Source organism: Gymnoscopelus microlampas (genome assembly GCF_963454915.1).
Source record: "Gymnoscopelus microlampas genome assembly, chromosome: 8".
Taxonomy (NCBI): Eukaryota; Metazoa; Chordata; class Actinopteri; order Myctophiformes; family Myctophidae; genus Gymnoscopelus; species Gymnoscopelus microlampas.
The window spans coordinates 32,668,472-32,740,560 of NC_139945.1; the positions used below are offsets into that span (position 1 = coordinate 32,668,472).

The 72,089-nt window shown below is 42.1% G+C and overlaps 2 protein-coding genes across 4 annotated transcripts; one reads left to right on the forward strand and one right to left on the reverse strand.

Moving 5' to 3' along the window:
• Positions 1–22,081: 22,081 nt before the first annotated feature.
• Positions 22,082–28,954, forward strand: slc19a3a (solute carrier family 19 member 3a; the record flags this gene model as incomplete). The annotated part of the gene is made up of 8 exons (XM_084064637.1): positions 22,082–22,228; positions 22,739–22,974; positions 23,504–23,732; positions 24,214–24,411; positions 27,462–27,540; positions 28,211–28,403; positions 28,545–28,686; positions 28,802–28,954. 8 exons carry the CDS (start codon positions 22,082–22,084, stop codon positions 28,952–28,954), a joined length of 1,377 nt encoding a protein of 458 aa, XP_083920763.1.
• Positions 28,955–29,105: 151 nt separating this feature from the next.
• LOC311050901 (arf-GAP domain and FG repeat-containing protein 1-like) lies at positions 29,106–56,321 on the reverse strand. 3 transcript variants are annotated; one of them, XM_084065122.1, is made up of 13 exons: positions 55,962–56,321; positions 47,783–47,876; positions 44,492–44,607; positions 42,572–42,737; positions 41,655–41,817; positions 40,360–40,476; positions 37,105–37,326; positions 35,216–35,396; positions 35,042–35,121; positions 34,223–34,318; positions 31,671–31,823; positions 30,800–30,894; positions 29,106–29,993 (listed from the first exon to the last, which is right to left on the reverse strand). In XM_084065122.1, the coding sequence occupies exons 1-13, from the start codon at positions 56,126–56,128 to the stop codon at positions 29,934–29,936; spliced, it is 1,710 nt and encodes a 569-aa protein (XP_083921248.1). In that variant the 5' UTR covers positions 56,129–56,321; the 3' UTR covers positions 29,106–29,933. The 3 variants fall into 3 exon arrangements, with proteins under 3 accessions (XP_083921248.1, XP_083921249.1, XP_083921250.1); XM_084065123.1 differs by lacking the exon at positions 37,105–37,326; XM_084065124.1 differs by lacking the exons at positions 37,105–37,326; positions 40,360–40,476.
• Between the last annotated feature and the right edge of the window lie 15,768 nt (positions 56,322–72,089).

Genomic DNA, 72,089 nt, shown 5'->3' on the forward strand with positions numbered 1-72,089 from the left:
AGATCAACTGAAAACTACCAGGAAGGCTGTACTTGTCAGCCATCTGTTAGCTCAATGGGTTGAGACGCAGTATTCATGATCCAGAGGCCATGAGTTCAAATCCCATTCATGTCTTTCCTATGATTCTTTCCTTTGCAGACTGGCTTCCAGAAGATCAACTGAAAACTACCAGGAAGGCTGTACTTGTCAGCCATCTGTTAGCTCAATGGGTTGAGACGCAGTATTCATGATCCAGAGGCCATGAGTTCAAATCCCATTCATGTCTTTCCTATGATTCTTTCCTTTGCAGACTGGCTTCCAGAAGATCAACTGAAAACTACCAGGAAGGCTGTACTTGTCAGCCATCTGTTAGCTCAATGGGTTGAGACGCAGTATTCAAGATCCAGAGGCCATGAGTTCAAATCCCGTTGATGTCTTTCCTATGATTCTTTCCTTTGCAGACTGGCTTCCAGAAGATCAACTGAAAACTACCAGGAAGGCTGTACTTGTCAGCCATCTGTTAGCTCAATGGGTTGAGACGCAGTATACATGATCCAGAGGCCATGAGTTCAAATCTCACTGGTGTCTTTACTGTGATGCTTTCCTTTGCAGACTAACTTCTAGAAAAACAAGTTAAAACCACCAGGAAACCTGTAACTCTCAGCCAACAGCTTAGCTCAACTGGTAGAGCGTCTGTCCAATAACATGACTTGACTTGACTTGAGTGGGTTCGATTCCCACTCGAGTCAAGTGTCCCCGGTAACTTGAGGCAACGGATAAATTGACTGATATCCTTAGTGATGCTTCCCTTTGCAGACTAACTTCTAGAAAAACAAGTTAAAACCACCAGGAAACCTGTAACTCTCAGCCAACAGCTTAGCTCAACTGGTAGAGCGTCTGTCCAATAACATGACTTGACTTGACTTGAGTGGGTTCGATTCCCACTCGAGTCAAGTGTCCCCGGTAACTTGGGGCAACGGATAAATTGACTGATATCCTTAGTGATGCTTCCCTTTGCAGAACAACTTCTAGAAAAACAAGTTAAAACCACCAGGAAACCTGTAACTCTCAGCCAACAGCTTAGCTCAACTGGTAGAGCGTCTGTCCAATAACATGACTTGACTTGACTTGAGTGGGTTCGATTCCCACTCGAGGCAAGTGTCCCCGGTAACTTGGGGCAACGGATAAATTGACTGATATTCTTCGTGATGCTTCCCTTTGCAGAATAACTTCTAGAAAAACAAGTTAAAACCACCAGGAAACCTGTAACTCTCAGCCAACAGCTTAGCTCAACTGGTAGAGCGTCTGTCCAATAACATGACTTGACTTGACTTGAGTGGGTTCGATTCCCACTCGAGTCAAGTGTCCCCGGTAACTTGAGGCAACGGATAAATTGACTGATATCCTTAGTGAAGCTTCCCTTTGCAGACGAACTTCTAGAAAAACAAGTTAAAACCACCAGGAAACATGTAACTCTCAGCCAACAGCTTAGCTCAACTGGTAGAGCGTCTGTCCAATAACATGACTTGACCTGACTTGAGTGGGTTCGATTTCGCTCGGTCCTGCGTTGAACTGGATTTGAACCAGCACACTCCTAGAAGTTATTCTACGGATATCAGTCAATTTATCCGTTGCCCCAAGTTACCGGGACACTTGCCTCGAGTGGGAATCGAACCCACTCAAGTCAAGTCAAGTCAAGTCATGTTATTGGACAGACGCTCTACCAGTTGAGCTAAGCTGTTGGCTGAGAGTTACAGGTTTCCTGGTGGTTTTAACTTGTTTTTCTAGAAGTTGTTCTGCAAAGGGAAGCATCACTAAGGATATCAGTCAATTTATCCGTTGCCCCAAGTTACCGGGGACACTTGACTCGAGTGGGAATCGAACCCACTCAAGTCAAGTCAAGTCATGTTATTGGACAGACGCTCTACCAGTTGAGCTAAGCTGTTGGCTGAGAGTTACAGGTTTCCTGGTGGTTTTAACTTGTTTTTCTAGAAGTTAGTCTGCAAAGGGAAGCATCACTAAGGATATCAGTCAATTTATCCGTTGCCTCAAGTTACCGGGGACACTTGACTCGAGTGGGAATCGAACCCACTCAAGTCAAGTCATGTTATTGGACAGACGCTCTACCAGTTGAGCTAAGCTGTTGGCTGAGAGTTACAGGTTTCCTGGTGGTTTTAACTTGTTTTTCGAGAAGTTAGTCTGCAAAGGAAAGCATCACAGTAAAGACACCAGTGAGATTTGAACTCATGGCCTCTGGATCATGTATACTGCGTCTCAACCCATTGAGCTAACAGATGGCTGACAAGTACAGCCTTCCTGGTAGTTTTCAGTTGATCTTCTGGAAGCCAGTCTGCAAAGGAAAGAATCATAGGAAAGACATCAACGGGATTTGAACTCATGGCCTCTGGATCTTGAATACTGCGTCTCAACCCATTGAGCTAACAGATGGCTGACAAGTACAGCCTTCCTGGTAGTTTTCAGTTGATCTTCTGGAAGCCAGTCTGCAAAGGAAAGAATCATAGGAAAGACATGAATGGGATTTGAACTCATGGCCTCTGGATCATGAATACTGCGTCTCAACCCATTGAGCTAACAGATGGCTGACAAGTACAGCCTTCCTGGTAGTTTTCAGTTGATCTTCTGGAAGCCAGTCTGCAAAGGAAAGAATCATAGGAAAGACATCAATGGGATTTGAACGCATGGCCTCTGGATCATGTATACTGCGTCTCAACCCATTGAGCTAACAGTTGGATGACAAATATAGCCTTCCTGGTAGTTTTCAGTTGATCTTCTGGAAGCCAGTCTGCAAAGGAAAGAATCATAGGAAAGACATCAATGGGATTTGAACTCATGGCCTCTGGATCATGAATACTGCGTCTCAACCCATTGAGCTAACAGATGGCTGACAAGTACAGCCTTCCTGGTGCTTTGACTTGAACAACAAACAAGACAAATAACTTTTAAAAAATGTGTTACAGCATAAATATAAATCTTTTTCATGGGGGGCCCTGACACTACATCTTTTCACATTGGGGTCCACTGCCCAAATACATGTCAATTTGGGGGGTTGACAACAAAACGTTTCAGAACCACAGATTCCAAGGAAACAGCTGTAGGTGAATGGATAGAGTCACTGACTAGTGAGCCGCAGGTAACAGGTTCAAGCCTCAGCTACAGCAGCAAGTCAGGATGTCAAATCAAATAGGTATTATTAGGAGTGAAATGGTTGTGTTTCTTCACCCCAACTGCACATGACATCAGTTTACATGTACGTTATCTTCAGTGATGAAGACAAACCGCACAGACGTTCACTGTACTTCAGTACATTTTGTAAACATGTGCCATTTGTAATTGCTCTACATAATTGACAATACCTACCGCTTCAAACACAAATCACTGTCTTCACTGTCACATGATCCATGGTGGACGTCTCACATTGTGTGCTTCCTTCCCGCCTTCTCCATTTCTCCCATTCTGCAGCCTCTGTCATGCATGACTATCTGTGTAACCTCAGCCCGTTGCAACTTCCCTTCATGGTCAAGTGCTCCTTCACAAAGAGGTACGTCTGCTGCATTGTCACATGTGCCATTTCTCATTCATCTACATAAGTGCTGCTGACAATGACGCAAATTACCACTTCACAGACATTTCACTGCCTTGCCCGCACATCAGGGCCCGTTCCAGAGACCATCTCACAGCAGTCCACCACCTGCAGTGGCCCCCCGTCAAACAAACAATCCACTTGAAAACACTACTATTACTACAGTTTTCCCCCCTAATCAACGTGACGATGAGCTGACCAATTGGTGGTTGCCAAAGTCGTTGTGATACAGGGATACACTTTTATCCCGCACTGTTCCAACAACTTCTGGCACCACATAGGTCACAACCCCCTTCTGCTCATCACACAGCACCACAACCGCTCTCATCAAAGTCACCGCTGCCATTCAGCCATTCTGCAGAGCCTCTCATGACAACCTGCGCCACCTGCCGACCTTGCAGCTTCTTTCCTGGACTACTGCTTCGTCCCCCTTGAGGCAAGGTTCATGCATTGTTACATTCCTTTCTCATAAATCCACATAACTAATAGTGGTGCTGCTTAACACTTCACACACATGCCTTTCCTTTCACATCATCCCTCTTCAACATGTCACATTGTGTGGTTGATTCCTGGCTGCTCTTTCACTCCCATTCTGCAGGACCCGTGTTGCCAATCTCTGGAACCTGATGACGTGCCAACTTCCTTACATCATGGACATCTGCTTCTTCTCCATTGAGGTACATCTGTTGCATTCTTCCATGTGTCATTTATGCTTGCACTACATAATTGTCAAGGCCTACCACTTCACACAAAAGACGCTTCCTTTACTGTTACATACTCTATGCTGGCCATCCACATTATGTCCTTCTTCCTGCCTTTCTCCCATTCTGCAGGCTCTGCCATGAATGCCTTGATGGAAACTGCATCCCTCACAACATTCCTTCATGGGGAAGTACTCCTTCACAAATTAGGTACATCTGTTGCATTGTCACCTGTGCCATATCTCATTGACCTACATCACCGATGCAGACAATGCTTCTCACCACTTCACTAATACACCACTAGCTTACGTTTCACCTGTTCCCTGATGGACATGCCAGACTGCGTGCTTGACTCCTGCCTTCTCCTTCTCTCCCATTCCGCAGGCCCAGCCATGACAAGCTGTCGTCCTCAGCACGTTGCCACTGTCGGCAACACCTGCTCACTCCTACATCATTTTCTACAAATACAAAATCTCTTGCAAATAAACTCCTCACTTCGTCACATGCAATTCCGTCTATGTCATTTATCTCACATTATTGCACTTCCTTTTCACATGTCATCACAACACATCTTTTCAAAATATCCATTCCTATGCAAGGCCCAGTAGCAAACAAAAAAGCACACAACCTCGCAAGCTATTCCGCCCTACGTACACACAACACTCACTCACACGATCAGGTGGCAATAAGGTGAGTCTGCAATGAGCCAATATTCACAACGCCTCTTTGCAAACAACAGAATCCCACGATCCACCTCCCTTAAAGGAGCATACATCCCATCTTAATGCCCACTCTGTGCTACAGCGACACTAACACAAAGACAGACACACGTAGGCACCAGCGAACGCAAAGCCCCGCGCAACGGCTGGGGTCTCGGGGGGCGTAGTCCCCCGAGACTCTAGTAAATGGATAAAGTGGTTAAAATGTTTATGATGCTACCTTAACTACTCTAGCTGGGAACCCCCTGAAATCCCCCCAAGGACCCCACTTTGAGACAGGCTAAGAACTTGTAGCTGCGTTAGCATTTGGAACCGTATCCATCACACTGTAAGAGCTGGTGTGTGGACTTCACGTCTGATAAAACATTACAATACCAGTGGTCCTCAAACTTTTACGTTTCAAGGACCACCATAACGGGTCCATTTGGTTCCATTTGTACACTAAAGAGTTACAGACCTGTAATGGTCCATTTGGTCATCAACAATTATAATGATAATGAAGGATCCCAACCCTACACAATGAACATAAAGAATAAAACAAACCATGTAAGGGTAAATACAACATTATGAACATAAAGATAAAATAAACCACATAAGGGGAAATACAACACTATGAACAAAGAATTAAACAAACCATGTAAGGGTAAATACAACACAATGAACATAAAGAATAAAACATAAAACCATAAAGGGTAAATACAACACTATGAACATAAATAAAACAGACAATATAAAATGGTAAATACAACACTATGAGTAGGGCACTGCAGGGAATTGAACCCCATCCCGGTAAACCAGGAGAACCACACCAGAGCCTTTGTTTTTATGTTGTTATTTACAAATCATGGTAACATTCACTCATTTACATTTCAACAGTAAAGTCACTTCACAATTTTCAATGTAGATATTCATCCATACTCTTTGTCCAGAGTGACTCACAATAAACAAGGTAAACACATACATAGAATACAATCACATTCAAATACAGTAAATGGAAGTTAAAACAAAACATACATTACAACTGAAATATTTTTTTGTGCAAATATTACATAATTTCCAATGATATTATCCATATCCAAGACTAATGCTATTATGTAATTTTGACAAGCCAATGAAGTCATGACGACCAAGAAGAAAACAGGAAAACACTAACCCAAAATACATGTCAATAATTAACATTACAATAAAAAAGGAGAAAAGCTAAAACAAAATACAGATAAGATACAATAAACTAACAGATATTCAAATTAATATTTGCACAAAAAAGAACTCTTGCTGACCTCCCTCATCTATCCCGTCACAGTTCATCCATTTACCAATTTAGTTTATCCACTTAACAAGGTTGCCATGTTAAAGGACAAGTCCGGACTAGAATAACAGACTTTTGTCCTACTTTTATTGATCCCAAATGACTGGCCATGGAAAATTCATGAACAGGCCATAAATAGGTAGCCATGTTTTCACTCCACACAAACTTTAAGGAAAACTCCTTAGACAGAGATTAAGAAAATATATTTGCATTTTATTTGTTCATGCTCATAAAGCGCTCCAAGAGCTAAGCGAAAAGTGCAGCAGCAAACTTTTGGGTCAAAGGACCATCGTCAGTGCCTCGCCTACTGACCGCCGTGAATAATGAAGCTTTACCCGCAAATGACAACACATAAATCCACATCACATACAGCGCCTATGGTCATATGTGATGTGGACTGACGTGATGAAGACTTACCTGCACATGACTGAAGTGACGTGAAATGATAAGACGAGACGCAAATCAAATTACGCAAAATGAAACGAGACATAAATCCACATCACATACTACACTACACTACACCAGACATACACTATGGTCATTATGTGATGTGGACTGACGTAATGAAGCTTTAACCGCAAATGATTAGATCTGATGATATAGCACTGACGATGGTCCTATGACCTAAATGTTTGCTGCTGCACTTTTCACTTTGATCCCTTGGAGCACTTTATGATCATGAAACGAATAAAATAAAAATAGATTTTCTTTGTCTCCGTCTAAGGAGTTTGTGGAAGGAGTCTTTTTTTCTGCCAGTTTTTCTTTGTTTTTGAGACCAGCTACAGTCAGTAAATATTCCTCTTTTTCCTTTTAGTTTCCTACAATAAAAAAAAAGAAAGAAATGTACAGAAATAAAACGTTATTTTTCAAAGGAACCTCATATATTTAAGGAAACATGGAACAAAATGGACCCTTGTCCACTGTTTCCCAAGTTATGGGTCGGGACTCAATAATGGGTCGTGGACACATTTTCTTGGGTCATGAGTAAATAACCCCCACCCCCCCCCCCCCAACCAGTTAATTAAGTATTCAATCAAAGCTTCCAGCAGGTTATTGGCCTGTGGATTACGGTTCATTGAACATTGTAATGTATCAAATACATTTGAAATGACATTGGTTTGTTCTGAATGGATTAGATATGACATATTGGAATATTGTTGATGTCCAAAAAACATTATAAAAAGTGGAAATAGCCGATCTACAAGATCAATGTCACAAAATAAAGAAAAACATTCAAAATAATGTAATTTAAGAAAATGCTAAATAAGAAATTCCATGAAGAAAAGAAAATAATGAAAATCTACAAGAGTGAAGATCTACAAGCTCAAACTAATTTCATAAAGTAAATTAAAAAAAGAAAAGCAATTCCATAAAGTAGGGGAATCATTTGTTTAACATACAACTTACATTTAGTTGAAATTTAAACCAGTGGTTCTCCTCCTAAATATTTGGCAAAAACATTAAGATTTAATATAAAAAAGTTATAATAAATAAATCATTTATACTAAGTTAGTACCAATGGATTGATTGGTCTTTAAAGCATGCTCTGGAATGGCCCACCCATCTGTCCACTTAACACGGCTGCCATGTTAAGTGGTCAGATCCAGAATAAGGTTGAGAACCACTGATTTACACATTTCAAAGATCTACAACTACAGCAGAAATGAACATTTAATTAAAGATCTACAACTACGGCAGATGAAAACCTAACCCTATGGATTAAGTACATGAGCAACATGTAATTAAGTTTCACAATTAAGATTGACATTTTTAGAGGAACTTCATTTTATTTAACACTTTTTTAAAGCTCTGTGGACATTGTTTTAATAAAAACCTGATAATGCTTTTAATCGGGTAAACGACATATAGATCATATTTGTTATCAAAAAACAAAAATGTCCACAAAACTTACAAGTGTGAAATAAAATCTTGACTCCTCCAACCAATTTTATATTTTTGAAAATTGTAATAATGTAATCATTTACAGACCATAAATGGGTAGCCATGTTAACATCTTTATAAAAAATAAAAAACGGTTGAAGAAAAGACTCACTCCACAAAAACCTTATGGAAAACTCCTTAGACAAAGACTAAGTAAATACAGTATATTAGTGTTTTAATTTTTCATGCTCATAAAGAGCTCCAAGTGCTAAAAGTGAAAAGTGCAGCAGCAAACGTTTGGGTCAAAGGACCATCGTCAGTGCATCGCCTACTGACCGCTGTGAATAATGAAGCTTTACCCGCAAATGACAACACATAAATCCACATCACATACAGCGCCTATGGTCATATGTGATGTGGACTGACATGAAGACTTACCTGCAAATTAATTATAAGTGACGTGAAATGATATGACGAGACGCAAATCAAATTACGCAAAATGATACAAGACATAAATCCACATCACATACTACACTACACTACACTACACCAGACATACACTATGGTCATTATGTGATGTGGACTGACGTAATGAAGCTTTAACCGCAAAACATTATACAATGTGAAAATAGCCGATCTACAAGATCAATGTCACAAAAATAAAGAAAAACATTCAAAAGAATGTAATTTAGGAAAATGCTAAATAAGAAATTCCATAAAGAAAAGAAAATAATGAAAATCTACAAGAGTGAAGATCTACAAGCTCAAACTAATTTAATAAAGTAAATTAAAAAAGAAGCAATTCCATAAAGTAGGGGAATCATTTGTTTAACATACAACTTACATTTAGTTGGAATTTAAACCAGTGGTTCTCCTCCTAAATATTTGGCAAAAACATTAAGATTTAATATAAAAAAGTTATACTAAATAAATTTATACTAAGTTAGTACCAATGGACTGATTGGTCTTTAAAGCATGATCTGAAAAGGCCCAGATAAGATTGACATTTTTAGAGGAACTTTATTTTATTTAACACTTTTTAAAGCTCTGTGGACATTGTTTTACTTTGTTTTAATAAAAACCTGATAATGCTTTTAATCGGGTAAATGACATATAGATCATATTTGTTATCAAAAAACAAAAATGTCCACAAAACTTACAAGTGTGAAATAAAATCTCGACTCCTCCAACCAATTTTATATTTTTTAAATTTGTAATAATGTAATCATTTACAGACCATAAATGGGTAGCTATGTTAACATCTTTAAAAAAAATAAAAACCGATTGAAGAAAAGACTCACTCCACAAAATCCTTATGGAAAACTCCTTAGACAGAGACTAAGTAAATATATTAGTGTTTTAATTGTTTATGCTCATAAAGAGCTCCAAGTGCTAAAAGTGAAAAGTGCAACAGCAAACGTTTGGGTCAAAGGACCATTATCAGTGCATCGCCTACTGACCGCTGTGAATAATGAAGCTTTACCCGCAAATGACAACACATTGACGTAATGAAGCTTTAACCGCAAATGATTAGATCTGATGATATAGCACTGACGATGGTCTTATGACCTAAATGTGTGTTGCTGCACTTTTCACTTTGAGCACTTGGATCACTTTATGATCATGAAACAAATAAAACAAAAATAGATTTTCTTAATCTGTCTATCAATCTTTCTCTTTTTCCTTTAAGTTTCCTACATTTTTTTAAAATTAAAATAAAACACTTACAGAAATAAAAAGTTCTCATATTTCAAAAGAACCTCATACATTTAAGGCAACAAATGGACCCTGGTCCGCTGTTTCCCAAGTTATGGGTCGGGACTCAATGGTGGGTCGTGGACACATTTTCTTGGGTCATGAGTAAATACCCCCCCCCCCCCCCCCCCCCAAACCTGTTAATAAAGTATTCAATCAAATCAAAGATCTACAACATCAAAACATAACCCTATCGATTAACGCTCTGTACATGAGCAAAATGTAGTTCACAATTAAGATTGTTTTTAAAGGAAAAACTATTTTATTCAACACTTTTTAAAGCTCTGTGGATTTTTTGTTTTCCTTTTTTTTTTTAATGACAACCTGATAATGCATTTAATCATCGGGTAAACAATACATCATATTTTTATCAAAAAAACAAAGCAAAAATATCCACAGAACTTACAAGTGTGAAATACAATCTTGACTCTTCCAAACAAAAACATTTAGAAATTTGTAATAATTTAATCATTACAGACCATAAATGTGAAGCCATGTTAACATCTTTATACAAAAGGAAAACCGGTTGAAGAAAAGACTCACTCCACAAAAACCTTAAGAAAAACACCTTAGACAGAGACTAAAAAAATATATTAGTGTTTTATTTGTTCATGCTCATAAAGAGCTCCAAGTGCTAAAAGTGAAAAGTGCAGCAGCAAACGTTTGGGTCAAAGGACCATCGTCAGTGCCTCGCCTATTGACCGGCATGAATAATGAAGCTTTACCCACAAATGACAACACAGAAATCCACATCACATACTACACTACACTACACTACATTACGGTCATTATGTGATGTGGACTGACGTGATGAAGCTTTAATTGCACTGACGATGGTCCTACGACCTAAATGTGTGTCGCTGCACTTTTCACTTTGAGCACTTGGAGCACTTTATGAACATAGAAAAAATTAAATAAAATATATGTTCTTAGTCTCTGTCTGAGGAGTTTTCCTTAAGGTTTTTATGGAGTGAGTCTTTATTTCTGCCAGTTTTAATTTGTTTTTGAGATCAGTCAGTGAATATTCCTCTTTCCTTTTAGCATCCTACATTTGTTTTACATGAATAAAATACAATATTTAGAGTAGTAAAACGTTCTTATGTTTCAAAAGAACCGATACATTTAAAAACAAAAATCAAAGAAATTCAATTTAAAATATTAAAATAAGAGTAATGAAAATAGCAGATCTACAAGCCGAGCTTGTAGATCTGCTATTCTCACTAGGTCCCAGGGAGACATCACATTTCTCTTTTGGGTCTCGAGCTAAAACGTTATGAAAATCTTTACACTGAAATGTTTACATTCCAGTGTGTTTTTGCCATTGCTTGTTTATTGATAATTTCAGATCCAGATTCAAACAGTGACTATTTTTTCTGGGGTCAAATAGTAAAATGAAAATGAATTAAAAGCACATATAAGAAGCAAGCAAAATAGAACATGTGCTATTTCGTGAAAACAACAAATCTAAGCAATAAATTAGAAACAAAACAAAAAAAAGAGGTTGTGAAAATAGATTTACATGCTCGTTGTGAGCTTGCAAATCTATTATCTTCACTAGTTTGGGTCCTGAGCTAAAAGGTTTGGGAACCTCTGCAGTGGCACAATGCCTGGTAGCTGTTAAATATAGAGCTTACACATTTTGAATGACATCAGTTATGACTGTAATGTTTAGAATGCAATCACACAGTTATGACTAATGTTTATTTTATTTTCCAGAAGTAATACAGTCTACAGTGACTGAACTGCCTCTTACACAGTGTCACAGTGGCTGCTAGCTGATGCCTATGAGTTCAATTCAAAGTTTCAATTTAAATGGTGAATTTATCTATAGTACCTTTAACCAAAGCACTTTGTAATGTGCATTACATTCACCAACATACTTAGCAGGGGGAGAGATAGAGAGATGAGGGATGAAGAGACAGAGAGAGGGATAGATAGAAAGACTCGTATAATTTACATCATTTGTGAACGATTGACATAAATCATACGAGGCGCATATGACGCAATGGCAGCAGCATTCTTTGTTTCATGTTCTCTGCATCAGTCTCAGTCCAGCATCAGTCCATTTTCTTCATTATTCTCCGGCCAAATGACGAGCATTGTACGCAAACAACGTGAAACGAAGTCCACATCACATACTGGTCATATGGTTGTATGTATCGTTTATATTATATTATTATTATTATTATTATTATTATGTGATGTGGATTGACGTGATGAAGCTTTACTCGCAAAGGACGGCACAAATAACGAGTAACTATACGTGATGCACATGCCGACATCCGTCAAACACCTTCACATCACATACTGGTCATATGCGATGTGGATTGGCGTGATTAAGCTTTACCGCAAATGACGCAACGCAAAATCAATTGTTGTGCCAATATTTGTCAGCAATACAGCAACAGCATGAATGACATTAGTACACAACACTATGAATGACATTAGTACACAATATACAACACTATGAATGACATTAATACACAACATACAACACAAGCAACAGGAATAACCAAAGTCATTAACCCTTTAAGACCTGAAGCCGATTCTACATGTCTCCTAAATCCCAACAGTTTTCTGAAAAACATAAGTTTCTATATCAGTGGTTCTCAAACTTATTCATGTCAAGGACCCCCAAAATGATATGTATTTGGCCGCGGACACCCATCAAAATATTTTGTTCCAGGGACCCCCCTCCCCCCCGCAGAAGCAAAGAACCAAAGTCATTAACCCTTTAAGACCTGAAGCCGATTCTACATGTCTCCTAAATCCCAACAGTTTTCTGAAAAACATAAGTTTCTATATCAGTGGTTCTCAAACTTATTCATGTCAAGGACCCCCAAAATGATATGTATTTGGCCGCGGACACCCATCAAAATATTTTGTTCCAGGGACCCCCCTCCCCCCCGCAGAAGCAAAGATTTGAGTTAAAAAATATTTGCTTTAAATATATATATTCAAAGATTTGCACACATTTTCACGAATTTTCAAAAACAACAGATCTACAAGCTCATAGCGCGGCACTCGGTGCTGCGCTATGAGCTTGCATATCTGCTATTTTTGAATAGCCAAAGTGTAAAATAAAGCTTTTTAGCTCAAATCTAAAAATGACACAGTTCCAGGTCTTAATGGGTTAAATGCATATGATATGAATGATGGCCCTACATCTCTCCCTGTTCTGACCTACTGTAAACAACGGCGTGTACCTCGCCTAAAATAAAAAATTGCCGACCGATGTGAATGACGAGCTATCCGCAAATGTCGTGAAATAATCACAAAATCACATAAATCCACATCACATATAACCCTAACCCTACGACCAGTAATGTGATGTTATTATTATTATTATTATTATTATGTGATGTGGATTGACGTGATGTGGATTGACGTGATGAAGCTTTACTCGCAAATAGCCTGAAACGGTACAACGGCAATACAATTACGCGAAACGACACACGACGTAAAGGACGACATGCATCACATACCTCCACATATGTTCATATGTGACGTGGACTAACGTGATGATGTTTTACCCGCATATGTTGTGAAATGACACAACACAAGACATACATCACATCAATGCACATCACATACGGCCCCCGTGTACGGTCATATGTGATGTGGGCTGACGTGATGAAGACTTACCTGCATATGACGGAAGCGACGTGAAATCAAATGTAATTTTTACCCGCATGTGTTGTGAAATGACAACACATACATCACATCAATCCACATCACATACTACACTACACTACACCATGGACTTATGTGATGTGGGCTGGCGTGATGAAGACTTACCTGCACGGATATGACGTGAAATCCTGAGACGCGACGCAAATCAAATTACTTAACGCAAATGACGCGAAATGCTACGAGACATAAATCACACAAACGCTGGCCGTGACCCAATAATAAAAAAAAATGGTCCAGTCCCTTACATATTCTTCAGGAATGACGGGCATTGAACGCAAACGACGCAAACCGCTGGCCCGCCACCCTTTAAATGACGCAACGCAAGCGGCGCTGATAGTGCAAATTTTACAGTTAAAGCTAAACAAATGTTTAGTTGATACTATGACAGGGCAAAAAAAAAGCTATATTTTTAAGTTTATCAAAAATAGATAAAGCACAAATAGGTTTAACTATGTGAGTTTGCTATGTGACCAAGAGCCACATATACTATACCCTGTCACTATATTATACAACCTAGTATACATATACTGTACCCTGTCACTATATTATACAACCTAGTATACATATACTATACCCTGTCACTATATTATACAACCTAGTATACATCTACTGTACCCTGTCACTATATTATACAGCTTAGCGTAGGCCTACATATACTGTACCCTGTCATTACATAAACAGCCTGGATACGTATACTGTCAGTACTACGAATAGAACCAAATGGACCAGTGACGGGTCCATTTGGTTCCATTTGTAAAAAACTCAAAGACACAATAGAAGGAAAAAAAGTTATAACTTTATTCAAGCAAATAATGAAGAGAAAAGAGGGGAAGTTAAAGTATGGAGGTCAGGCAGAAACCTTGTATGTCCAAAATTGTTACTTTTTAAAATGGACACAAAATAACCTGTGTTCCAATGGATCCAATATAATTATCATGATCTTTGCGTTGTGAGCTTGTAGATCGGCTGTTTGTACTGCTTTAGTATGTGACACTGTCACACGGTATGACCAAGTAAAGAAATGTCTTTACGACAAAACATTTTTTTAATATATATATATGGTTTCTGCCCGACAACCAATGATAGACCGTGTCACTACTATCACTTACCTTGAACAGCAGCCACGACTCAAACAGCAGATGAAATTAAAAAAACACTAAGAAAGAAGCAAATGACACCACGGACATCATTTGCTTTCTCTTTTAGTTTGCACAGACCTACAGCATAGATGACTGTTAACACAGTGTTTATGGGGCTACATGATACCATAATGATACCAGACATAAATCACATAGCTCCACATCACATATATTTGTACACACAAACCACTAGTGAAGAACTAGTGCAATAGACAGGCAAGAAGAAAGAAATGTGTTTGTGAAAAGAAAGATAGACAAAAATAAAAAATCGATCAAATAACTCAGACACAAAAGTAAATAAAAACAAATAATCTTGTTATTGCTTTATTAAAGCAAAGAATAGAGAAAAAGAGGAGAAGTTACGACCACATATGGTCATATGTGATGTGGACCGATGTGATCAAAGTTTTGGGCGCAAATGACGTGAAACAATAAATAAAATCACATTAATCCACATCACAGAAAGGCACATGGTCCTATGTGATGTGGACCGACGTGATGAAGCTTTACCCACAAATGACGCGATGCAAATGACGTGAAACGATAGACGACGCAAATGACCACATACATGGTATGGTAGCATGTAGCCCCCTTAACAAGCAGCAGCTGCAATCAAAAGGTTCCTACCTTCCTGCCATCTTCACTTACGGACGTCTACTTCTTGTCATCTTCGTGTTCTGTAAAGACACAAAAAAGAAAACAAAAACGTTGAGTTGAGCAGGCCTTACAGGGTGACATTTTGGAAGCCAAGATGGTCTGTAGAGCCATAAGCTGGTCACTGACAGGGCTGTGTCACCATTATGGCATTTTACTTGAGTAATTGTCACAAATAATTGTGATTAAGGATTTAATTGTATTGTACATGAACATTGAACATGTTTGAAAATAAATCAACATTTTTGTAACTAGAAGAGTGGGCACCCGGGAAAAGTGGGCACTTCAATGTGTAATTGGCCATTTCTATTCCTCAAAGTAAGTAATTAAGTAACTTAAAGGAGTAGTTCACCCACAAAATGACTTATTTTCTATCAATTGCACACGCCATGAAGCCTTAATTCATGGATTTGTTTTTGTCACATTCCTATGCCAATAATTAGATTCCCGTCTCCTACCGGCTAATGTATCCGGTAGGAGACACAAAGTAAATTATTTGTGTCTCCTACCGGAAATACACCCGGTCATCAAATGATTGGCTTAGTAATGAGACAAAAACTAAATCATGAATTCAAGGCTTCATGGGGTGTGCAATTTATAGAAAATAAGTGATTTTTTGGGTGAACTACTCCTTTAAGTACATGCTTTGAAGATGCTTGACTGGCCTACAGCCACTGTGGGCATAAAACAATACGTTTTAGGTCTGATAATGATGTACCCACCCGTACATGTTCACATCATGTATACTTTACATTACTTAAAAAGGAATAGTTCACCCAAAAACATACTTTTTTTCGATTAGTCACCCCACGGAGCCTTGAATTATGGACCGGTAGGCACAAAGGAGACTCTTTGTGTCTCCTACCGGAACCGCTGCCGGTCATCAAATTATTGGTTTAGGAATGAGACAAAAACAAAAACATATTCATGAATTCATGTCTCCATGGGGTGACTAATCCATAGGAAAAAGTGTTTTAAACCGTTGGTTCTCAAAGTGGGGTCCGGGGACCCCCAGGGGTACTTGAGGGGGTTCCAGGGGGTCCCCAGCTAAATGATGGACAGGAACCAAATGGACCCTTATGGGTCTGTAACTCAGAGTGTACAAATGGAACCAAATGGACCCTAACGGGTCCATTTGGTTCCATTTAAGTTATTAAGTTAAGGTGAGGGCCGCGTGTGGCCCCCGGGCCGCCAGTTGCCCATGTATGCTATAGTGTTAACCCTTTAAGACCGGGAACGCGTCAGTGTAAACACTTTAACCATTATCTTACACTTTGGCTATTCAAAAATAGCAGATCTACAAGCTCACCGAGTGCGGCGCTATGAGCCTGCATATCTGCTATTTTTTGAAAAATTGTGAAAATTTCTGAATTTCTTTTACTCAAATTTTTGCTTCTGGGGGGTCCCTGGAACAAATATACATAGCATTTTGGGTGGTCCTTGTCCTTGACATGAAAAAGTTTGATTATAGCAACATAAGTTTTTTTCAAAAAACGTATGATTTAGAACATTGGTTCTCAAAGTGGGGTCCGGGGACCCCCAGGGGTACTTGAGGGGGTTCCAGGGGGTCCCCAGCTAAATGATGGACAGGGACCAAATGGACCCTTATGGGTCTGTAAATTAACATTGATTTTACAATATGAATTGGGGTCCCAGAGACATACATGCCATTAAATGGGGGTCTGTAGCCCTAATGCATGTCAAACTGGGGGTCTTTGAAATTTAAAATGGTTGAAAATCACTGCTAGAGCCGTAAAAATCTTCTATTATGGGGGTCCCTGGCTTATCTTTTCAAATGGGGGTCCGCGGGCTAATAAATGTCTATTTGGGGGTCCTTGGCACGAAAAAGTTTGAGAACCACTGATTTAGAAGACATTTGTAGAATCCCCCCAGAAGCAAATATTAGTGTTAAAAATGTTGGCTTTAAAAAAACATATTGAAAAATGTGGACACATTTTCAAGTAGTACCATCAACAGTAGCAGATCTACAAGCTTGAAACGTGGCACAAAGCAACACGTTTTGAGCTTGTAGATCTGCTACTTTTGCCATTTTTTTAATCCTGAAAAGTAACAGTTTGGGACATTCTATGGTTTCCTCCCGATAGAGACGATATTATAGTTTCATCTTAGCCTTAGATCAAGACTCAGATTTCTTATCGATTTTGATATCGATATTTAGTTTAGATTACTTATTATCCTGCCTGAGTGTTATTTATCTTATGTTACAATTTAGCTCAGTTTAATCTCTATCCTTAGGCTTTTACATTTGTTTTGTTCTAGATATTTCATGAAAAGTATGAAATGTGAAAAGTGCTGTACAAATAAAATGACATTATCATCATTATCCTATCTTTGACATTCTTAACACTCTCCAAAAATAGTGTTTGTTAGTTGGTTAAATGTTTCAATCTGGTCTGTCTGAACATCACTGTATATATCATTCAATGGGTGTAAGTGGCGCTGTTGCAGGTGAACACCAGTATTACACCCCATGTAATCCAGGAAATACAATGACGTTCATCCACAGAGGGGATTAAAACACTTCTTTATTAATCTATACTGAACATTAACTGAACACCAACACCCCGTATGTACGGATAACATCTGTGGCTTTAAGATAATCACTTTATATTTACAATGCATACATAAGTATAGACGCACGAGCCTTAAACACAGAACCACAAACTATTTGGTAAAGTGGCTGTTGCAGCAGGTAAATGTCCATGTAAATGTGGAACTAGAACGGCGTTCAGACGCACACGGGACTAAGACGCGTCTTTATTAAACTCTACGTAATATTACGGAACACAACAGACCCGTATGGACGGGTAACATCCGTGTCTTTGTGTTTAAACACTTTATATGTTGGATTGGGTTCATTTATGAGGATTTATGATCCGTTTAAAACTACCAACAAACATCAGACTCGATCACCATAAATAATACAATCCCTGACGGGCCGTCTTGATCCAAGACTAAAGTAGATTCATAAACACACATGAACATATGGCAGGGTTAGATCTACAAACCCCCACACAGTGAGTGTTTAAACTTTAGATATAAATCAAACATTACCTTCAGCAGAGCGGCGCGACGTGGTGCAAGCTAAAATGTTTGAAAGCAGACGTGCGTCTTCACATCCGTATTCACATCCGGTTTAAAGCCCCGCCTACTGGATCCGGTGCGTTGAACACGTTCAAACGAACGTCACATGGACAAACCATTTGCGTTTTCTGACCGGATCTTCATCATGCAGAGTTAATAGATCCCCACAGACTGCTTTTTACTCATCAACACTAAATCATCTTCACCTGTGCAGAGCAGCGGTGTAAAGTAACTAAGTACATGTACTCCTGTACTTACGTACAATTTTGAGGTATTTCTACTTTATTTGAGTATTTTCAATACTTTTACTTCTACTCCACTACATCTCAGAGGCAAATATTGTACTTTTACTTCACCACAATTACTTGAAAGCTTTAGTTACTAGTTACTTTATAGATGTTTAATATGATTACAAAACATGCATTAACCACTACAGTCCTATGCACTTAGGCTATTTGAAATCTACAAGCTCACAATGCGTTGTGAGCTTGTAGATCTGCTGTTTTCAAAGCATTTTTACACATTTGGAAACTTGTGAAATGGGATATTCTGCAAAATGAGTACTTTTACGTTCAGCACTTAATTATATTTTAATGTGAATACTTTTGTACTTTGCATATGTGAATCGTGTATATTTACATATTTGAATAAATTGTCTATTTAAAACCAGTATGTTTTAAAACAAAAAAAAAATCGATTCAATTTAAAATACAGCATCACAATCATTTTAACCACTTTATCCATATTTTATACTTTGGCCATTCAAAAATATCAGATCTACAAGCTCACAGCGTGTCACTTCGAGGCGGCGCAGCGAGCTTGTACATCTGATATTTAAAAAAAAGTTTGAAACATCTTGAAAATGTTTAGAACATTTTGAATGATGTTGAATTTCTTAACATAACTTTTCTCTTCTGGGGGTCCCTGGCACTAAATATTTTTCAGATGGGGGCCCCTGGGCCAGGGGGTCCCTAGGGGTCCGTGGCCATAAAGCATACGTTAATGTGGGGGTCTCTACTGATTTATAGCATCCATAACTAGACGCGTCGCAATTCTGGGAAATTGAAAAGTGTGGTTGCACCGACCGTATCACGCCTCGAGGGATATGCCGGGAGGAATACCGTCGGAGGCCGTGCGACGTGCCATTCGAATCGGGTGCCGATCGGATCCTGCCTTCGTGATACGTGCCGTTTTGATTTTAGGAAATAGGCCCCTCCCACTAAATAAATAGGCCCCTCCCACAAATGTAACAGACCAATCGTATTGTCACGTCACTCCTGATATCGCTTTTATTTCATTTTGAGAGGACTGATCCCCCCAAAAATCATGTTTTTGCCTCGGTTACATTTTGTGCATTTGTGGCGCCCCCTATGGGTCAAAATGGAAATGCTTTTGGGGATTTGTTGAGTAAACCATCCTCAACATGTGATTCAAATTTGGGATTCACCGGACGTTTCGTTCGTGATTTCTGGCATTTTTGGTAAAACAGGCCCCTCCCACTAACTTTGGAAGCCATTTACGGACGAACGGTAAGGACTATCAAAATGCCGTTTGGATATGTTTATCGCATGGGCCCAGAGATCATGTGTACCGATTTTTGACATAGACAATTTGGACAAAATATGTGGGAGGAGGAGCTAAAAGTGTGTTTTGATGAAAATTAAAAATGGCGGAAAATCTATCCTGACACAAATGCGTCATGACCCAAGGAATCTAGGGAAAAAATATTTTTAATTTACGACCTACGGTTCAAGAGTTATAGGCCAAAACGTAAAGTGGGCTGTTATAGCGCCACCATGAGGCCGACTGGTGTAATTTTTTTTCCAATAATTTTGGACTAAATCATGAACCACCCCTCCAAGTCTTGAAACTCTAGCCCCTACGGTTTCTGAGAAATAAATACTTGAATGGGAGTTTTTTCATTTTCCCATTAAAGTGGATGGGGACATTTAATGCACTAATAAATCAATATCAATTAAACTATGAAACCAATCTCTTAGCAAAATGCAAGCACACGATTCCCGGTGAAGCCGGTCATTTTGACATATGGCACTACATTGGGAAAAATAAATTGTGGGAGGAGATGCGGTTCAAAATAAACTGTTATGGCCTCGGAGGATAACAATAGTCTGGTTGCCCTGTTAGGGCAACCACACTAACTAGACGCGTTGCAATTCAGGGCAATTGCAAAGTGTGGTTGCGCCGACGCCGGTCGCGGGTCGCGGCCGCCGGGACTCGAGGAATACGCCTGGAGGAATACCGTCGGAGGCCGTGCGATTCGAATTCGGTGCCGATCGGATCCCGCGTTCGTGTTTGTGTAATGTGTTTATTCCGACACAGTGACACCGAGAAATTATGGGTTTTGGTTTGTGCAATGTATTATAGGATATCAATTAAACATGCAACCAATCTCTTAGCAAAATACAGGTGCACGATTCCCGGTGAAGCCGGTCATTTTGACATATGCCAATAAATTGGGAAAAATAAACTGTGGGAGGAGTAGCGGCCCGAAAAAAAGTTTATCTAGAAAGAATAAAGTTTATCTATAACAATAGTCTGGTTGCCCATTCGGGCAACCACACTTATAATAATAAAGTCGGTAAAGTACTATAGTCTAGTGTCGGTAGAGTACTATGATTAGTGTGGTTGCCCATTCGGGCAACCACACTAATCATATGTCTAATAAAAAAACATGTGGGTTTTATTTTGACGTGGACAACCAGAAGTGTTATTTGTTTTTATAGTACGCCTTGAGAGTGAGAATGTGTAGACTACTATACACCAAGTTGGTATTTTCAAAACGCTGCCAACCTCTGTTCACCGTTTCACAACGTAGGTAAATGCCTCTTGGAATACGCCTATCAATTCTCGCGTCCATTTATGAATGATATTCTTTACATTAAACAATTGTATTTCGTTGGTAGTACGTTTCCAAATTGAAAGCGATTGAACACTGTTTTATTAACAATGATTAATCACAGTAATTCCTATGACAGCCCTAGTCTAAAACTATGTCTGCACTGCCTCCATGTGTCATCTGTGTATAAAGCACACCATCTCTACATTTGAAAAGTGAACATTAGCTTCATGCAATTCTGTACTCTATACACTCTATCTATAGCTCTTACTATCTGAATGGAGCTTAAACCTTTGTTTAAAAGTATTTCTTTCTTTTACAAAAACATACAGTATCACTCGTTGTTTAAGCAACTTAATCACCTTCATGTAAAATTTATGACAGCCATATCTCATCTTGAGCAGGAATGTCAATGCGACCCAGGTCACATTGACCTTTGAGCAGGTTGTTGATTCACAAACCAAGGAGAAATGATGTAAGCAGTAGCCTCGTTCCCAGCCTTTACTCTTCTGCAAAGAGAAAGCACTGGGAAGTAAGCAGTGGGACACACAGACACACACGCACGCACACACACACACACACACACACACACACACACACACACACACACACACACACAGTTTAGATAGAACCATAGGCGAGCAAGCTGTCCCTAGCCTCAGAAGAGGCAGATGGTGCTGAGGTTCAGATGGAGGCTGTGAAGAGGTGGAAGGCAGGCTGGGGTTATCCCACCACCCTGCTGTGTATCTACGGCTTCTTGAGCACCATTAAACCCCTGGAACCCTTTCTCATCCCCTACCTGACAGGACCGGACAAGAACCTAACAACACAGCAGGTACTACAGCCTTAAAGTTTGTTCATTCTTTTTTTACAACCTGTGCAAAGGAAACCAAGTAATAGTCAGCTTAATAGTTCTGGTCATTAATCACTGCACTGGAACTCCAGCATCCTTATGCTGGGGGGAACTTTTGGCAAAAATAGCAGATCTACAAGCTCGTACCTCGTGTCGAGCTTGTAGAATGGCTATTTTGGGATTTTGGAAGAGAAAAAAGCACAAGTATAGTTGCAACTCAGTTCCGTTTTGCTAAGTATAGATTGTTCAAGTGGTTAAAACAAAGAAAGTGCTATCATGTTTACACTGTTAGTTTCACAGCATCTACAAAACATTTCAAATGTACAAAACACTTTACCAATGAGTCTACTGATGTCTGTGTACTTGACGAGTCAAACCTCTTTTATTGACAGCTTGATAGAGGTCACATCAGCGTGATTTAAAGATTTGCATTATTTCCCTTTTAACATATGTCTTGCTTTACACACACTGGCATCTCTGTGATATCCTCAGGTGAACAATCAGATTCTCCCAGTATGGACGTACTCCTACCTCCTGGTGCTGGTGCCAGTGTTCCTCCTCACAGACTGGCTGCGCTACAAGCCGGTGGTGATGCTCCAGTGTGTCAGCCTGGCGGTCACCACCGCCATGCTGCTGTGGCTGCGAGGCGTAGCGGCCATGCAGGCCATGCAGTTCTTCTATGGTGTTGTGACAGCTAGCGAAGTGGCTTATTTCTCCTACATCTACAGGTGAGTATGAGTGTGTGTTGTCCTGTGAGCAGCACTGCTGAAAAGTCACGAGATCAGGTCAGGACACTTTGTCAGTGCTTTGGATAAATGCATCTAGAGCAGTGGTTCTTCTCAACCAGGGGTCCGGGGACCACCAGTGGTCCTTTGGGGGGGGGGGCGGGGGGGGCAAAAAAAGGTTGAAAACCACTGATCTAGAAAGTGCTTATTGTACTTTTCCATGCATTTATCCCGAGATACAGATTCATATTTACAGAGGTAAAGGTATAGTTTATTTGTTTTTGTAAAAAAAAAAGAAAACCTCTATTTAAAACCCGCTCTATAGCAATGATTACTAGTGGACTATAGAGCTTTAACTTTTTAACTAAAATATATCACTTACATCTACAATGTAAGCTACAATCTACAGAAAAACCAAGTGTAGTTGACCTACTCACCAATCATTGCAGTGACTCCTCTCATGATGTATGTTTTTTTCTGTGGATTCGCATCCAGAAAGTACCATAATAACATTCAATTCATTACATTACAGTGTGGTGGAGGTGGACAAGTACAGGAAGGCTACGTCGTACTGTCGCAGTGTCCAACTCCTGGGCTACACCGTTGGCTCTGTGATTGGCCAGCTGATGGTCAGCTTCAACCTCATGTCCTATCATCGCATCCTGGTGTTCACACTGGTCCTCACCGCCATGGCTCTGCTCACTTCCTGCCTCCTGCCCATGCCACAGAAGAGCATGTTCTTCCACCGCAAGCCACCACCAGTGGTGGAAGAAGTACTCACATTTCTTACTTCAGTAAAAGTAGCATGACCACCATATGGAAATACTCTGCTGCAAGTCAAAGTCCTGTATTCAAAGATTTTGAAATATACTTAAAATACCAAAAGTAAAAGTACTCGAAACCTTTCAAAAATAGCAGATCTACAAGCTCACAAAGTGTGGCGGATGCGTTGTGAGCTTGTAGATCCGGCTATTTTCGAAAGTATAAAGTGGTTTAATTGGTTTTATGTTAAGAATCTAAATTCACTAAAAGTTTTTAAATAACTGTAGTGGATTAAAAAGTACAATATTTGCCTCTGAGATGTAGTGGAGTACAAGCATTAAGTACTGAAAAATGGACAAGTAAAGTAAAAGAACCTTTTTCCTCCTCTGGCCACCACCACAGGTTCCAGGGAAGTGTGTCGATGGAAGAGACGGAGGCGCGACGGAGGAAATAAACAACCCAAACGTATCCTGGGAAGAGACAGGGGGAGGACCGTGTGAAAGGGCAGTAGGAGGAAGGGAAGGGCAGGTGAACCGGGGGGCACAGGGTTGTGGCCGGGTCCTACTCCAGCTGGGGAGAGATTTCCGCCAGTGCTACACCTCCCGCCAACTGCTCTACTGGTCACTGTGGTGGGCACTGGCCACCTGCGGGTACAACCAGACCGTCAACTATGTACAGGTCAGTGGTCCAAAATAAATGCCACACTGAACAACAGGGTGACATCCGATTAACCCATTCAATCCAGGGAACGCATCTCTGTCATTTTCATTTCTTTGGCAATTCAACTTTTTTTTTTTTGAAAAATGTGTGCAAATCTTTTAATATGTATACTGACGTACGCTAAACAAGCGCTGCCGTGCGCACAATGCAAACGAGCCCAAAGGCGCGCCAAAATCAGCCGACCATTGCTTAGACACAAAGTCAGACCTGGCAACGCAGCCTACGCCAATCATGTGTGAGAGATCTACAAGCTATGGGGCAGAGACGCCACCGTATCTTAGCAACAACTACAGCGCTCACTCTCATTGGTCGTGTCACGCCAAGAGCAGTCTCCAGACAATGGCATCGCAGACAGCTTGCTGTTACTGCTGTAGCCATCACAGGCAGTTGCAGCACGACGGACAGGGCGCTGTGCTAGCTGCCATGTCGCTAACGCTAACCTGGTTGTCATGCCTGCAGCGGCTGTGCAATCACTTTGTCAACAATGCACGTTCGTGTGGTGAATGTCTATATTGCTGCTCAGTTCGTCCATTGTAGATGGTGTATGTTTGTGTGTGTCTTCTGGAGAACTATGTCGCTCCACAGCAACTACAGTAACTAACGTAATGGCAGGACCGCCCCGTGCAACAGATGTTAGGCTGCATTATGGTCATGTAGTAATTTCAGATAATTTCGCTCCGATTAGAGCAGTGTTTATCAACCCTTTCACGCCGCCCCCCCCCCCCCCCCAATACACGTACTTGATCTGGGACCCCCCCATTCTGTTTGACTCCGTTCCACAAGTAAATATTGTGAAAATAGCCGATCTACAAGCTCCAAACGCCTCACGTTCAGAGGCTTTGTAAGCTTGGAGATCGGCTATTTTCTACATGATTGCCTCTTTCTTACATTCTTTGCCAATGTGGCCCATGTTTTCATAGCATAGTTTATTGACTACTTCTGTTGCAGAAATGGCCATTTCCTTTACTTTCGGTTTTTTATTGTCTCCGCCAGGCCGAAAGGCATGGCGCAACACTATGTTTCACCCCCTGTCCGTCCGTCTGTGATAGCTAATCTCTCACATCGTTGACTTGATCGCAGCAAAATAACAGCCCGCTGTGGAGAGTCAGTGAGAGCTAGACTGAGAGAACGAGAGCAATCCATGGTCTCGAAGGGCGGATCCAAACCCAGGCGCCCGGAGCAGGCGCGTCCTCCGATTGCTTCACCAATCTATGTCCCCGCCTCCCCCCCCTCCCCCCTCCCCCCCCCCCGGTCTGTGCACGGAGCAGGCTGACGTCACCAAATTTAGAGCGACGCCCCTCTGCACTCTGAATGGTTAGGAGATAACAAGCTTCAAAGACCATCGTTCCTGCATCGTTCCCCCAGACTTTTTTCTTTTGTAACAAAAAAAAATGGCTGGGTTTCCGAGGCTAGTGAGAGCTGGATAAACGACGTAAAATGTGTCAAAAGGAGTCTGTACGGCTGTCGATAAATGAACACATGACGTTGGTGGGAGAGCAGATATTGTGTCTTTTGGACAAACAGCAGCGTGGTGCTGATGTTTGTTGTGTGAAGCAGCTTAATGTCAGAGTGTTTGTGTTGGAGCGCCTCAGTGCGGCTGCAGAGTTCATGTGCAACCTCTTCCAGAGAGACACAGAGACACTAGAAACTCTGCTGGGGAAAAAAAACACTGCTGGCCATTGACTTTCCTATGGACATTGATCTACACACTGCAGGTATATCTGCTACACACACAACATCAAACTACACACTGCAGGTATGATGCAGCGTTTGCATTACAGCCAGCATGCCAGCGTAGTTCCCATATGGTTTCAAGGTGGGCTAAACCATATGGACCCCATGTCAGCAATGTCAGCGGCATCCACTTCAGTCCCAACTGCGATGCCCATGCAGGCTATAAGTAGCTTCTACCTGGCCCTTAGGTGGGCCCCAACTAGCCATGTTTATGTGGGACCAAGGCGGGTCCTAACTGGGTTTGCCCATGCAGGCTTTAACTGGGTTCTACCTGGGCCCTAGGTGTACCCTAACCAACCACAGTGCAGTGCCCATCGCTCCAATTGTTGTGACGTCAGGGCTCTCAATACTGCACATTGGTGGAGGAGGAGGGGCCGCAGGGCGACCGCACACATCGCTGAACCAATGGTAGCCCACGGATGTTTCCTCTGTGGATTTACAATCTGCCCCTCTATGCCACATATCATCCGCACTACAGGGTCTTCACTGACCGAGCCACGGCCCCACTGACCCTCATGACGCTACGCCACTTAAACGTGCGGCAGCATGCGCTGGGTTGCCAGGTTTGCACAGCCTGCGCCAGAAACAAGCAACCACCTTCATGACAAAAAAAAAAACACCGAAATGGTCCGCAATGTTCCAGGGGTGTCCCCGCGCGTCCCAACACTCCACAGGGGGTCAGTGGACCATCAGGGGGTCCGCGGACCCCCTGTGGACCCCCTGAAACATAACAAATATTATTTCTTCAAATTTTTCCCTTTTTCAAAAAATAATTTCCACAGTTTCACTCCCGCGATTTGGGTCCCCCAATATACACACGGCTGGGCCCCGTGCGCGGCTGGGGTTGAGGGGGGCGTAGCCCCCCGAAACTCTAGTACTATATATATGTTTTAAAGCCAACATTTTTAACTCCGATCTGTGCTTCTGGGGGTACCTGGAACAACATATTTTGAGATGGGGGTCCACGGCCAAATACATATCATTTTAGGGGTCCTTGACATGGAAAATGTGGAGCACCACTGATATAGCAACATACCTTTTTTTTTTTTTTAAACAGTTAGGATTTAGAAGACATTTGTAGAATATATATTCAAAGATTTGCACACATTTTCATGATTTTTCAAAAATAAATAGCACCGAGTGCCACGCTATGAGCTTGTAGATCTGCTATTTATTTTTGAATAGCCAAAGAAATCTAAAATGACACATACATTCGCGGTCTTAAAGGGTTAAAACACTTAAAAGTCTCAAATCCCTAAAATACTTTAATGCAGCTGCTGTGGGAGCATGTGCAGCCTTACCAGAACGTTACCATCTACAACGGAGGCGTAGAGGCTGTGTCCAATCTGTTTGGTAAGTAATGGCCATCTACTGCAACACTGCATACGAAAACTAAATAATGGTTGCACATTAACCCAGCTTTTGGGGGTTCCCTGGAAGAATACATTTTCAGATGGGGGGTCCGCGGCCAAATACATATAATTTTGGGGGTCCTCGACATGAAAAAGGTTTTGAGCACCACTGATGTAGAAACATACGTTTTTTTTTAGATTTTTTTAGGATTTAGAAGACCTTTGAAGAATCCCTAGAAGTAAAGATTTGAATTAAAATGTTCGCTTTGAATAATATATATATTCAAAGATTTGCAACAAAAAAAAATCACTATTTTTCAAAAATAGCAGATCTACAAGCTCATAGTGCGGCACTCAGTGCCACGCTATGAGCTTGTAGATCTGCTATTTTTTAATAGCCAAAGAAATCTAAAAATAACAATAACTTTCCCAGTCTTAATGGGTTAATGCTGCTACCAACAGAGCTGGCTTGTTGCTTTTGTTGACAATAACATGGTTGGTGTCATTTGGTCTGTCTAGATTAGAAACTTGCTGACTAAGTATAATGGCTATGTTGACCACTTTTGTCAAGTTGTTACCACTTATCAGAATGTTTTTTTATTCCTCAGTTGACATTAAAATATGAGCTGCTTATGTGTTTTTTTATGTTTAACCCTGTGTGTTCCTTGCAGGTGCTACAACAGCCTATGGTATAGGATTCATGCAGGTGAACTGGGCCCAGTGGGGAGAGTTGACCCTGGGTGGTTTCTCTGGGCTTGGGGCAGCCACACTCTTCCTCATGACTTTTACAGGCAACATCTGGGCCTGCTACACTGGATATGTCATTTTCAAGTGTGTGTACATGCTTCTGATCACTATAGCAATGTAAGTGTGTCATCAGACGTAGTTCATATAGGCTGAACATGTACTGTAAATGTGCAGGCTAAATATGGAAAGACCTTCACATTTTGGCCCTTTCACTGTATTTCATTTTAACAGTTTAACGATCACTCCCTTATTCCTCAGGTTCCAAATTGCAGCCGATCTGTCAATGGAAAGATATGCACTAATATTTGGAGCTAATAACTTTGGGGCATTGGTCCTTCAGACAATCATCACCTCCGTTGTGGTGGACAGTGGAGGACTTGGCCTGGCCATCATACCTCAGGTCAGTTGCCTGTTCAGGGAGAGCACATTTTGTAACTCTACTATAATAAGTACAGCTACAATTATTTGAATGTTTTTTTGTCTTCCCCCCCCCCCCCCCCCCCCTTTTTTTGCAGTTCATCATATATGCCAGCTACTTTACTGTCATCGCCATTGTATTTTCTCTGCGTGGAGTGTTCACTATTTGGAAAGTGCGGAAAAACCACAAAAAGACAACTAGTGACAAGAAGAACCTGTGTTCACCAGATTACCTTGAAAGCAAATTCTGAATACAGAAGGGAACCTTCCACTGTAATGCAATATTTATATTTGAGTAACTTCTGTTCAGTAAATTGAATGCAACAGCATAAATTGCTTTTATATTAAAAAACCTTTTCACAACTGGAACTGTACATGTGTCATAAATAAACAGTTTGGTCATTTCTTTTTAATTAAAATTATTTTAATATATATATTTACACATTAACTTAAAATTCTGTAACACCCAAAGTAATTGGTCTTCAGTCATTCTTGTTTACCAGTTCCTGAAACAATCTTCAGCACCAAGATGACCGTATCCTTAAAAGTCATTTGGGAATGTGGGCCCTGTGCAGCATGAGAACAGGAGAGAAAGGAGACCCCTGCCCTTCTCTGAACACTCACCCTTTCTTACTTATCTTTTTCTCTCACACACACAAACAAAATACATGATTTCCTCTTCATTACAAACACCTCACAAATAAACCATACAGCATAAACAAACGGCTTTCAGTTCTTGTAAATACAATAACCTCACAATAGCCCTCAGCTTTTCCAAGTAACAGTTCTGTCTTATGAAACCTTGTATGTGTGTGTTAAAGATACAAATACTGATATGCACAAAGATCTAATTTCATCTAAGAAATATGTACAGAGCTGCAGCATAACAAATGGGATATTTGCAATAACTTAGTTATCAGCCAGTTTGAATATACATTGTGGCTCAGTGGATGCCAGACCAGTTCACAGGTTAAATAGGAGAGGACACCAACCTCTCCATCTGCACGCACCATCCCCTTTCCTCTGTTTTGTTGCCATGGATGCTGTCAATGACACCGTCACTTTCTTAGTGTCACTGACATTTGTTTTCAAAATGCAATAGAAAATACATGACTTTACAAACATTGTGTTGTTTTTTTAAAGCTACTTGTGAAACAAAACAGTGCAAGAGGTGCAAGCGCACCGGTGGTCGACCCTATATAGGCCTATTGGTGCTGATTGGATGGAGCGCTATAAGAAGGGATTTGTCGAAGAGCCTCCCGCTGGATACTGTGCAGATGGAGCTCCGGCCTGGAAGAGAGAGAGAGAGACAGACAGACAGACAGACAGACAGACACACACGATTATGATACAAGCAAGGACAGTGTCAATATTGATACAATATCTTATTTTCGTGGGAAAGAAATATAATCCTAGCTTTAACCCGGCCACTGGGGTTTCCTCACCACCACTAATGAAATAGAACAATGATTGTTTTGCCAGTGCAACGAGTCAGTAGAAGAGAGGTATTGTATGGCCAAGTAGAGCTGCAATATTGACAAAGGATCAGGTTGCAATATTTTGCTGAATGTTGTAGTGATATTTGTGGACATAGTTACAGAGATATTTGTCCTACACAATATTGGTTGGGAAAACTTGGGAAATACAGTTCTGAATGAACTATATAATCCATTATCGTCCATTTCAAAATTATGGGAAACATTTCCTTATGCAATTAGAATTCACAGTCCAGGGAGAACATAGTTCAGAAGTTATCTGAAACACCTTAACAATTTAAACCTTATGTACCGGTGTCCCCCAGCGCTCTCTACACGGCCTGGCCCCGCTCCTTTTTTCTCTTTACTGAATATAGCAGATCTACTGTACAAGCTCACAACGTGAATTTCCACCCTAGAATAGGGTCGCTAGAGTTCATATTCATTTCTGTTAATATGCCAGATGTTATGAGTTTGGTTAGTGCAGCCTAGAGTATAGGGAATAGCTTTAGTAGGCAACAAAAAAGGGGAGACCCTTTTTCTAACAACAAATTAGAACGAATTATTATGGAAAATGACATCCCTTTTGTTAAACCAATAACAAACCGATTCTAAACTCACCAGGAAAGGATTGCTAGTGACGCCAGGTCCAGCCATTTGCTGCCCATAGGCAGCTACCATAGGCTTGGTCTGACCATAGACTGAAAATCCTCCACCTAAAAAGGGATGATGATAAATAGATTAGATTTAGTAGAATATGTAGTAGAATACTTGCTGTCAAATCGCATAATAATATCTTATTTTACCGTTGTGAAAATATCAACTGACCAGTGACCACTGACCACATAAAAATAATAATGAGTGATTCCGAATTGCAATTACTAATGTTTCAAGATTCCATAATTTATTCCCAAAACAACTTTTTTTGTGGGGTGTGCTCAGAGATAACAATAAAACAAAGTATAACCACACAATACATACAAGAAGTGTTCACACAGATAACATAACCGCACAACACATACAACTAGTGCCTACACTACAATACAGCAACCTTTCTATATGGTTCAGGCCGTGTCCTACAAATCATCATTAGCAAACTTAAGTCAGTTGACAGTGTCAGATTGTGAAATACAGTCATTGGTGTGTACTGTATAATGAATAGACCAGAGTTGAGAGGATACACCCCTGAGGGTGTGCTAAGGGTCAAGTACCTGTGCTAAGACTGAAAGACTGTCGATACTGATCCTGTATGGAACTGACTGGGATCTAGTGCTGCACTGGACAAATGTTTACATTTGTCTATGGTCACTGGACAAATGTTTACATTTGGACAGTTCTCCTCAGAAAGGGGATTCTAGGGTTCAAGTAGTTAATGTAAAAAAGAAATTGTAGCACACAAATATTTGGTGGACCCCCTGTAGTAACTCTAAGGACCCCCTAAGACCCCATGTCTACTGTTAATCCCTACAGATAATCCCGTCAATGCACACACCGTTGGGTTGCTGGGGATATGCCGGAGGCTGGGGGAAGGGAGCCTGGCCAGGGAAGGGTTGCTGGAAGGTTCCACTGAAGCTGGTGGGAAGGTTGTAGGCTGCAGCATTTCCAAATCCAGCTGGCATGCTCATGGAGCCTGTACCAAATGTGGCTGTAACATAGCAGGAAAGAAATGGCTTACCAGAGGGCATTGTCAAGCAATCACACAGACATTTTAGTATTTCATCGCACTAAAAGAACTATGGGAGTCTTCTGAAAGGTTAAGTCTATTACATATTGGGTTGAAACCTTGTAGACCTTGCGTTATGACCTTGTAGATTGAAACCTGGCCTTAGTTTTCAGGAAATGGCAAAAATAACCTGTGCTCCAATGGATCCAATACTTTTTTCATTGGTTCAATATTTATAAAACCCTCAGACATGACTTTCACTTTTCAAAAATATAACAAATAGCTCATTTACAAGCTCACAACGGGTCGCATTGCGACGCGTTGTGTGATTGTAGATATAATGTAGATATTCTAGCAACTTTGTGTGACACTGTAGTATGACGAAGTAGGGCTTTCATTTTCAAATATTGAGATACGAGGTGTGTGCCCGACGTCAACGATATACAGGTTTTCTGCGCCTATACATCATGGTATGAAGTTCTGAATCTGCGCACAGCCGCACAGACATTTGCATACAAGGTTACTGAACGCATGGTTTGGCATTACCACTTACCAGCATAAGAAAACAGAAAGCAGGACGACAAGAGTGAAATCAATCATTGTTAGAGGGCAGCATGTTAAACTGATTGGAGGGTGGGAGAATGAACTACTGGTCAGTTGGCTACTGACTTGCAGGGATCAGTAAGGGGTTAAGTCTAAGAGGCAAGAAGACAATGTGAAAATGAAACATAGTCACAAAACAGTGCTCCAGGAGAAGCAGGAGAAGATATCACCACAAGAGCCAGAACCAGAGATACAACGCACTCATGTACAAGACAGTGGGAGACACATTGCAAATGTATTTACACTGAGTAGTCTCTGATCTGATTGCATGTGTAATTTCCTATACTGTACAAATGTGGCTCCCTTGTGCAACATTCCTCCTTTCCTGCTTCTTCCTTGTGGAATTTGTATTAGTTAAGAGTAGCCTACAGTTAGAACACATGCAAGTAGCAGCGGAGGAGTTCTACTGTACAGTAGGTAAAATGAACACGTACAACACATTCGCAGACAAGACCCTTGCTGTAAGGTTGTGTTCTCAGGCATCAAGTCAGTTTCAACAATCGCGATGTAGCAATTGACCATATTCACACCACACGGCAGCCATTTTGTATACTCACTTCATAGTCAGGTATGGGACCCCTGACATGCAGTGAGTATGATCAACACCTCCTAGTATATGAAAGTAAAAGGAAAATGGCTGCCGTGTAAAGATGGTCAAAAAATGGTCAATAACTTATCTGCCTGAAAGGTTAAGGGGTGGCCGGAGAATAAAATATAACACAAATAAAGCCATTACTGTTACAAGGCACCCGAAAGCACAGGACTCACTCTTGGAATGTGCACCGAGGCATGATTTGCTTACCTGAATACATGGAAAATAAAACCATTGTTCCTACTATGAAGATGGTATGACTGCATGTGTCTACCCTCCATGTCTCGACTGTCAGTGGTGTAATGTAACTAAGTACATACGCAAGTACTGTACTTAAGTACAATTTTGAGGTATTTGTACTTCAATTGAGTATTTCCAATACTTTTACTCCACTACATCTCAGGGGCAAATATTGTACTTTTACTCCATTACAATTATTTGAAAACTTTAGTTACTAGTTACTTTGTAGATTTTGATTATTATTACAAAACATACAGTAACCACTTCAGCCCTATATACATTTCGGCCATTTGAAAATAGCCGATCTACAAGCTCTTGTGAGCTTGTAGATCGCCTATTTTCAAAGGATTTGTATACATTTGAAAACTTGAAATGGGACATTTTGCATAATGAGTACTTTTACTTCAAGTACATTTTGATGCCAATGCTTTTATATTTTTACTCAGGTGCATTTTGAATTCCAGACTTTTACTTGTAAGAGAGTATTTTTACATTGCAGTATTGGTACGTTTACTTAAGTAAAACATTTGAGTTCTTTTCCCACCACTGCTTACTGTTGAGAACACTCACTACATGTAGTACGTTGCAATTATATTCAGGAGGGACCTAAAAGCGCTGCCACAGACAGCCACAGGGGGGGGCACTGAGCAGAGGTGACCTACCAAAGTGAGCAGGAAGATAACCCTGCCCAAGAGGAGCCCCCATCACTCCTGTCCAGCATGGCGAGAGCAATCAGACAGACAACCCAGTCACCACATACTTTCTCACACACACACTTATTGTAGGAAACGGCCGTACAGATAGATACACTCACATCTCTTATCTTCTTATACTTTTCATTCAAGTCAGGTAAAACCTTTTGTCATTAATATCTATCTATAATTCTGTTATGCAAGTCTCGTATACACACATGGACACCAGCACACACACACACACACACACACACCTGCTGTGGCCAGGGCTGCCGCTCTCCCGTTACTCTGGAAAGGGTTGCATGGTGGTGCTGTAGCCGAACCTGCAGCTACAAATGGGTTAGTTGAACCTGTTGGTGAGAGTGGAGAAGTCAAACATGAGTGAGGAACTGATCAACTAACCTAAAACAGAGTTCCGGTACAATGTGCTTTATGTACAGGAACATAAAACATAATATAAGAACAGAAACAATGACTCTGCTCTAGGGCAGAGTTTCCCATAAATATTGCAGCGAAAAGGCAATCCTTTCCTTCCATTTCAAACACTGGGAACAAAAGGTTAATTTACTGCTGAGGGGTTTTTAGGACCAAAGCTGATTTCTCATCTTGAGAGGGGCCCAAATGACCACTGTGACACTAGAGTGGTCAAACATAAAGTTCTCCATTTTCTCCCAAACTAATTTGAAGTAGTGTCACCAGTCTTCTGCATGGATATTTCATTAAGAAAAGAGTGTTGGCCACCACAATCGTGTTTGCCTAATCCCTGCTCTGAGCCTGAATGCAGCCTAGAGTGTTCAGGTGGGGTCAGCTTGGTTGTTCCTTAAACATGCCTCATTAGCAGGGGTGACTGAGCTGCCTGGGGACCTCATGCTGTGGAGCAAAGTCAGTCATCTACTTAACATTTTAAGTTACATACACTGTATCAAACAAGGTTCAGAAAAGAAAAAACACCAGTATATATTTTGATAAATGACTTGGCCAGACCCTGCACTCCTTTAGAGCTACGTTTAGAGAAAGGTCTGAGAGACTGGGGTTGTCAATTCAGACTGGTAAAAAGCCTAAACCTTTCTCACCTCCAAAACCCTGGGGCATGCTGGGTAGAGTCTGCTGTGCCTGGCCAGATGATGGCCCAGTCCCGGAGACAAACACTCCCCTGCAACATGAGACAACATATAGACTTTATGAAGTTCAAATGTAATCTTATCATATCATGAGTTGAGTGAATCGTTACATCCCTAGTGTCTTACCCTTGTGAGGTACTGGTGTTGTTGTAAACGCTGGTTGGTGGCGTTGAGCCGAAGGCGGTATCGAGTGCAGCTAGAGCAGCGTAGCGGTCTCCCCTGGGCATTGCTACCGGCTGGCTCTGCGGAACACCCCCCACTCCTGCCGACCCTGGGGCTGAGCTCACCGTGCTAGGAATACCACTTCCTGGTAAACGAGCACACAAAAGCAAGGCTGGGTTCAAGCCACTGCCAATTCAGTCAGTCAGTTTGATGTGGATTGTGTGATTCTAACGTTCGTACATTTTTGCGAAGTTTCCCAAATTCAACCTACTTACTGAGAATGAAAATGCAGCCCTTATTAAATTAAATGCTGTTCTATTCACATTTTGAATTGAACAGATTGACAGGGAATTAAGCCAAGCCCTGTACGACATACCATTTCCCCCCCCAGGATTTTTTTGTAGCAATGAGTGGAAAGTTATGATGCCCAGGTGGCCTCTCTACCTCCTGAGCCACTGCCACCCCTTGGCAGGCTAAGTGGATTTGAGAGCTTAAGGGACAATTCTAGGAAAAATGCAAAATAGTAGAACAAAGTTTTTGGTTTTGGGTGCCTGCATGTTGGCTCAGCGGATTGGTGCACAGACCACGTGCTCACATGGCTCTCCCCTCTCTCCTCGTGGTTCCCTGTATCTCTGCATTGACCTACCTGGGATGGAGCATAGAATATCACTTATAAAAATAATTAAAAAAAAACTTTTGTCCATTTATGAGGCTGTTTTTAAGTTCATTAACTCTTTGACTGCCATATCAATGGTGTAATAGTGTGCCACTGCTGCCAGCAAAAACAGTGATTTTACTGTAACTTTGAAAAATCATGGAATATTCTTCATGTGAGAATACTCTCACAAAGAGCAGCCACACACTCCAATGCGATTTCAATGCTGTCAAAATGTTTGACCTGGAACGCATCTGTGTCATTTTTAGATTTGAGCTAAAAAGCATTATTTTACACTTTGGCTATTAAAAAATAGCAGATCTACAAGCTCATAGCACGGCTATGATCTTGTAGATCTTCCATTTTTGAATATATATTCAATCTTTGAATATATATATTTTTTATAGCAAACATTTTTAATTCAAATCTTAGCTTCTGGGGGTCCCTGGAACAGCATATTTTGAGACGTGGGTCCGCGGCCAAACACATATCATTTTGGGGTCCTTGACATGAACATGTTTGAGAACCACTGATATAGCAACATACGTTTTTTTTTTAAATGGGATTTAGAAGACATTTTGTAGAATCGGAACCTCAGGTCTTAATGGGTTAAATAAATACAATTACTTTTTGTCAGGGTGTTATATTAAATCTAAATTAAAAACAACACCATACTCTCATATGCTTTTATCAATATCTGACAGGCAGTTCCAAGCGTTTAGGCCCAATTATACTTAATTGTCAACCAACATTTCAACCAAACATGTGACCCAGCGACACCGTTGAACGACGAAGTAAAAATGTGCCTTTATTCATCATGGTCGCCTAAAGCTACCACCAGGGCTGAGGGAAGTTTTTAGTTGGCCTTGGCTCAAAACTGGACCATCTCAGAGCTGTAAAGGCAATAGGAAGAAAAAAACGACCTCAAAGATTTAGTTTTGGGCAGAGCTTAAAAACTGAATCTTCCATTTGGTTCGTTTCTAACAGAACCATTATTTCAATGTTTATATACTTGCGTTCCACCAACATAATGTTCCTAAACCGGTCCAACAATGTAGAAGGTAGCCTGCCAATGGGCTTGTGAGCCTGCCCTGCACAATCACTTTTATGGGGTAAATTCTCAAGATGGCAACCCCTCATTTCAAGGACATCTTTAATTCTGCGAAACAGAGTGGGTTAGGCAGGAGAGGAGGTTTACCTTGCTCCGTATTAGCAGAGCTAAAGACGTTTAGATCCAGGTTGGCCAGGGCTGCATATTTATCAGCAGTACTGGCGCTAGCGCTCTCTACAGCCTCCCTGGCTGCTCCTGTGGAGTTACTCTGGGATGCGGAACTGAAGGATCCAAAATCAGCACTACAGGATTTGGGGAAGTTGTCAAAATTAGCAAAAGTGGAATTAGCTAGTCCCCCCGAGGAGCTACCTGTGTGTGAGAAGGAGAGATATTGCAGAGTCACAAGAGGGGCCCTTGGTGGCTGGTTTTATGAAACAGCATCAGCATTAACACTCCCTTAATCCATTAAGACCGGGAACGCATCTATGTAATTTTAAGATTTTTTTTTAAATCGTGACATTTTGTGCAAATCTTTGAATATATATATTTTTAAAGCGGATATTTTTTAACTCTGTTACAACTTCTGGGGGTCCCTGGAACAAAATATTTCAGATCCTCAAGCTCATAGCGCGGCACTCTGTGCCGCGCTATGAGCTTGTATATCTGCTATTTTTGAATAGCCAAAGAAATCTAAAAATGACACAAAGATCACAGATGCGTTCCCGGTCTTAATGGATTAATGGGAGGAGGGAGAGAGAAAACTGAAAGGAGGGGAAGGGATTGCAGGGGTCTAGGTCTGGAACACTGAATAATTACAGTGTCCATAATGTGCACCAGTAAAGCAAGAGTGTCTCCTCAGCACGTGCAGTGCTGAGGTGAACCTACGTCAGCGAATCAAAGTTTGATTCGAATCAATACACATTCTCAACACAGGTCCTAACGACAGACCCTAACTCTCACAGAGGGAAAGGAAAAGAAGTGTCCTAGTTTTGTGAACCATTCCTTGGAATTAATTCAGTTATGGCAAGGCCATCGCATTAGGCTGAGGATTACTAGATTTAGTAGACTTTTGAGTTTAGATTCAAACGTGGACCAAACAGATGGGGCTGCGGTCTTGAACAAAGCGGTTATTGTAGCTTCATGTACATTGTTAGAGATGTTCCAAGGCATTCTTTTTTTTTTTTTCTAAATTTTTATCCCACGATTTTGTAACCCCATTTCTTTTTTTTTTTACACCCAGTGCCAATTGTCTATGTAATCCTGGGCACTACCTTCCCTCTGCCAACCTAGGGAGGCCAGGGCCGAGCTCATGCCTCCTTCAATGCATGAGAGCCAACTGACCAACTGGCCCCATTCTTGTTTGATTGAAAATACATGTTTACAGTACTGGTCACATGAACTGTGAATTGCTTCATGTGATCATGATTTTGCTTCTCATTACCTTTTTATTGTCTCCAACCATTATAATAGTTCTTAATAGTGATAATAATAAACTTAATTTTAACAATTGAGGGTGCTCCTTTGAGGGTCAGACGTACACACTCCCACAATGACATATGTACTGTAGACACATAATTATTTCCAGAGAGAGGGAGAGAGAAGGGGAGCTAGAAAGGGGTCTGGGTGATTGGTACACAGTCAAAGGAGAGGGCGGGAGCTGTTAGAAAGGGGTCTGGGTGATTGGTACACAGTCAGAGGAGAGGGCGGGAGCTGTTAAAGAGAGCACAGTGATTGAAAGACTTACTGTGAGCAGCCAGGAGAGACAGAGCAGTGGCAAACTCACCAACACTGCGGCTGGATGAGAGGACAGTGAACACTGGCAACCAAAGGTGAGGGGGGAGGGAGCATTGGGAAATGAGAAGTGCAGGGTGAAAAGAAAAGAAAAACATCAACAAAGACAAAAGGAGAAAATAAAATAATGTTAACCCATTAAGACCAGGAACACATCTGTGTAACTACTTTAACCATTATTTTATACTTTGGCTATTTAGAAATAGCAGATATACAAGCTCATAGCGCTGCACCGAGTGCAGCTCATAGCTTGTAGATCGGCTGTTTCTGAAAAATCTTGAAAATGTATGCAAATCTTTGAAAATATATATTTGTTTTTTTAAGGCAAGATTTAACTCATATTTGGGTCTGGGTGGTTCCTGGAACTAAATACTTTGAGATGGGGGTCCGTGGCCAAATACATATTTTGGGGGTCCTTGACATGAAAAAGATTGAGAACCACTGATACTATAGCAACATACGTTCTTTTTCAGAAAAACGTTTTAGAATTTAGAAGAGTTAGAAGACATTTGTGGAATCCCCAGAAGCACAGATTTGAGTTACAAAAGTTCACTTTAATTTTTGTAATATATATTCAAAGATTTGCACACATTTTCAAGAAGCTTGTAGATCTGCCATTTTTGAATAGAAATCTAAAATGACAGAGATTCCCGGTCTTACTGGGTTAATCAAACACAGACCCTCAAAGCAAAAGATGTGAAAGATACGAGGCAAACAGAGTGAATAGAGACAGAGTTGATGCCAGGCAGGCAGGCCAGCAGGCTGGTCAGGCCCCAGCATAGACAGATTATTTTATGGAGCACGGAAGAGAGAGTGGAGGTTTATCCTTAAGCCAATAGACGTCCTCCAGAGGTCATGGTGCAGCTGCACACACTACAGTTATCATGACTTCTAACGCCACCAGGGGGCAGTGTGGTATTGACAACATCCTCTGTTTATCATGGCTCAGGGATAGGCGGGGGCTAAACATCTGTCACAGTGTTTAATGAATGAGCAAAAGCCAGTCAGAGAGTGAGAGTGAGAGAGACTGCATGTTAAAGCCAGTCAGCCAGTCACAACAGACAGAGCAAAAGGCCATCGTGTATAAGCAGAAGTGTGCAGGATTAGTGTAACGGAGAAGTTCATTGTGATACCATGTAGGACTGGAAGAGCAGAAATGAGGACAATGAGAACAGATGAGACCATTTGAACACAGGCAGTGACAATGAGTAGGTCAGACACATGTTTGAGTAGAAATAACATGACAGACCAAAATGGACAATGAGTTGACAATACACATGGCTAATGCACTTTATGTGAACAAAAGTGTACATGTCATTGTGTGTGTGTGTGTGTGTGTGTGTGTGTGTGTGTGTGTGTGTGTGTGTGTGTGTGTGTGTGTGTGTGTGTGTGTGTGTGTGTGTGTGTGTGTGTGTGTGTGTGTGTGTGTGTGTGTGTGTGTGTGTGTGTGTGTGTGTGTGTGTGTGTGTGTGTGTGTGTGAGTGAGTGAGTGAGTGAGTGAGTGAGTGAGTGCGCACGCGTGCGTGTGCATCTGTTGCAGTATGATAATGTCCTCCTGTAATGTTGCGCTACATGTGACATTTTGTCTGGTGAATGGTGTTTTTGCGCTACCTGTGCCTGAGGGTTGCAATGGGGCTTGGGGAGCGGAGGAGGGGAAAGCACCCGACGACCCAGATGCGCTGCCGAACGCATCAAAGTTCGCAAAGTCTGCGTTAGAATTCTGAGATGCTGGAGGTCATGGCAGGACATGGACGAACACAAATTGACACAGAAGGACAACAAAACAAAAACAATGGGTGATGTTAACAAGGATGGCTTTACACAGAATGATGACTAGAGGCATGGACGATGATTACAGTACACACACAATGAATGAATGGTGCGCTAAATAGGAAAGCTAATGACAGAGTGGTGTCCACTGACAATGATGGACGCGGTAGCGGTAATGGCTGTGGGGAGTTTCTGAGGTTTACCTTCTCCCACCGGACACAGTCTGTCTGGACCGCTGGCTGAGCGCACAAGGATTCAAGGGTGTGTGTGTGTGTGTGTGTGTGTGTGCGCACACTATTGCAGACATCATTAGATGCTTGTGCATGTTTATACCTCCTGTGTGGATCTCTGCGGATGCCTCTTTGCTTACTGCATTAGGATGGGTCTTGATCGTTGAGGAGGAAATGAGAGGACATTATCCTCCACAACACTCAAACACCAACAGCTTTATGTTAAGCATTAGTAACCATGGAGAGTTGTAAGTCCACAGCTCTTCCGGCGGTGTCCTAACATGCATGGCCAGGTCTATCAACCACCGATATACATGGCTCACAGACTCATAAATTCCCACGTTCTTGCAGAACTGGTCAGATGAGGCTTGTGTACTTCAAAAACATCAGTATCTCTCAGCACATGATTGATACTATTATTTTGGAAGAAGAAAGAGGCCCCCACAATCAAACTCTGGCGCAACGAGATGACAGAATCCTTACATTTAGAAAGAATCAGATTTATACTCAAAGACAAACTGAAAGATTTTGAAAATATTTGGAAGCCTTTAGTCTCCTTTCTTAAAGGTTGATAGGCATGTAATCTGGGGCAGCACTTCTGGGGAGGGGGAAGGGAGGCGGGAGGGTCCCTTTGTTTTTTGTTTAAGTTTGAGTGTATTCTTTTCATGTTACTCGTCTATTTTGTGTATATGTCTGTTGGTTTTTGTTAAAAAAAAAGAAAAAAGGAAGCAATCCATATGTATGAACAGAAATGTATAATATTACCCTGTGCTTCACAATAAAAAAAGATTTGAAACATCTCTCAGCACATGGCTGTCAAACACACCAGGATGTACTTGTGAGTATGTGTGTGTCTGAATAAGGTAGTGAAACTGTCAAAAATCAAATCACTCAACCATTGCTTACGTGGGTGGCTGTTGAAATGTGCAAAGTTCGCGAAGTTGCCGCCATTGCCTGCGTTCTGGGTTGGCGGGGCAGCAAAGATGTCTCCACCCAGGTCGCTGAGGAGGTCAAACTTCTTTTCGTGGAACTGCTGTTGGTGGGCCTGGACACGACTCACCACCGGAGACTGACAGAGACAAGGAAAGTCTGAAATGAGTGAGAGTGTGTGTGTGTGTGTGTGTGTGTGTGTGTGTGTGTGTGTGTGTGTGTGTGTGTGTGTGTGTGTGTGTGTGTGTGTGTGTTTTACTATACTTGCGAGGACCAAGTATAGTAGAATTTGAAGAAATATACATTGTGAGGACTGTTTTCCTGGTCCTCACAAGACAAATGGTTGTTTTATAGTTAAAAAAAATAATTATTAGGGATACGTTTACAATTAGAAAAACATTCAGGTTAGGATTAGACATTTAGAGGTTAGGTTTAGGGATTGGAATTAGAGTTAAACATGATTTATATTAGTTGTGCGCCAGTGTCGTGCACCGGAAAACAGCCGATCTATAAGCTCACAACGCATCGCAGACGCGTTGTGGGCTTGTAGATCTGCTGTTTTTCGGCTTTAGGCTTACGGTTAAAAATGGCAACATAAATGTTAAATTGCGTGTGTGTGTGTGTGTGTGTGTGTGTGTGTGTGTGTGTGTGTGTGTGTGTGTGTGTGTGTGTGTGTGTGTGTGTGTGTGTGTGTGTGTGTGTGTGTGTGTGTGTGTGTGTGTGTGTGTGTGTGTGTGTGTGTGTGTGTCTATTTGCCCAAATTATGATCTGATGCATGAGTGAAACTCACATTTGGAAACAGTGTGCGGGCAAAAGACAAGTAAAAGTTGACATGCATTTGTAGCATACGTGGACTTTCAACTACGCATGTGTTTGAGTAGAGCGTATCTAACCTGATTAGGAGGAGTATTTTTGTTGAGGTGCAGGGAGGGGACCGACTCCCCCAGCAAGGATTTGAGTGGTCGGACCTCAGGGGTGCTGCTGGTACTGCTGTTGGAGGAGCCAGAGATGGAGGCGTGGACTGAAGCCACCACCTTGGCCTGTTCTGGAGGGACATACCTGAGAGGCAGATTACACAGCCAGTCAACCAATCATAGGTAGTACTTAGGGTTGTAATGATAGAAGCAGTTTTGGAAAGTAACTTACTCAAGTACAAAGTTGAGGCACAATGTTTTTTTGTTTTTTTTAATAGTCTAGGTACTTTTACTTTGTACTTTGTAACCAACTGTAAATATATTTTGATGCCAGTACTTTTGTACTTTAACTCAAGTACATTTTGGAATACAGGCCTTTTACTCATAACAGAGTATTTTGATATTGTGGTATTGCTACTTTTATGTAAATAAAAAAATCGGAGTACTTCTGGACTAAAGTATTCATATTGAACCTTTAAGTATGATGGCCACTGTTAGCTACATTTGCTAGCTTCATTCTATAAGGTGGGGCAAATTAATCATAGCTTAAATGGTGTGAAATATCATGTTTAATATTCTCAGTGCCGATCAACATGGCAGTCCACAGTGAGAAAAAAAACACTCTCTCCTCACTTTTAACATTCAATACTCAAGTGAGGCTCACCTGGCTACTATCTTACTTGCCTACAAGCTAGCGAGATAGTAGCTTATCGGATACAGCATAGCAGTAGTGCTGCTGCTGGTAGTGACTATAAGATCCTCTAATTCTGCCTCATGAGAATAGGTGACACTGTCTCATGAGTCATGACAATAGGTGACACCAGGGCACCGGATTGGCCCAGGAGGTGTGGCACACGAAGTGGAATACGAGAGAACTGGTCCCTTTTGCGAAGGGGGTCTACTCTGGCCTGAGGGTGAACTGAGCGCTTTTGCAAAGCATTACATTAAATTATTTAATGAACACATGCTACCACAGAAAATTAAGATAACAATAAATGCATATGTGATTATTAATCACTGTGAAGGGGGTTTTGTTTTCATGAAATAGAGCTTGCTATATCTAAGAAAAAGACTAGACTGAAAAGTGGGGGGACAAAAAAAAGATCTATGCATCTCCGTTCCAGTGCCAGTGGGTGACACCACTACAACTGTGAACATTTTGACTCATTTGTGCCGGCAGTGTCAAGTGTGTCATTTGGTGGATAAAAACACAAAGCAACACACACGTGACAAATACAGTTTTTAGCCAGACTTTCCAATCTGATTCAGACAGAGAAAGAAAGAAATCACATATTTGGTATATTTGTAATTTTGTAGTCACCGATATGAGACCCTGTAGAGGAGAATGCAGGTTTTACTCTTCTGTTTCCGTTGCCGTTTCAGTCCCTGTCACTCTAATTTACTCTATTTACTCTATCCATTATTGACGCTGCAGTATGATCAAGTAGGGCATTCATTTACAAAAATTGGAGATAAGAGGTTTCTGCACAAGAGCAACGATATAATTACTCACATTAGTCGTCTCACTTAACGATCACAAAACACCCACAGCAAATCGACCTCATATCATGATAATTATGGTTTCATGGTTCAATCAATGGTACAGCACATTCATCTTAATAAACCCCCTTAGCAAGCGGATTACACATCTCATACAGTATGTGGATGAACACAAAAATGCATGTTTTTCAGGTCTGTGGCTGAAGCAGGCTTGTATGACCTACATTCTATGCATTTAAACAAGTGTCTGGTGCTCGCCTGCGGCCAACTGCCTGTGAGGCATTCCAAGACAGCGGGAGAATGATAAAAATAAAAATATCGAAGACAAAAATCATATGACTGCCGTGCCTGAGGACTATATATCCTCTCTATGCCATCAAATATTAAACATTTTCTCACCATCTCTTCTTCTCGTATTTCTCTTGAAGGAACTCTTTGACTTTCTGAGGTTCTCTGAAGTCTGGTATTGAGGAGGTTCTGTCATCATAAAGGCCTAGCCACAACGGTTTGCAAACCTAGAACAGATAAGTTGGAAGAATGGCTTTAAACGATGATTCAGTTATCATTTTGTAGCACCTCAGTGGCAGACAATATCACCAACATATATTACCAATTTCAGCTACCCTGAGATTCTAACCAAAGTAAAATATTACAGCCGGAAAGAGCCTCCCAGAAATGCTTACATAATTTTACTTAAAAGGTAGGGTAAGTGATATGTTTTGGTAATTTATTTATTTTTATTAAAAAGGTTAAAGTACTATATTCTGATAGTAATCATTGCTACAGGGCATTTGTTCGGTCACAGGGGTCTCTCCAGCTCTTTAGTTAACATAATATAGTACATTTTCAGGTAAGTGACAAATTTTAAGCCAATCAGGAGAGAGCACTGAAAATGCATTTTCAGTTTAATAAAGAGCTGGGAGACTCCTTTTACTGAACAAACACTCTATAGCAATGAGTACTATCAGAATATAGAACTATTTAACACGTATTTTAACCAAAGTAAATCACTTACCCAACCTTTAACTAACTTAAATGTCCCAAAGTCAAAATACGACGCATTCTAATACATTTGGATAGTAACATTAGTCATTCACAAGCAGATTTCTTATATTGTTCAACATTACTTACAGGTCTTGAACCGTGGCTCACTGGCCTGTAATACTGTCACTTTACAATGTGGCCGGTAATACATTTTTTTGATTACCGGTAATCAAAAAAAGATCATGTCCTGTCTGAAGCCACAGTTCTACACATAATCCAACAATTCCCATGAACAGTGTTGTGACATGTAATACAATCAATGGCTTGCTCCAGTGATGCATAAATGGTTTATGAACAATTACAGCCATCAAGGGAGACCCCCGGATATCTGCAATTTATGTGACTGTGACTTTTTGTTGAAACATTAATGTTACTTGGAAAATGTAAAAAGGCTAAGGATTACTCTATACCTTTTATAACGTCTACCCTCAAATGATAGTTCACAATCTCTGTGTCTTTCTGTCTTAAACTGTATGTTATCTTATTATTTTGTGTAAGGACACCTTTGATTCACAAAGATCTGCTGAGATCATCTATAATATAGTGTATTATAGTGTAAGACTGGAGTATGTTAGACTGACTTAAAAAAAAAACACTGCCTTCAGGATTTAAGCGTCTCCAGGTCTATCAAATCAAATTGCATTGTTTTTTAAATCCGTCATCCAATAAAAATCGTTATGCACACCCACCTTGCACACCAAGTTTGATGTGTATTATTCTATTAGAAACATTCCGCAAAAAAAAGAAGGAAAAAAACATTCATTAAGCAGCCAGGATGGTTGTTGCGTGGTCCACTTTGGGTCTACTGTGAGATCGCTAAAGAGCAAGGATAGTTTCATCTGCTGATCAAGGAGCTGCAGGATGATCCCAGTCCTTTCAAAGTTTATTTCATGGCCCAGCTGACAGTACACACGCACACACTTGAATAGTATCACCTCATCGGAAAAGTGCACGCTAGGCAATGAGCCTCTCCTGAATCCACAGGATTCATTCTTCAGCGTAGGTTACAGCCTCAAAACAATGCAATATATAGACAAGAGGATGCAGAAAAACGCAGAAAATCTAACCTGGTCCGAAGAACCGTATGAAGGACAACATTTCGGGAGCAGTGTGTAAACGTGATTGACACAATGTGAATTATTTTTAACTATATGCCATCTTTCACTGGATCATCCAACGTTTCTGTTGTGAAATAGAGCAATGCCAACTGGGAAGCAGAGGCTATTATAAGCTGTAGCAAAATGGAGGGGCAGGTAGACACACTGAAGGTTGATGATGTCTGAATCCTTCAAGGTTGCTATATTGATGCTGCTGCGGTTTTCAAGTTATTTTTTTCCCACCCCTCCTTTCGCAGAGAGCACCTGACACAAATACAAAAAAAACATCAAACCAATAGAAAGCAGCAGAGCCCTACTTAGGCTGTTTTTTTTTAGAATGCCCTTTCCCCAATTCAAAAACCAACTTGGCAGAATAAAGTGTTTGTGTGTGTTCAATAGTAAAGTAAATAAATAATAGCAGCAGCAGTGTATTTAGCATTAAGATAGTAAGCCGAGACAGACAGCAACACCATCTACTATGAAAGAGCACCACTGTCTACTCTTCAGCACGCTGGCCTATTCTCACAGCTGAGCTCACACACACTTGGCCTATAAATCCCATTTCACAGGATTAGGCAAATATCCAAGGAATGCTACCCAAACCCAAAAGCCAAGGAAGCTGTGAAGAAGAGCCAGCTGCATAAACGTAGTTTGAGTCTGGTCTAAGTGTAAAGTGGTCTGAAATTCTCTAGTTCGAGTAGTTTATTACCAGGTGGGCATATTAGCTGACATTTTACAAATATTATATATTGTTTTTGCATGCAGGCAATTCCAACTAATTGTAATCAAATTAGTTGATTTGGTCAAACCAGCTACAATACTTTCCGCCTATTGATCTAGTCAGCTACAAATGTCAACCTGTTTTGGTCCTTTAAGACCAAGCTCACTGCAGAAAACTTTAATTAGCTGTCTTGGACAGTTCTGTGAACTATAAAATATTAATATAATGGTTTCCATCTTTATTTTGCCATTTGTACTAAATTGTCCATTCAAATTGGTATCACCTCAATACCAATCACAACTCTTATTGTTTTGTACATTCTCACCTGGTAAAGAAACCGGGAGATAAGTCTATAGCAGTGGTTTTCAACCTTTTTCATGTCAAGGACCCCTAAATTTGATATATATTATTTGGCCGCAGATCCCCATCTGAAAATGTTTTGTGCCAGGGACCCTCAGAAGCAAAGATTTGAGTTAAAAATGTTCGCTTTAAAAAATATATATATATTCAAAGATATGCACACATTTTCAAGATTTTTCAAAAATTGCAGATCTACAAGCTCATAGCGCGGCACTCGGTGCCGCGCTATGAGCTTGTAGATCTGCTATTTTTGAATAGCCAATGCTAAGTGGTTAAAAGGATTGTGACGCTATGTTAACTAATTTCACTGGGGACCCCCTGGCCCACAAGTGCAGCATGACGGCATACCAGTACATAGACAGTTTCCAAGGCAAGCGTAGTCAAGCACGGGGTCACGCGTCCCAACATGCAGCAGCCAGAGTAACAGTCAGGAGAGGGCAGAGCCCGGCAGACGCTTGGCATGCCTACCTCATTGCCATGTTTCTGTAGGAACTCAATTTCCTGTTGCGTGAAGGTTGCCATGGAGATTGACTTCACTCTGTGGGGTGGGTTCAGCCCTCGCCTGGGACGGACGGGAAGTGAGAGAGATTGAGAAAGAGAGAGACGGACAAAAGGGAAAGAAAGAAATAGGCAGGGGTTAATTTAATTTGAACACATCTCTCACATCCAACGCTCATCATGTCTCTGGACAACGTCCAGATCCCACTTGTCAGGTCAGACCACTTAATTAGCAATGCGCTGACTTATTGCTGCTTGAATCTGGGGCGAAGGAGACAGCAGCACTGACGCCTCCGACTTGAGGAGACAAAAGAGACGAGAGAGAGAGCGAGAGAGACAAACCAGACAGAAGAACAAGGAGGGGGAAACCCTGTCTAAAGGGTAATATGTGCTTACTTACATACATGCGAGCCGGTGTCGTGCACCAAAAACAGCCGATCTACAAGCTCAAAGCATCGTGCTGCGATGCTGCTTTTTTTTGGTGCACAACACCAGCACGTAACCAAGTATAAATCAGGGGTAAGTAGCAATCCAATGAACCACATTTGTCAGTGCACCACAAGTACAAGAGGGCTCTCTGAATATAGAAACCCTTATAATAGAGCAACACCCATTAGCCCACAAAAGCCTTGCTGTTCTGACAAGGTTATTTCTCATGCCACATAGAACAAGGCCCCACTTAACTTAACTATGTCGATGAGCTGTGGAAGAATCACACGCAGCCTGGCATTTCCCTTCCTCTTCTCTTGTTTTGTAAAATGTCATGTTAAATATTCTGTTCCCTTCCCTGGCTTATATGCCTCGCCGTTCCAGTCACCCACCACCACACCCATACTAATGCTGCTACTTAAGCCTTCCTAAAAGACAGGGAAACCACTGAGCAGGTGTGTGAGAACCATTGGGAAGTTAAGTGAGCTAGGCTTCAATCTGTTTATGCCTGCGTGAGGTCCTGTGTGTGTGTGTGTGTGTGTGTGTGTGTGTGTGTGTGTGTGTGTGTGTGTGTGTGTGTGTGTGTGTGTGTGTGTGTGTGTGTGTGTGTGTGTGTGTGTGTGTGTGTGTGTGTGTGTGTGTGTGTGTGTGTGTGTGTGTGTGTGTGTGTGTGGTGAAAGTGATGGGAGAGTGGGGCGTCAGGTGGGCTGTTTCCTGCCTTCACTTCCCCTCTCTTCCTGTGCAGGCCTAGCCTGAACTCTCCAGGGGAGGTGTGGAAGGCCAGCAGAACATAGCAGGGGGAAAAAATACGAATTTGGATATAATAATAAAAATGTTGTCACCACTCCTCCTCTAGGGTACTTTTGTTACTATACCCCACATATGTGAAATGTGTCCTCTGCATTTACCCATCCTAACTATTAGGAGCAGTGGGTGCTATTAATACTGCGCCTGCATGGGGAGCAGTTAGGGGTTAAGTGTCTTTTACTTTCCAATTGTCTATACTTTTATTTCTACTCCACTACATCTCAGAGGCAAATATTGTACTTTTACTCCACTAGCACTACAATTATTTGAAAACTTTAGTTACTAATTACTTTGCAGATATAAATTATTACATTATAAAACATACATTAACCACTTTCGCCCTATCTTATACCGAGACTATTTGAAAATAGCCGATCTACAAGCTCACAACGTGTCGCATGTTTGTAGATCGGCTATTTTCAAACATTTTAGTACTTTTACTTTTGGTACTTTAAGTACATTTTCATACCAATACTTTTGTACTTTTACTTACTCAATTTTTACTTCCGTACTTTCACTTGTAACAGAGTACTTCTACATTGCAGTATTGATAATACTTTTCCCACCACTGTTGTGAAACACAGCAACACATTGCTCACAACTTCACTGTGTCTGATTCACCTGAACCTCTCCACTCATCTGTTCATTTTCTCGTTAAAAAAAAACACCTCCCTGCCTGGCTGTACACCATCCCAATTACAAACACCATCTCCTTGGTGACATAGGAAAAGCCTTGGTGGAGCACTGGAGCTGAAAGGCACTGTAAGACTAGACATGGCTGCTAAATTATTTATGCTTCTCATCAGTCAGCCTAGCATTCATCAATAGCTCTACCTAGATGCCTTTCTCTATTTGCACAGCATATTGACCAATGAGCTCCACTAGAGTACTCAGAGTTCCACTAAGAATACAATTCACTGACCATACTAAAAAGGTGATAGTTAAAACACCCTTGAAATAAGGAACCCATCTGTCCATTACCCCCCCACACACACATTTCTACTGTTTCACATTCATTTCACATTCATCTATTTCACAATAGAATGTAATAATAATAGGCATCAATCACATTTAATCAAGTGCTGCTATTGGGGCGACCCAATAGGCGAGTGGTTAGGGTGTGCAGGCATTAGACACTCGCTGTCTAATGCCTGACAGTGAGTCCCAGGTTCGATTCCCAGCTGGCCGGACCATTTGCTGCATGTCACTCTCTCTCTTCACTGCACCCATCTAATAAATGCTGGGGGGAAAAACTCTCCCCAAAAAAAACTTTTTAAGAAAGAACTCAAGTGCTGCTTTTAAAATTATTGTCAAACCCCAAGTCTAAAGCCCAGTCCACACCAATGATTTGCAATACAACAAGTTGCAACTAAGCGCACAGAATCCCGAAACTGTGGCGACCTGCAATAGGTCAATTCTGAACGCTGCTTGCAACTGGTTGCATGTTGCAACTGGTTGCGTTGCAAATTTTTGGTGTGTGGACTTGGTTGTGATGCATCATGACAGATAGTGGTTGTCAAGTACATTGTTAGCATTGGGCTCAAACTAGATGGAATGTGTCATTCTATAACGTAGAGTTAGTTTACATCTCTGTTGCACGTTTGTCCCTACTGGGCCTACCCATAGAAGCTGTAAAACATGAATGGCCAAAAAAACATCTTGTTAAAATATACGCTGGCCCCGAAGGCAAAATTATGTTCTCAAGTAACAAGAGTTACTACTTAACACCTGCACCTCTCATCATGACAATTACACAATTACACACTAAACAAAATGAAAGATGCAACTTGACTTGTAAGCCAGTGATTCCTCACAGTAGGAAACCATTATTATGTGACTTATGTGACATTTACTCTACATAATGTTGCAACAGCAACTTTGCTCAATGTGCCACACTGGCCAGACTTTCCTCACTGAGTTACTGCCTTCAAAATGACTCAGCTGCTCAGGAAATCCACCTACAATGACTAAAATCTTACCAGGCTATATTGCAAAAACAGTTATTTGAGATGGGTGGGACAAAAGAGTATTTAAGAGTTATTTTTTGTTTGTTTGTGGTTTGTAGATTTTACTATTTAGGTTCTTCCCCTCTCTCTTTATGCACTACTCAAATAAATAAGTAACAGAATATAAACAAGAGATTGTGTGTGTGTGTGTGTGTGTGTGTGTGTGTGTGTGTGTGTGTGTGTGTGTGTGTGTGTGTGTGTGTGTGTGTGTGTGTGTGTGTGTGTGTGTGTGTGTGTGTGTGTGTGTGTGTGTGTGTGTGTGTGTGTGTGTGTGTAGAGTACATAAGTACATGTTTTCCCTAGTACCCTGGGGCAAACAAATGATCAGTCCCCAGTCTCATGAGGACAAAACTAGGTCAGATACTGTGGGGGGGGGGGGGGGAGTTCCAGAGCCCTCTAGGTCTCTCAATATGATCTTCTCTGTATAAAAAGGTCAGAGACGTGAGGAATTGAGACACACCTTCAGTGTCTGTAGTTTATAAAGACATATGTGCATTCATGTAGTACACCTGTGTGAGTGTGTCTATCCTCAAACCTGAGCCACAGCCACTGCCTTAGCTTGTCACCCTTCACATAGGGATCTCTAACAGACAAAGTGGTGATTTTGAAGAGTCCTGGAACAACAATTAATGGTGTTTTGATCTATAAGCTCACAACACAATCGCGTTTGAAAACTTTTGACATTTTTCACCTATAATGAAGGACATGCCCAAAATAGGGAGGGCAGGTAGAAAGTGGTTAAAATTGGGACATCGCCTGCATACTTGCTGATGTCGCCAAAAAAGTTAAATAAAGGCTCTAGAGCACAGATTCACATAATAATTAGGGATGCACAATATTGGGATTTGGCTGATATTAAATTAACGATTATTGCATGGTTCCCTTACACCTGTTGTACAATTACTGTGATTCTGGGTGCAGATGCAGACTTCTAATAAACAGTGCATTCTTATTACCTGATATATTTGGCCATACTAGTTCAAACAATGTGAATATTTGTATTTAACATGTTTCCAATTGTTGAAAGCTTCTCCAGAAAACCCTGATTGAATCATCACATCACAAACAGCTTTTTCAGCTTCACATTCAAAACATTATTATGCAATAAAATGTTTGCTAAAACAGACATATTATTGTGATATCGGTTCGATACCCATATTACATTTTTAAGGCTGATGTTGCCGATACCGATATTATGACCGATGAATCGTGCAACCTTAAAAATAATTATGAACCCCATAACTTTTACGTAGCTCTGCATCTCAGAGAGGCTCATCAGGGAGACCATTGTACCATCCTTTGCGGCAGCTTCAGGGTGAGAAACTGGCAGCATTGAATCTCATAAGACAAAACTAGTTTACATGTGTAAAAGAGCCAGTGAAATTATTTTTTGTACAAGCTCCCAACAACGTTTTGCAGAAAATAGTCATAAGAGATAAGAATAGATAAATCTATGCAAATGCAATCTATGCGGCATCCACCTCTTTTGCTACTGCTTAGCATACCAAAACAAATCCAGACTTAGGGTCATCTTTGTGAAATCAAAAGTCAGGAATGGTAAAGTGAAACTTCAAAATTCAAATTAGTCAACACAATATTGATCAATGCAATAATTTATTTAACATCTTCCCACTTGAACCATGTCAAAGCCCCGCTAATTTGAGGACAAATCGGCTGAGTATGTCACTTCCTGACACAAGAAACATTCCAGCAAAAGACATTGTGGTAAATGTACCTCCTGGGGAAGCCTCCACCTTCATCTGGAATGTGTTTACATAGTACATTCCAACTCCACCCACTACAACACAACTAGAAGGGGGCTTGGTGCACGGGAAGGTATTAGCGCCCCCCTATTAACCCCCTACACAAGTAGGGAATATTACTATTCAGAGAGCAGGCAAACAAAACAACACTGGTCCGACAGAACAAATGATTGTGGTTTATGCTCGGCTGACAAGACAGCCATAAATGAGATAATAAAGTAAATGAGATCATGGAAATAAGGCGAGTTGCATCACCTGATAGCACTATAACTAACTTTGAAATAGTGCAAGGCTACATGTTTAATCAATGGCATTTGCCGCTGAGATGTACTGAAGTATGTACAGTATGATAACTAAGAAACGGTATGGCCACCAAATGGACCATGGTTAAGAGAGACAGACACCAGGGGCTTCCTTCTGGCTCACTGGCCATTACAATGCATGGCTTACAAGCCTGTAATATTGTGTGGATTATGAGGACAGTGTTTATGTTGTCCATCAAGATATAAACAAAAGGAACAAGGTTCTCACTCTTGAAAATGTAAATAATCAAGACAATCAATGCATACAGTGAGATAGTGTAAATCTTTCTGGCCCCCCTGTGCGAGAAGAATGGAGCGAGAAACAGACAGCTACCTCTCTTCCCCTTCCTGTGGCACATGTAACATCACATGCTGCTGATGTAGCAGCATGTTGGAGCCCTGCCACTTCCTGACCTTACAATCACACAACACTTCCTGCATACATAAATCCTTTTTACAGACAATGTTTACTCTTCTGCCATTACTCGAATTCCCCATAAAGCAGGTCATTTCCCAATTACCTGAGGCAGAAGTTCAAATGAGGCTGAGCAGTTCAAATAAATGAGGCTACAGATAAAAAGGCTCCCGTCATAATCTGGTTTGAGGATGTGTTGTTATCGATGTGTCTCGATATTACCCTATGTTACCATGAAGGTAATAACTTGGGAGAGAACAAGGGTGAAATTCGCAGGAGCCCACATGATGGGGACCTTATAGAATATCTAAATTAACTCACATTACAAAGTATGGCAACATATTAGCATAAACCACTGAGAAATTCAGAGGACTCCCTGGAGAGGGACTGGAGAGGGATAGCCAGAGCCTATTACTAGGAAAGTGTGTATGTCATGACATCATTTTTCTTCGCACACCTTCTATACTAGCCTGCACATTTGGGGGGGGGAGACTGCCAAGATACAGTGTGCACAATTGGGGGGGGGGGTCACAAAATCTGTTGCCTAGGGCCTTAGGCTGTATCTGATGGGATAAAGACAGGACACCTCCAAACTAAAGCGGTGTGGATGAAGCATGGCCTAAATCGGAAAGGAAACTGTTTCACAACCTTCTAATAGAGTTACAAGGGCATTGGACAGAAATGAGAGAGTGACACATACTTCCCTGTTTCCACATTATCAGACAAACTATTATTCACAAACAGAGATTCGCTGGATGACCTCCAAATAGCAATTAATGGAATACATATGTGACAGAAAAGGACATTGCAATTAGGTTAACTTATTGAGTTAGCCTACCGGTACTTGCTAATAGCTTACTGTCGACTTGCTTTCCTCTGTAATTAAGTAGTACTGTCAGTTTCACGTGATTATGTTAAGCAAACAACGTTGTTTGTTGTAGACCCACAAATGGAAGGTAAAGAGTTGAGAAAAAGGGACAGAAGTTTGTGAGAATCTTTCAAACTATTCATCACACTTGCAAAAACAACACGTTGTCTCTGATACTGGATGTGTGTCATATGCGTCCACTTTAACCGTTTGAAAGAACTAGGAACCATGGTGTATCAGAAGTAGGCAGATATGATGTTGTAGTTGAACAAGTACTGTATTTGACTGCAGTAACATTTAATTTACACATCTGAAGCATACTCTCTTGCACTATTTGGCTTATAGTAAGAGTTTATACAGTCTGAAAGAAGGAACCTACTGTACTGTGCAGACAGCGGAATCGTCAAAATAAATTGAGGGCAAAGGTGTGAATTACCATTGGATGCTCACCTACTGGACTTAGATATCTAGAAACACATATGACTGCTGAATAGAGGAAAGCATTTCAGCACAATATTGGAGAAATAGAGTGCTTCACTAATCCCAAATCCAAAGCTGCAGATGCCTGGTTACACAACGGCACAACAAGGTTTTAAATCAGATAAATACTGCAGTAAGTCAAAATGGATTAATTTCTTTAAAATCATAATTTATTTTATTTAAACTGTGGAATTAGCGTGGACATCACGCTCTTATCTGTGCGGATAGCAATGTGGATCTGTGGACAAATATGGACTACTGATCAAATATTGGTGAATCATTTTGTCAAGATGATTTATATTATGCTGGATATGTGTGTGATGATGATGATGATGATGATGATAGTTATGGGGGCGTTGGGTAAGTTAGGAGAGCTTGGCATGAAACTTTATAACCAGTCAAGAACAATGTAGCAGTGGTTAACATACGTTTTGTAAAAGTATTGGAAATACTCAAGTAAAGTACAAATACCTAAAAATGGTACTTATAAGTACAGTACTTGAGTAAATGTACTTAAGTTACTGTTAGTTAACAATGTGGTAGTGCCTGCTACAAGATACACCAGCAACTAGTAGCTACTACAGCACATACCCGGCTTTATCTACCAGCCCAGAGGCTCTGACTAACTAGCAAGTGTCAGATACAAGTTCCCATGGCTAGCATTAGCAGGCTGTTAGTTTCCCTGAGTCTCTGGTATTTTAGGTTAAAACTAGGCCTTTTTTCCTCTTCTGTTTGTACCCCTTTAGTAATGTTTATATGTGCTCTATTTGTAATGTCGCTCGTTTTCTGTATGGGGGACTGCGGATGGAAGTTAGCATTCTTGCTAAATCCGGCGTAATTACATACGTGTGGTGTTCATTGTGCTGTCCCTCCCAAATACACGTATAAATATATAAAGACAAAGTCTAGAGACCACCGCCAGTCATCACTAAGTCTAACGTTAGTCACTGTGGCTGTAACATCGTAACAACAGCTAACATTAGCCTGACACAATGCAGTTGAATGGATAATGTATGCGTGTGTGCAGCCATGTCTAACTGACTGACTGCTATAAGGTCATTCAGTAACTATACACTCACAGGATGCCAGAGCAGGAGGTGCACACGAAGGAGCCCACTGTCATGTTGGCGTAGGTCGGGCCGCGCTGGTCGCAGTCAGAGCACTTTCTGTTGGGAGGTAAACTGGTCATTTCTCGGAGCATCTTCAGGTGCTTCTCCTCTTGCTTTCGTTTCGCACTCGCCGCCATGGTAACAGACAGACAGGGGGTCCGGGGACCGGGGGGATAAGCTGGAAGAACCAGGGGAAACTATAGGGGGATCAGATCAGCAGCGACGCTGAGAAGTGAACAGAAAAGAAAAGGTCCTGTTGATTTAACGGTTATAGCGACCGTTACAGAGGGAATGGGTGACAGGGCGGCCTCCTCCTCCTCCTCCTCGCGTTTCGGGTCTCTCCACGAACAAGGAGAGGCGCGGCGTACGACTCGAGCAGCAGCCAGTGTTGCCAGGTTTTGGCGAGAGAAACAAAGCAACCAGGTCTATGAAAACAAGCCCAAAAGAAGCGGCCACATTGAGTACAGTCATGAATGAAATGAACGGCTATTTGAAAATAGCAGATCTACAAGCTCACAACGAGCCTGTAGATCTGCTGTTTAAAATAAAAATCTTGCCGAAAATGTGAAACATTTTGAATATTTTTTGTTACATTTTCACAACATAAATCTTGTATGGGGGTCCCTGCCTGGCATGAAATATTTTCAGATGGGGTTAGACAAATATATATTAATTTGGGGGTCCTTGACATGAAAATGTTTGAGAACCACTGGTTTAAACAACATTAGGAAATAAATAGAAAATAAGCAACTACTTTAGAAACAAGCCCAAAAAACCGCAACCACCAATATTTACAACTCAAGCAACTTACAGAAAAACACTCGCTTATAATAAGCGGACATGGCAACGCTGGCAGCAGCAAGCACGAGGGGGGGGGGGTCAAACAGTGCTCACTTCAAAGTTTCTATCAGCAAACTAGCGTCACCCAGCGGTGGAGTGTTGTCACTGCAGCTCCACCTCTTGTAGCCTACGTGAGTAGGGGTTTTCAACTGGTGGTCCGTGGACCACTGGTGGTCCGTGGAAGTATCGCATGTGGTTCCTGATCATGCATTCAGTAATGCAGGAAAGTTAAGAACTTCACAGTCCCTTGTGAAGTTCTGGAGGAGTTGTCAGGCAGAATTTCCAGAGCTTATACAGTAAAAGCTAAATGTATTGTTTACCTTTCATAACTATGTATCTCTTTGACAGTAGTATTTTCATGGTGGCATACCTGAAGAATACAGGGCAAGGTTCGAGACAGAAAATGACATGAGACTCCACTATAGCCAAGAAGAGATAGACATGGACATGGTCATGAGAAACAGTTCACTCAATGACCTGGTGACTAGGAAGTAGGATGCCAAGAACTTCCACAGAAAAGGGAAGTTATCATATTAGGAAATGTGCCCATGTAATAGGGTGTGTGTGTCTGCTCACTTATACTCTGTTACAAATCAGTATATCAGTTAATATGAGTTTAATATAGAAGGCTGCTGGACAAAGTAAGAGACATTCTCAAAAACACTTAATCACTCAAAAACGCTCTGCTCACTAGCATAATATTTCAGTCATTATTTAAGAACTTGTGTCCATGGTTGAGAAAAAGGGTTAACAGGGTTAGGGCATAACAGGGTTATGCATATTTTAATTCTTATAACTATAATCATATAGTGTTATAAGCTGATTATAATGCATTATAGACATCACGTTACAAAAAACACTCATCTTAGCCCATATCCCCACCCAACACAACAATGGTCCCCTGGTTGATTAGTCACAATCAATTAGGTTCACAATCAGTTGAAAACCCCTGCTATAGAGCCATCAAAGCTGCAGCATCACTTGGAGACAGACACTTAAAACCTGTGGAATACTTCCAAGCTGGACTCAAATATCTCAACGGTCAACAGATATTATTGATGAGACAATCAGATACAGATTGTCAGCTAGCTTTGAAAGCCACAGTGTAATATGCAATACCATTTTATGCTTAGTCTAGTCTCTGCAGCTAAGAGGTCCTTGGCCTGAAAAACATTGAAGATCCCAATTGCAATATATACATTATGATTATGTATTAGTATTATTATTAATAATACTAATACATAATAATAATAATTTAATAATAGTACACTATTAATTACAGGTAGCAGTTCACTATATCTTTAACGTCTATTAAATTACCTGACAATTGGTTTTATTTTTCAAGGCAATGATATGGCAATTCTAGGCAAAATAAGAACGCTCTCTGTCTGTCTGTCTGTCTGTCTGTCTGTCTGTCTGTCTGTCTGTCTGTCTGTCTGTCTGTCTGTCTGTCTGTCTGTCTCTCTCTCTCTCTCTCTCTCTCTCTCTCTCTCTCTCTCTCTCTCTCTCTCTCTCTCTCTCTCTCTCTCTCTCTCTCTCTCTCTCTCTCTCTCTCTCTCTCTCTCTCTCACACACACACACACACACACACACACACACACACACACACACACACACACACACACACACACACACACACACACACACACACACACACACACACACACACACACACACACACACACACACACACACACACACTGATACTCACCTGTCACCTGTCAGCTGTCACATTGTATGAAGTCTGAAAAAAGTACTTCCGCAGTAGAATGAGATACAAGCCGAGAGCAGAGAGTGCTTTATACACAACGAGTTATCAACTTGCTGGTTTGATTGGAACTTGGTAGTCTCAAAAGCCAGACTGTTGCCTCCCGACATGGTGGAAGAAGTGGCTATTCACATGTACTTAAGTAAAAGTACACGGGTATTGGCATTCAAATATACTTAAGTACTGAAAGTAAAAGTACTCATTTTGCAGAATGTCACATTTCACAAATTTCCGATATAAAAATGCTTTGAAAATAGCCGATCAGCTTGTAGATCAAATAGCTTATGTATAGGGCTGAAGTGGTTAATGCATGTTTTGTAATAATAATCAAAATCTACAAAGTTAGGCTACTAAATAACCAAAGTTTTCAAATAATTGTAGTGGGAGTAAAAGTATAATATTGTCTCTGCTATTTGATCTACAAGTGGAGTAGAGGTAAAAGTAGTGAAAATTGGAAACACTCCAGTAAAGTAAACATTCCCCAAAAGTGTAATTAAGTATGTGACAGGGTCAAAGCAGGGGGGTGAAACCAAATTGTAACATTTTTTATTGATGATGAAAAACCTGTATTACGCACTTAAAAACATCATTCTCTTAACTATATTTCTGCACTGCATGTTTTATGGTTGACAATGTATTTCCCCCCGGTCCCCGAGCCACTTGACATTGGACTCCCCTATAGGCTGTGTGACATTGGCCTTGTGACAGCGGACGGCCAATGTCCCCAGGTCACGCTGGTGGCAGAGCGAATGAGGGCGGAGTAGGGTGTGGCCCACCTTATTCAAAAGTGAGCGCGAGCCACTTGGACAGCAGAGAGACAGGCATACAGGGCAGTGTGGAAGTGACAGCCAGAAGGGACGGTTGTGCACAGGAGGAGCAGACATACCACGGAGCAGAGGTGGGGAATACAGTGATCGCGGCACGTACCAAGCCACCAGCAGCGGACGGTGAGCAGACGGCGCAGTAGCAGCAGAGACGGGGAGGACAGACAGACGAACCAAGGAACGGAGGAGAGGTCCAGTGGCGATAACGTTGCGCGCTTCACACCCTCAAAGCCAGACGTACAGTCTGGCGGGCGAGTAAGTGTCCTTCTATGCAACGTTACCTTTATAAACCCACGGTCCTAAACCTCATATGTGAAATATACCTGAACAGATGAACTGGTTCTAGTTTCTATGATTGCAGGCAATACGCACGAAGACAAGAAGAGACAGTGATTCCTGGCCTAAACCCCCGCTCCAGTTAAACCCCATATAAGGACATTCCCACCTTTTGCATTGAACCGTGATGAGTATATGACATATAGCAATTGAATTGGCACTTGGCACTTTACTGCTTCAGTAATAGTTGGCACTTTAACGCTAAATTCATTATTTATTTGCTATAGTTTGCACAAGCCCTGTCTGTTTTTAGTGTTTGGTGATTGTCTGTATTCCTGTATTTTAGTTAGTTAGTGGGCGCATTAGGAGGTTGAGGTTTTAGAATTAGTGTTATATTTTGTTTATGCTTTTCAATATTTTATGGCTTATAGACGCCACTGTATTATCTTAATAAAATAGATTACCTTTTTATACAAACCTGTTTCCGTCCAGCTTTCTCCAAGGGATATGTGTTGAAGTGTTGTTCTCATTTAAAAGTATTGTACTTACCTGGGTAAACTCGAACCTGTGAATAGCCTAAGAAAGAGTGTTACAGAGGACCCTACCTCTTAAATAAAAAGGTGGCGTAGTCTTGCAGTACCTAACAAACAGTATTATTCTCACAGTAATTACGCACCCCGCACTTTACCGTGCAACTGATATTTTATTGTTGTGAGTTTAATGTGTATTGTTATTTATTTATTATTGAGACAAAGTAAAGAGTGTCAGCATTCTAAAAAGAAGTGGCAAGTTACATGTGACAACCTGGCCACCGTCACATATTTGGCGTAGCGCGGCAGGACTGGGTAGAGAACAACACAAAATCCCTAAGAGAAACTGTATTGAAATTTTGCTGTTTTGCTGCTTTTTGTTTTGTTTTGTTTGGTTGAATCAAGAAAGTAATGATGATGATGCCAGTGTATCCAGGGGCACCGTGGCTACCTAAGTTTTCGGGCATAGAAGGTGAGGAGAAATACAGGGAATGGAGAGAACAGATTAAAGGATTATTGGGCACTCAGGATTTAACAGAGGAGAAAAAAGTTGCTTTTGTAGTACAGACCCTTACTGAGGAAGCTAAGCGACAAATTAGTGTAATTGACAAGGAAGATCGCAATACAGTGGCCAAAGTCTTTAAATGTTTAGACACGTTGTATAAAACATCTGTTTCTGCTTCCCAAGCTCGTGCCTTGTTCTATGGCTGTGCGCAACGCGCAGGCGAAAGTGTGCAGGCTTATATTTTGAGGCTTAGAGAGTTGTTCTGCGGGCTGCGGCGGCTCGACCCAGACACCGCTCCCTCCGATGCCATTCTGCGAGAGCAGTTACTTGTAGGACTGTCTGAAGGCCCTCTGGGTCAAGCCTTAAGAATATATGCCCGTCGAAACCCCACAGAAGACTTCGCCGCCCTAAAAAATGAGGCCTTCCTACTAGACACTGAACATAGAAGAGAAGGGACTGCTGAAATCTTGTGCCATGCTGTTAAACCTGTCTCTATCCCAACACCCTCACAGGAATCTGAATGGAGAGAGAAACTGAAACAGGAGATTATGGAAGACGTCAAATCGCAAATGCAGGGGTTTACGCAGGAGCTCATGAAAGAGATCAGACCGCTCCTTCGACCCAACACCACCGATACACGACCTCGCGGTTCGCCTCCATCTGAACGACGCCGGGAGCCGTACCAACGCAACGAGTGGGATGAGGGAGGTAGGCCGATCTGTAGGAGCTGTAGGCAGTCTGGGCACATTGCTCGCTTTTGTAAATCTGACCCCAATCATTTAAACTAGTACGCCCTGTCGCCGAGGTCCGGGAGACAGGGGTGCAGCGCGCACTCGCCAGATCAAGGGCTAATGAAGTGTTTATTGGGGACTGTCCGACTATTGGGATCACTATGGGAGGAGTCCACTTAAGGGGGTTACTGGATACTGGGTCACAAGTCACATTAATGCAGCAAAGCTTATTTGAGGAAAAATTCTCACACCTAACGTTGGGAAATGGGCCCCTTGTTTTTAAATTACGCGCCGCTAATGGTCTTGACTTACCGTACACTGGCTATGCCATATTGGACCTAGAGCTGGAGGGAATGAAGATCCCAGGGAGAGGAGTTGTAATCGTGAAAGATGAACATTGTACTCAACCGCTGATTATTGGGATGAATGTCGTGAACGCTGTATGGCATGCCCTCTTTAAATGGCCTGGGAGGCCTGTGTTTCCATGTCAGCAGGGAAGGACGCTGTGGAAGGACGCATTCGCCACCTGTAGGAGGGTGGAGGCAGTGACGAACGAAGATGGGTCCATCGGTTATGTGTGGCCGGTCGGCCGGCGGAAGATTCGAATCCCCGCGCAGAGTGAAGTGATGATCTGGGGCCGCGCTTGGAGAGGACCAAATGGAGCGGACTACGAGGCCTTGATGGAAGCCTTGCCGGATGGAAAAGATTTGGGAGTGGCCCGTGCCCTCGTCACGGTGCGCCACGGACGTGTTCCCATACGAGTGTGCAACCCACACGCATATAGTCTGGTCCTGGACCGCCACCAGAAGCTGGGGAGGCTGTACCCGGTGGAAGAAGCGGATGTCCGAGGCGGCAGGGACCTGAGCCTGTCCCTGGGGACCGACGGAGAGGTGGAAGTGGCCGTAATCAGTGTGGAAGATGATGGACCACTGAAGACCCTGCCCGAAGAGATGGAAGTGTTGACGGAGCGTGATGACCTGCCGGAGGCGCAGAAGAGAGAGTTACACGAGATGTTGTGTCGGTGGAAGAAGGTGTTCGCCATCCATGACGAGGATTTCGGACGGACGGACGTCGTGCAACACCAGATACCGACCGGAGACGCGGCACCCATACGAGAGCGACACCGGCCGTTGCCGCCCTCCATGTACCGGGAGATGAAGACCCTCCTGAATGAGATGCTGGAGAAGGGAGTCATCAAGGAGAGTTGCAGTCCGTGGGCGGCACCTATCGTACTGGTCAAGAAGAAAGATGGCAGCTGGAGGTTCTGCGTCGACTACAGGAAACTTAACGCCGTGACGCACAAGGACGCCTTCCCCCTACCCAGGATAGAAGAGACGCTCACCAGCCTGACGAAGGCGCAATGGTTCTCCACGTTAGACCTGGCCAGCGGGTATTGGCAAGTAGGAATGGATCCCCGGGACCGGGAGAAGACCGCCTTTACGACCCCGCTGGGCCTGTTCGAGTTTCAACGCATGCCGTTCGGGCTTTGTAATGCGCCCGCGACGTTCCAGAGGCTGATGCAGCAGTGTCTGAGTGGTCAGGTGACAGAATCCTTGCTGGTATATCTTGATGACATTATAGTATATTCACCTGACTTCTCCTCTCATCTACAGCACCTCGAGCTCGTCTTCCAACGCCTGTGGAGACATGGACTGAAGCTGCGGTTAGACAAATGCAAACTTCTGCGGAGGGAAGTGCAATTTCTGGGCCATGTCGTGGACAAAGAGGGAGTGCGGCCCGATCCGGAGAAAGTGGTGGCAGTGCGGGACTGGACACCACCCTCAACGGTCCGCGAGGTCCGCGCGTTTCTAGGTCTAGCGGGTTACTATAGGCGTTTCGTGTCCTCTTTTGCTGCTATAGCACGACCCTTAAACAACTTATTGATAGGAATCCCAAATGACGTAAAATCCCACCAGTGTAAAGTCGAGTGGACTTCGGAGTGCCAGCGGGCGTTTGATGCGTTAAAGAGTGCCCTCACACAAGCCCCGGTGTTAGCGTATGCGGATTATACACAGCCTTTTGTGGTTTACACTGATGCGAGTGAACGTGGGTTGGGAGCGGTTCTAGCCCAGGTCCAAGACGGTCACGAACGTGTAATAGCTTATGCAAGCCGCAGTCTCCACCCGACCGAGCAGAATGACGCAAATTATAGCTCGTTCAAATTGGAGCTTTTGGCCCTTAAATGGGCCGTGACCGAGAAGTTTAAAGATTATCTCACTGGCGCTCGATTCACAATATTCACGGACAATAACCCTGTTGCGCATCTCCAAACGGCTAGATTGGGAGCTGTGGAACAACGGTGGGCTGCTCAACTTGCGTCGTTTACTTTCGACATCAAGTATCGACCGGGCAAAAACAACGCCAACGCTGATGCCCTATCGCGGTTCCCAGTGCAGCCTGTAGATGTGGCGGCTGTACAATCGACGCCAGCAGCCCGGGAGGATGAGTGGAGAGAGACGCAGGATCGGGATCCAGATGTGCAGGTGGTGAAGAGGTGCGTGGAACGGGGGAGAGCCCCTAATATGGTGGAGAGGAAGAATTGGACTCGGGGAGCGCGGCAACTGTTACGCCAGTGGAACAAACTGATTATACGAAATCATGTGTTATATAGGAAGGTGACCGATCCTTATACCAAAGAACAATACTCACAGATCATTTGTCCAGGTTCACGCAGAGAGGAGGTATGGAGAGGAATCCACACGGCCGCGGCGCATGCTGGGTTGGAGAGGACCTTGGCCCAGCTGCGACGTCGGTTCTATTGGCCAGGTATGGAGGGAGCGGTGCGTCAGTTACAACAGGGTTGTGTCGCCTGCAGCCTGCAGAGGAACAGGTCAGAGCCTCGGGCCCCCTTACAACCCTTTGAAGTCTCATATCCACTAGAAGTAATAGCCATTGATTTCCTCACATTAGGTAGGCCTGCTGATGCGTGGCAAAACATTCTGGTAGCTACTGACTTATTCACCCGTTATAGTTGGGCTATTGCCACCCGAGACCAGACTGCGCACACCACTGTCCGTGCGTTATGGACGCATATTATCCAGCCGTTCGGCTGTCCGGCCCGGTTCCACTCAGATCGAGGCCCCAACTTCGAGTCCGAGTTAATGCACCATTTATGTCAGACTTATGGTATTGCAAAAAGTCGCACCACTCCGTACCACCCGGCTGGGAACGGTGGAGTGGAACGATTTAATCAGACATTACTGAACATGTTGCGATCACTAGACACTGATAAACAAGGAAGATGGAATGAGCACTTACCCGAGTTAGTTCATGCTTATAACAACACGATCCATAGTGCTACGGGTTATGCCCCCGCCTACTTAATGTTTGGCCGACATTTGAGGCGCCCTATAGATGTCCAGTTAGGAGTGCAGTCAGCGCAAGAGCGCATGGGAGTGGGTGGCTGGGTACAGGACCACCAACAGAGAATGGCGACAGCTTATAGGACCGCAGGGGAGAGGATGGGAGAAACGGCCAAGAGGAGAAAGCAGGTTTATGACCGTAGGGCCGGTATTACACCCCTATTACCAGGAGAGAGAGTGTGGATTCGAAATAGGAAGAGAGATGGCCAGGGGAAATTGAGTACGTGGTGGGACCCCGAGCCTTACGCAGTGATGGAACAGGTGGGAGCTACGGGGTTGGTGTACCGAGTCAGACCCGAGAAGGGGGGGCGAGAAAAGACCATACATAGAAATGCGTTGAAAGTGTGTGTAGCCCCCAGGTCGCCCCACGAGGACCCCCCAGCTGTAGTGCAGCCCGAGCAGGTAGAAGCAACAACGCCGCAGTATTATGGGTTTCTCTCCGTCCCGAGAGCACCAGATGAGCCACGGCGCTCGGGAAGAGCAAATATAGGCCAGCCACCCCAGAGGTATGGACATGATTAGGGACAGTTGCAGGGACTGGCAACGGAAAAGTGGGGGGGGATGTGACAGGGTCAAAGCAGGGGGGTGAAACCAAATTGTAACATTTTTTATTGATGATGAAAAACCTGTATTACGCACTTAAAAACATCATTCTCTTAACTATATTTCTGCACTGCATGTTTTATGGTTGACAATGTATTTCCCCCCGGTCCCCGAGCCACTTGACATTGGACTCCCCTATAGGCTGTGTGACATTGGCCTTGTGACAGCGGACGGCCAATGTCCCCAGGTCACGCTGGTGGCAGAGCGAATGAGGGCGGAGTAGGGTGTGGCCCACCTTATTCAAAAGTGAGCGCGAGCCACTTGGACAGCAGAGAGACAGGCATACAGGGCAGTGTGGAAGTGACAGCCAGAAGGGACGGTTGTGCACAGGAGGAGCAGACATACCACGGAGCAGAGGTGGGGAATACAGTGATCGCGGCACGTACCAAGCCACCAGCAGCGGACGGTGAGCAGACGGCGCAGTAGCAGCAGAGACGGGGAGGACAGACAGACGAACCAAGGAACGGAGGAGAGGTCCAGTGGCGATAACGTTGCGCGCTTCACACCCTCAAAGCCAGACGTACAGTCTGGCGGGCGAGTAAGTGTCCTTCTATGCAACGTTACCTTTATAAACCCACGGTCCTAAACCTCATATGTGAAATATACCTGAACAGATGAACTGGTTCTAGTTTCTATGATTGCAGGCAATACGCACGAAGACAAGAAGAGACAGTGATTCCTGGCCTAAACCCCCGCTCCAGTTAAACCCCATATAAGGACATTCCCACCTTTTGCATTGAACCGTGATGAGTATATGACATATAGCAATTGAATTGGCACTTGGCACTTTACTGCTTCAGTAATAGTTGGCACTTTAACGCTAAATTCATTATTTATTTGCTATAGTTTGCACAAGCCCTGTCTGTTTTTAGTGTTTGGTGATTGTCTGTATTCCTGTATTTTAGTTAGTTAGTGGGCGCATTAGGAGGTTGAGGTTTTAGAATTAGTGTTATATTTTGTTTATGCTTTTCAATATTTTATGGCTTATAGACGCCACTGTATTATCTTAATAAAATAGATTACCTTTTTATACAAACCTGTTTCCGTCCAGCTTTCTCCAAGGGATATGTGTTGAAGTGTTGTTCTCATTTAAAAGTATTGTACTTACCTGGGTAAACTCGAACCTGTGAATAGCCTAAGAAAGAGTGTTACAGAGGACCCTACCTCTTAAATAAAAAGGTGGCGTAGTCTTGCAGTACCTAACAAACAGTATTATTCTCACAGTAATTACGCACCCCGCACTTTACCGTGCAACTGATATTTTATTGTTGTGAGTTTAATGTGTATTGTTATTTATTTATTATTGAGACAAAGTAAAGAGTGTCAGCATTCTAAAAAGAAGTGGCAAGTTACATGTGACAACCTGGCCACCGTCACAAGTACATTACTTGAGTAAATGTACTTAGTTACTTTACACCACTGCCTCCCGATATATTATATAACTCTATCATAGAGTTATAAGTCCCACCATTTTCAAATGCTTTCGTGGAATAGTTAAGTTGTCTGGCTACGCGAGAACTTGGTGAAACGCTTGGTGAAACCAAAGGGAGGCTCCCATCGTCTGGGAGGGCGCTGTCACTTTAAGAAGACCAGAAGTACATGACGCTCAGCCAATGGGGAGGCGGTATGAGGGGATTGGGGGCGTGGACAGGTGCGAGGCGTGGCATTGGCTATCTTGAAAATCAACAACCTTTGTCCAATCACAAAGCTCTCCTCACCGGCACACCGTTAGTAGATGCTCTTCGTAAATTCAAGTTCAGTCACACACCTTGAGACACAGCAGAGAGCATCACTTATCGGACAAACGCTCCAGAAATTCACTGTTTGTTTCAATTCAACGGCTTTCTTCAACTAACTAACTAACTAACTAACTAACTTCCTTGGCTGACTACGGTAAGCTTTATTGGATTTTAAAAGGGGGACATTTTAATCATTTGATTGTAACATGAAATGAGTTATAACGTATTTCTTTAGAAGCTGTATGTTGACAACGAACACATTGTGGATAATCTTTGTGCATCGTTTTGTTTTTATGGTGGAATCGATGCCACAGCTTGTCATTGAGTCACCATCCTTCTGCAGTCTGCAGCCAAGAGATCAGCCAACTGTCTGTTATTGGTGAGGTGAGTTTTGTTCATTTTCATAACGTCCTTAACGGAATTAAGGGGATATCGTTTCATAATAATCGATTACAATATATCTGATAGTAGGGTGAGATAAAGTTAGGCTTGCTGCAACAAGCTATATGTACTAACGAGTTGTTTTCATTTGAATAACATGATGGAATGCCGCTTGTCCTTTGACATTGCTAAAAGTAAACAGTAATCACTCACCATGTTGCTTGCAAAAAAAGAACAGATCTTGACTACAAGCTAACAACCAGATCTATGCTTTTTGTGCATGCAACACCGTCGTACTACCGTGTTTAAAGAGGGACTGTGCGCCAACGGTCAACCAGCGATCACACGCGCGCGCGCGCACGCACACACACACACACACACACACACACACACACACACACACACACACACACACACACACACACACACACACACACACACACACACACACACACACACACACACACACCATTTACACACCATTTACAACTGAATTGCCCTATCTTTCTTTCTTTCTTTCTTTCTTTCTTTCTTTCTTTCTAGAATCTAGAGCCATGCAGTCTCTCAGCTGGGGTAACCTGTGTCCTGAGGGTACCGTGGTCCTGGATACATGGATGGACATGGACATGGATGACAGGTAAATATTAAAGCTCTAGCGTTTTTTCTGTTTTATCCTTTTGACCAGTGGTTCTCAAAGTGGGGTATGAGGACCCCCAGAGAGGTTCCAGAAGGTCCCCAGCTAAATTGTTGATAGTTCTAGGAACCAAATTGACCTATGTGTATGTAACTCTCAGACATATGGGGTTTGTGGGGTAACCGGAAGACTCGCCCCAAAACACACTCGCCCCCATTTTATTTGCGGTTCTTGTATTCTTGTTTTCGTTTTACTGAGGATAAGGTTAGGAATAGCCTAAGTTTAAGGTTACGCATAGTTTTACTGAGGTTACGTTTAGGAATAAGGTTAGGTTTAGGCATAGTTTTACTCAGGTTAAGTTTAGGAATAAGGTTAGGGCATAGTTTTACTGAGGTTACGTTTAGGAATAAGGTTAGGTTTAGGCATAGTTATAACTAAGGTTACGTTTAGGAATAACTTGTGGCGACCGCTCCGAGGTCGTCAGATTTGACCCAGGACGAGCGTGTTTTGGGGCGAGCGTTCTTGTATTCGTTTGTGGCCTAGTCAAGCACAGCAAACTGGGGCTCCTTGAAATCAAAACCTTTGTGAACCACTGGTTTTGACAGATACGTACAAATATAAGGTCCTGTACTGTATATGTATTTTTGTTAATAAAAACATCAACTTCAACAGCCTAACCAGCCTAGAGTGGCTACAGGTCGCCTGCTCCATCCCTGGTGCCATCGGAGGACAAGGGTCCCAGCCAGGCACTCCACTGTCCATCCTCCACCACCAGCCACCTCCCATCTTCATCTGCAACCAGCTGCTGCTGGCTCCTCCAGAGGGGCCTTTGTCCCCTCTGGCTGGGGACCTGGCATCCATGGACACGCCACCGATCCCCAGCAAGCCCATAGCGACAACCTGCAGCCATGTACAGAACAAGGTTAGTATAGTTTAGATTTGATATTTTGTGCTCTTGTTTCATGACTTCATGTTTTCAATGAATGTGGGTTTGCTGGTTTAGTTAAGTTTTTTTAAGGCCTAGTTTTAGTTTAGTTTTGTACTTTCAGTGTTATTTTTATTTGTCAGGGGCGAGATTCAAACATGTATAGTTAACCACTTTCAACCTGCCAGGCCTATTTTGGTCATGTGAATATAGGCAAAACTTTACGAGAATCTTCACAATTCGAGAAAACATGCTGATCTCAAGCTCTCAACGCCCCACAATGTGATGCGTTGTGTGCTTTTAAAATGCAGATTATTGTCTCTATTTTGGAAGATTTTTGACCCAACAGGGGTAGATGTCATATCCACCCAAAATACTAGGTTTATGTATGAAATATATAAGTAACTAAGGATATTGTTTTTGTAAACATTATAGTTTCAGTTAGTTATGTTAAAGGTGCAGTAAGTGATTTATTAACTTAAAATAAGTGTTAAATAATCATTGCTATACCCGTGTTACTGAACAAACAGCAATGATTACTATCAGAATGTAGAGCTTCTTCACTTTCACGAAAAACTTCTTGTTTTAACCAAAAATATATAAAAAATAAATCGTCGTTTTGTTTAGTTTTTGCAATTCAACTTTTTGTTATGTTGTTAGTTTTAATTAAGTATAATAATCTTGTTGCAGATTCTTCCTGGCATGGTGTCACCGAGTACGGTTGATTACAGGACCAACAGCGTGAAGCCACCGTACTCGTGTGCCACACTGATCTGCATGGCCATGCAGGACAGTGAGGAGGACAAGGTGCCGGTGTCCTACCTGTACGAGTGGATTAGCAGCAGCTTCGCCTACTTCCACCATGCTGACCAAACATGGAAGGTAAGGAACCACATGAACCCTAGCATGCATATTCTTGGGTGAACATTCTGTGAAAACTATTTGTAAAACAAATTGGTTTAAAGAAATATAAATGTAAATAGTAGATCCTACTTGCATGATGCCTGGTACAGTTCATTGTGACTCACAATTGTCACATCGAAAGTGTATATGGACATGATGAGATTTGTTGACTCAACGTCAATTCTGTGAGTTAAATTTGGTGAGGGAAGACTGTCACTTCATCAAAAGCACTACAAGCTTACAACGCATCACATTGTGACCTTTTCTGAGCTTGTAAATCTTCTATTTTCGAGTACAATAAAGTAAGAAATAGGGCTTAAGTGGTTATTAAAAGTGGCCCCTTGACATAGCCTCAGTTTGAAGTGTCATCACATGACAAATGCTTCTCCCCTCTTCGCAGAACACGGTCCGGCATAACCTGTCCACGCAGAAGGGCTTCATCAAGGTGCTGCGTCAGAAAGGTGAGCCGTCGAGGAAAGGAGGGTACTGGAGGGTCGACCCTCAGTACGCCGAGAGCCTTCTGACCGGCACCTTGAGCAACAGCATGAAGCCCTCTGTCCAGATCCACTCAGCCCTGCACACCCCACTGCAGGCCGGCTCCCCTCCAACAGCCCCCGGCCACTGGACAGCCAGCCAGATCGGCCCCTGGACAGGCAACCAGAACGGCCCCTGGACAGGCAGCCAGATCGGCCCCTGGACAGGCAACCAGAACGGCCCCTGGACAGGCAGCCAGATCGGCCCCTGGACAGGCAGCCAGATCGGCCCCTGCAACCCTACAGGCAGCCAGACCGGCCTCTGCCCGCCTACAGGTAGGGCTGTCACGATTACAAATTGTTGACGAGTTGACGATTAATTGTCACTCAAATAATTGCAATTAACGATTTAATTGTGTGTTTGGCATTGGACAAATAACTTAAATATACAAAGAACTTATTGACATATATAATCCTTTTATACATGTAAAAAAAAAACAGAAATAGCTGATCTACAAGCTTACAACGCGTCACAAAGTGACGCGTTGTAAGCTTGTAGATCTGTTATTTCTGCTTTTTTTATATATATATTTTTTTTTTTACATTTTTTTTTTACATTTTAAAAAAATATATTTTTAATTAATTATTTTTCAACATGTAAACGATTATGACGATTATGCAAAAATAATTGCAATTAGACGATTATGTAATAATTGTGACTGGTCTACTACCTACAGGCAGCCAGACCGGCCCCTACACCAACCTGGAGTCACAGCAGCGACTTGATGCAGCAGGAGGCACCAGCAGCAGGGACCCTCATCACCCTGAGGGAACCACGCTGGGGGGGTCCTGTCTCCAGGCCGAGGCGGTCCGCAGGCAAAAGAGGAAACGGTCCGCAGAAACTGGAAGCCAAAGACCAGCAGCCAAAGTCCCGCGTTGCTCCTCCAGCCCCCTGCTGCTCTCTGTGGAGAGGAAGGAAGAGCAGGAGGAGACGCTCCCGGGGGACTTTGACGTGGGTGCGTTCATCTGGGACGCATTCCTAAAGTCAGCCTGCGGCGGGGAGCTCAGTCCTCCTGAGAGCAGGGAGCGGCTGAGCACCGTCTCTACCGGGGAGGACCAGACAGTGGACGTCCACGCGCTCACAGAGACTCAGAGTAAGCACCAAACTGAATCACAATACACCAGTGGTGGAAAAAGTACTCAAATGTTTTACTTAAGTAAAAGTATCAATACTGCAAAAATGAAATACTCTGTTACAAGTAAAAGTCCGGAATTCATTGTGCAGAATGTTCTGTTTCAAGTTTTCAAATGTATAAAAAATGTGTATACATTTGAAAACTTGAACAATTTGCTATTTTCAAAAGATTTAATCTTTTGAAAATATCAAATCTACAAGCTCACAAATGGCCGAAATGTATATAGGGCTGAAGTGGTTAATGTATGTTTTGAAATAATAATCAAAATCTTCAAAATAACTAGGAACTAAAGTTTTGTACTTAGTTACTTTCTACTACTGATCACAATACACATTCACTGTATGCACGTCTGTTTATAGAAGTCAACGTTCAACAATGCTAGCTTTGACTGTATCATTTACTTGACTA

Bases quoted from the DNA above. Each gene is read 5' to 3' on its own strand.
- LOC311050901 (XM_084065122.1), bottom strand. From the start codon at position 56,128: ATGGCGGCGAGTGCGAAACGAAAGCAAGAGGAGAAGCACCTGAAGATG. The intron at 31,824-34,222 runs GTGTGTGTGTGT...GCTATGTTACAG, and splicing joins GGCAGCCCTGGCCACAGCAG to CCACATTTGGTACAGGCTCC. The intron at 29,994-30,799 runs GTGAGTTTAGAA...TCTCTCTTCCAG, and splicing joins TCACTAGCAATCCTTTCCTG to GCCGGAGCTCCATCTGCACA.